Source organism: Anarhichas minor, unplaced genomic scaffold (assembly GCF_050575085.1).
Source record: "Anarhichas minor isolate MPS153535 unplaced genomic scaffold, ASM5057508v1 ptg000010l, whole genome shotgun sequence".
NCBI lineage: Eukaryota > Metazoa > Chordata > Actinopteri > Perciformes > Anarhichadidae > Anarhichas > Anarhichas minor.
The window spans coordinates 1507020-1579108 of NW_027466456.1; the positions used below are offsets into that span (position 1 = coordinate 1507020).

The window sequence follows — 72089 nt, forward strand, 5'->3', positions numbered from 1 at the left end:
CAACAGGCTCACACTGCTCAGAGGAATGTGCACTGACAGCCGCCGCTATTATAATAAGGCCATAAACAGGAGGATTACCAGAGCCAATTAAGAGGGAAACCTCAGTCTCTGTCCGCACATTCTCCAGCTGCTCTGCGGCAACCTGCCGATCAGACAGGAAACACTTAGTGTACGAATGCTCACAGCATCGAGTGGTTTCACGTGTCAGTCGTCGACGGGCACGAGGAAGAAATTAAGAGTCAACTATAAAACACTATCTGCTGTGTGGAAAACAAGGTTCATCACGCCATAGACATGTAGAGCAGGCAAACCGGATTCCAAGGATCAATTATTTGTCATTATGCAACACAGAGATGCACAACGAACTTCAGTTGTAGCCCATTAGTAACAACAAACACATGACGAACAAAAGAAAAACAGGAGTACATTTTTTGAATTAGCATCATAAGGAATGTAAACAGCAGCAACAAAAACAATCCTCTGATCAGATAATAAGGCCGACATCTTCACATTAAAAACTCAACACATTGTCCATCAACACTGACTGATGTTTGAGCACCAAGCATCATGATGTAAACACAGAGTCCTCCTCCTCTGGTCCCTCCGTGGTCCTGCTCTCTGTCCTGCTCTCCGCCCATCAAGAGCAGCTTGATCCTGGACCACGATGGATCCAGGTCTCTGTGAAGATGTGGGCTCAACAGTCACCGACCTCCCGCTGCTTTCAAACATCTTATTTTCCTGTGATCAGGCATCAGACAGCCAGGAGCATGCTGGGTAGTGGAGTCGCCTGAGGTCCTAGCTGGGTTAGCTTAGCTTTCATCTCAGCTCTCCTCTCTGGGGCACGTTGGTGGCGTTTTGGTCCGGCAGAATGTTCAGTCACATCCGACAGGAAGTAACAATGATGGAAAATAAAAAATCTCACGTGTTCTTTCATGCAGGACGTTTTGCACACAACAGATTTATATGACAATTTGAGCTTTGAGTTAAGCTCAGTCCAACTGTCTGGAGAGGCATTCCTCTCAGACAATCTGGTAGCGATCTTGTTTTATAGCAGCTGTAACAAAACAGCTGAGATGTGTATAAATCACTGAGGCTCACTGCAGATCACAATATCTATATATTTCACACCTCCTGGTCATGCTGTGTAAATGATGCTTCTGTGATGGTTAAATATAAAGACATTCAAACACACACACACACACACTCTACTGGGAGCGTGGCCTCGGTTCCAGCTGATTTTTGGGACCTCTCAGCGTCGGCCTCTTTGGGTAACAGACAGACGCGGGAGCTCCGGCTCAGTTCTCGCAGGTGTAGAAACTGAGCGCTCGTGTGTGAATGAGGGATTGTGGGGTTTGTGACCACAGCTGCTGCCAGCAGAGAGAGAAACAGGACGTTACCCAGCTGGACCGGAGCCCTAAGCTGGACACACACTCTGAACCTTTCCCCTGTCAGTGTCAGCATAAACCCCGGGACCCGGGGAACCTCGAAAATAATACAAGTAGATTTGTAAAACAAAGATGACTGCATTAATCCGTACGGATTCCCTCCATGGCTATCATGCATGTGAACCCGGATTATTTATTTACTTATTTTTATATGTTTTGTATGCTTGTTTTAATGTGAAATAAAGTTTTACTGCCGATCGTTTTGGACCGATTTTCAGTAAAAATATGCGACGAGGAGATCGACATTAATACTTTCTATTCGCCGAATACATTGTGAACAACAAACACTTTAGCAGCACCGCTAACGGCGAACTCACCGAGGTTCCATTCAGTTACATTATGGTGTATTCAGGCGCTGTTCAGTAAAAATGAGCATCTGGGCGAAGATGAATTATAACATTATCATGATGTGTTCAAATGTGATCTTGCAAAATGTAGTTTTTGGTGAGAAACTTGAATAAATCCAGTTGTTTGAAGGAGCTGTTTTCACGGCAAAATGAAATTACACCGATATCTAAATGTGAGGCGCTTATTGCCCGGCCCTCCTGTTCGTCCGTGGGTCTTTGAGGACAGCGAGAGACGCACAGAAGCAGACAGACGCACAGCCGACAGTAGACAGAGCCCAGAGAGGAGGAGCCTGGTCACAGCAGGGAGCCCAGACGGACAGATCTCCTCTGTAAGATAGAAGGATGCAGCCGCCATAAACAACCTTTTTACCTTTCATCCCCGAGTGCTCCGTGCTACCTGTTAACCTCTGAACTCTAACACATGATCTCCTGCCTCCTGACCTCTGACCTGTGAAGGGTCATGGTCAGCGTCCTGCTGTTTATCACCCCCGTACCTTTGCTCTCCTCCTCCTTCATGCTCAGCTGGGATACGTGGAAGAACTTATTTTGTTTATGAGTTAGTTTAGTAATTAAATTAACATAATGAGAATCCCCATGCAGTCCTCGGTCAGTCAGGATTGCCTGGAAATGAGCAACACAGCGTAACAAGGGGGGGGGGGGGGGGGGGTTGTTGACGTTGATGCGGCGCTTACGTCTGTAATCTCGGTTTGAGATTGAAACCAGATGTCAGGATGACGAGAAGTGGGAGGCAGGAGGAGTTAGAGGAGTTGTGATGAAGGGAGGAGGGGAATAATGTGTAACCCCCCCCCCCCCCCCCCCCCCCCGAGTGTCGTGCTTTAAGTCTTCTATTCACATCTTGACCCCCCAAAGGAGAGATGGGGAGATCGAGGGAGTTACGCACCCCGTAAATCTGCACATTTTCCTGCTTGAATAACGTTGAAAGTTCCACAACGTGAAACTTCAGATCCTTTGAAGACCTGACGCAACACCTGCCAACAGCTTACCTCCTTAATATTTCCTTTTCCTTCCTTCCCTCTACGTCATCCCTCCTTTTCCGTCTTAAACCTGTATCACTCCCTTTACAGAAACCAGCAGGCCTCGAAAGGGCATCGACATCCAATCGAGTGTGACTGCTGCAGCTCCGTCTGATAGAACGAGACGTCCTGCAGATGTGAGGTCAGTGGAATGCGGTCACCTCTGGAGCTGAGGTAGTTTGCTTTTTTCCCTGGAACAAAACAATGAGTGCGTCTTCCAGGGAAGCGTTGTATTGTGAAATATTAGTACAAGTTTTCACGGAAGTGTCTCGTGGGTCGGCGTTCCAGTAAAAGAGTCGTGAGGATACGTTGTTTGGCCAGAAGGCTGTTTGTTTTTCGTGTAAATGGCACATTCCCTAAACATTGGGATTTATTTGTCATTTTCAAAGCATTCTATACAATGACATTTTCTACATAATATACTCTGAATAAACAGTATTAAATGTCTACATCAATTTGAAAACTCCCCAAATAATAGTGTATAATAATGTAGGCTTCAAGATGTTTCACCTACAGCTGTGCAGGCAGGTGATGAGCTCACTGAGGACACCTAGTGGACAGGTATGGCACGACATGAGTAGTGAAAATACCGATACAGACAGAGAGAGATGGAGACGCACTATCGTTCCAGCACAAACAAAGCAATCAGCAACATCCTGTTTGTTTGGAGAGAAGAAACACTTGAACAAAGCGTGGTATTTGGAGAGTATGGTCTGCTTTATTTATAGTAACCATGCAGCATCTTAAATATTATTTAGTCGAACACAGCGGAGGACTAAGCCGGCATCAGGAGAGCACGCCTCCTCAAATGGCCATCAGCATAATTGTTTTCCCCCAAAGCGTCAACGTGTCGGCAGTTAAGTTGTCAGAGCGGTGATGTGAGGCCAATAAAGACATCATTGACACGGTCTCTCTACGGAGAGCCCGTAAAACATCCACTGACACTTCTTGTTCTCTGTCAAAGGGGGCATTATCCTGCTGCTCTGCAGAGACAACAGACGAGCATCTGGCCGCGGTTGCGTTTGAGCGCCGTGTGCCACACCTCGCCGTTCCTTTATAGGGGGGTGGATGTGTTAGAGAAAGTGGTCTCTGCCTCTTTTTGTCTGTGTTTGACTCACTTCCTTTCACTGCTTGGTTCACACATCAGGGGGGGGGGGGGGGGGGGGGGGGGGGGGGTGAAAGTGTCCTGTGAGGAGCCAGAAGTGAAACGTTTGTGGTGGGGGTTCAGTTCCTGTAACTCCAATGTGTGAGTTGTGGTGAGATAGTTTTGTGAGTGGGTCATAGATTGGGGAACAACACACTTATACACAATGTGAGCGTGTGAATGAACTTCCTGGGAGAACATGAACCGAGCAGAGATGAGCGGGAAATCTGCCGTGAAGGCCTCTGCCCCCCCCCCCCCCCCCCCCCCTCCCCCATCTACATTGCTCATCTGTTTCTGTATGTCACTCCTCACCCCTCTCTCCGTCTGCTCCTTTCTTTTCTTTTCATTTCCTTTGCTCAAGTTTCCAGCCAGTCAGTCGGTGCACGACTTCGCTACTGGACTGAGGATGTATTTTTTTGGGAGGATTGACACCACATGTTTGTGTTCACATTAAAAGTTCACAAATGAAGTGGCTTTTCATTTAGTAGCACCATCAGGTCAGAATGTATCTAATACTTACTGGTTTGTGACCAAATACCAGAGGTGGAAAGAGTACTACAATATTGCACTCAAGTAAAATATGTTACTTTAAATAAATTGTACTCAGTACTGTTGCTTCTGAAAAAAGTTCTTAAGATGAAGTAAAAAGTAGGTCAGTTAAAATGTACTCTGAGTAAAAAACATTCATCAACACAGCATGAAAGGTGGGAACATTACTCACAAACACATGACTAGTGCTGGAGCCAGATTCTGAATGCATCATTGAATGAAATATGTGCATATTTAGCAACACTGGCGCTGCACATCATCATCACTGAGATGATTCCTGGTGATGTGACCCAAATATCTCACTCTGTTCAACACATCCAGCGCTCGGTCTGCCATAAAGTCAAATAAGGAGAATGTAGCTTCTGATCCTCCTCGGCTTTATCAAACATAATAACATTCTTTTTAAGAGTTAAACTTAATGTCACACCATAGCTTGAGCACTCTGACCAGGTGCTGCAAGTCACAGCTATGAGGAGATTAAGTCATCAGCGTACATGAGATGGTTATTAAGACTACCCCCCCCACCACTCTTTTAACAAAAAAAAAAAAAAATCTAAATCCATAAATAAACAACTGTAGTGTAGCCTCAGAAAAGAAACAAAACTCGAACTATTTAAGAAAAACAAGCGACTTTAGACCTTTTAAAACTGGACAACCTAAACACTTTAATGGGCCCCTTTGTATTTGCCTCAGCAGCAGAATGGTAGCTACATGTCTCTAAATAAACAAGCGGTGGACATAACGGCGCCTTAAAACTTCTTTTAACATTAACAGTAGGATAAAACAACGTGGACATGTAAACACTATAAATGCTGCTCTGCGCGCACGCTCTGCGCGCACGGCTCTGCTAGGCAACCCAGTGGACTCTGACGTTGTGTATTCGGAGAGGTTGTGTGTTGTGTGTTGTGTGTGTGTACTCACCTGTCTGAACGGCTGAGCAGCACAGCGAAGTCCACCATCTTCTCCTCCTGGTCCAACCTGGTCCAGTCGGCCCCTCTGGTCCCAGTATAACCAGTTGTAAATCCGTCATCACGTTAACCTTGAGCAGGTTAAGATAGATGCAACTTTTATTTTTTAACCATGCTTAGGTACAGTCATGTTATTACTAAACACCCCCCAGGTGTTATCCGTGATTGTGACCGTGCTTGAAGTGGCGTCGGCCCGTGAACTCGGCGGCACCGTGACCGCAGATATTTATTTCCGGTGGTGTCACCGTCTCTCCGGCGCTCCGCCCTCCTGCGGCCGCAAGAAAAACACCTGCAGCTCCGAGCAACAATTTAAACCAGAACATCTAATGGAATAGCTGCCTAACCCATTGACCATTCAGAATGATACCAATCAACTCGCAATACAAACATTGTCTCAAAGTACCCCAACCAAATAAACATGAACGGTTACATGAACCTACCATCACTCATCACAGACGTTCAAATCTTATATCAAACATAGCTGCTTCCTGTTTATTAACTAAAACTAGAAGGTTACCAAAATCTCTATCCAACAGAGTTTTATAATTCATTTAGTCCACAAACAACTTTTTCCCTTTTTACTTTACTTTTATCTGTCATTTGTGACAAATCGCTGAGTCACTGTATGTGTGTGCATAAAAAGCAGTGGTGGGCCGTCAGGGCCAGCTAAGCCTGCTCTGCTGGCCTAAACAGAATCACAAAGTTAAAGCTATTTCATAATTTTTCACAGATACACTACATGTATTATCACTTTTGTTCCCATTCCACAGCTCCCGTCTTCCTCTGTTGCTCTGCTTCCAGCACAGCTTGTTTTAAGGAGAGCTTTTATCCAATCAGATTCAGCCCGGTGTCCCGTTCGGCGCGTTTTTTTTTGTTTTTTTACATCTGCAGTAACTGTTCATTTGTCTATCGTGTCGTTTTTATGAATAATATGAATGGCTCGCGCTCTAGCGCTGCAGTGTTGCTGGATTGATTTGTCGTGCTTGACATTTTATGTGACTGGTTCTTGTCATTGTGTTAATTACATTGATTCTGACTTGTCCGTTAATGACGAAGCATCCCGTCATCGCGGGGTTATTTCGTTTTTTTGTTATTGTTCCGGGTTCAAAAGGTCACACATCCCGTTGTCTGTTACGTGAGCGCAGTCCACCGAAAACATTATATTTCCCACAATTTAAGCTTCTGCATTTTCCAAATGCACTAGTATTATTCAAACGTATTGTTCGGTTCGTAAGCCTCGTACCAAACGGTTTAATACCAATACGTGTATCAGGTATAAAATGCACGGCCCGCCACTGATGAAAACACATCCGGAGCTCCTTTGAGAACAATGCGAATTACACTGAAGAGTTTGAATCACATGTGGGGAGATTCTCCACGAAAATATTTCAACATTCTCCACTGAGATTTTAGGTGTTGTAGTTTGGCCAGAATGGAGACACATGCAGAAAACACAACATATATGCACATATGCTTTATATGCATATACATAAACTTGGAGAAGATTTTAACTGACGATGGACGGGCCTTTTGAGAGTTTTGTTACATACTGTCTCCCACAGAGAAAGACAAAAACTGATACCAGAACTGAATCATGCGCTTCACAATCTAATTTCTATAATTCCTGCTTTACTCTATATAGTCAAACTACAACGTTCGACCTGAATACGCTCATATTCCAGTAAATTCCTCAGAGCGAACGCCACCTCTTTACGAGCTACGATGGATGGGCCAAACGTCTGGAGCAGGTATTCAGCTTGTTGTCAGCGAGGCAGATGCATGGTCCCCGAGTGCTGAGCTCACAGTTGGCTCGCTGCAGGATGACACAACTGATACACACACACCCACACACACACACACTCTCATGGATGTCCAGTAAATCAGGCAGCAGCCTCTGGAGGGAGTGAGCTGGAGTCAGACTCCCAGTGGCTCTGCACTGCTGCAGAATTTGTTTTGTTTTTGTGTGTGTGTGTGTGTGCATGTGGGAGAAATATGTGTTTGAGGGTTTGTGTTGCGTGAGCAGGTGATCCACGGGGGTTTAAGCAACTTTGGCTGTATGACAGAATTCCTTTTGGCAACGTTGAAGAGAGAAGAAGGGAGAGAAAAGAGAGAGATGCTTTGCCTAACTCCACTTTGTTCTCTTAGCGGATCAGAGAGGCCCGTGTGTTGCAGTCATCTAACCCCATTTCCTTCTCACCCGTCACTGCTCTCCCTCCATCCTCCGTCCCCCTTTCTTCTCCGTCTCTCCAGAGTCTCGGCCATCATCTGCTCTAAAGGAACGAGACACAAAAGCAGAAATCTTCACTCTGCATTCACTTAACCTGCCTGAAGGCATCAGTGGAGATGATGAGTGTGTAAGTGTGTGCATTCCAAAAGGTCAAGATGTCAGTCTGTTTTCCCCCTTGATGTTTCTGTAACCATGATGTTTTTTACAACGATCTCTGTGTCAGTACAACAACACAAATGGAAATAACCACCAATAAAAACTTTCTTTGCATCTGTAAAAGTGATTTCTAGTAAAAAAAAAAAAAATAAAGTTCAGAGCAACCAAATCCCTGCACTTGACCTGTACTCCTCCATACGGGCCATGAGGGGACTGATGGGGGTCACAGAAGAGGTCAAAAACGTAAAGTAGGTTTTATGTTGTCCATATGAAAAGACGAGCATTTAGGTTCGTGAATAAAGCTGAATCCTTAAAGGTGCAAAGAGCGGGATTCAGAGCATTAATATAGCAGCAAACAATTGTTGTCTATGTGAAGATATAGAGGAGTGTTATCTACCTGAACCGAGGATGAAGTCTCTCTCCCTCTGTATGTGTTGTTATCTGAGCTTCTTTGCTTTGTTGACGTGGCCGAGCCGGCCGTGCACGCTTTTAGTGCATGTTCATGCATGTGAGTGTGTTTAAAAAAAGGAATCGGGACACCTAACGTACGGTGACATCTGGTCAGCCGTCGCCATTTTGAGATCTGTTAAGAGGCAATAGAAATGCTCCCAATCTCATATAAAGCATCTTTAAACGCAAACCGAGATGTTTGGCATGTTTGGCAAGGCATGTGGATGCGAGAGAAGCACAGAGCAAGAGAGTAGGTGGACACAGAAGCCATTTATGTGAAGATGACATAATCACCTGTTGCCCCCACGTGCAGCCAACATCTGTGAAGTGTATTAACTTTCTATCCTTCGCTCTCCTCTCCCTCTTTTTCCATCCAGCTCACCACCCATGCACAGACACTATGTCACGCAGCAGGGACAGTGTTGTTATGTGTGGAGTGGGAAATTAGTTTTTTTATATTCATGCAGTGGTGACATTTCAGAAACAAGATCTCGAAGGTCTGAATGTGTGTACCCAAAAAAAAAAAAAAACACATATATGAACCTCATGGTGGCACTAAAGGGAAAAGTCAGGGGATCACCAAAATAATTTGGATACGTCCTCTGGGAACCATGAATATCTGTTCAAAGTTTTAAGATGTTGAGATATTTTACTGAATAAGTGAAACCTTTGGCCTGCAGGTGGCGCTAGACGATAAAGAGGATCAACAAAGTCATTGAGGTTCGTCCCCTGGGCACCATGAATGCCTGACCCAAATTTCATGGCAATCCATCCATTCGTTAAGATTGAATCAAAGTGTGTGGATCGACCAACAGCTACAAACACTTAATATTTCTCGTTGCAGCTATTACTATTATTACACTTATCATTTGTTCCACGCAAGAACATGAACCTTTTAATTCGGAACATGAGAATTAGGTTAATCCAGTCTTCCTGTCTGTGACAATAAACACAAGATTGATGTCAAACTCCCTTTTTGTTTTACGCTTACTGGATTTGGATTCATATCAAAAAGCTCCAAAATATCTCCCCTAGCTTAGACAAAGACGTAGTGTTCTCATGTCGGATCACCATCATAAAAACATGGCATTAATCCGAAGTGTTAATCCTCCTGCTGCCTACACATGTGCTTATTGACTGATAGCAACGCCCCACATGTCCCTGTTTTAATCATTGATACAAGGCAGTAGAAAAAAAACTGGGTAAATACTTAACAAAATCAATCTTCTTCTCATTTATTTAAAAGCTGCTCTGTTTTCCAAATGTATCTGTTGTGAAACAGCAGTGAAGGGAAATTCATCCCTCAATCTCATGTCATTTTTGTCAAGATGGAAAACATTTCAATGAGCATTGGGAACGTCGGGCACTAAAACCTGAAGCCAAAATCGTTCTTTCTCTTTTTCTGTCTTTCTTGCGCACTGGTTTCCTTTTGTGTCCTGCGGCCGGGTCATATTATGTCTACACACCTCATGTGTGCTAAAGCCCTGCAAAACAGACACAGAGACACTGTAAACAGTTAACTGCTGTGAAGGAAGTGCAGAAGGGCCCTGCCCAGACTGTTCTCCCTTGACTCCCTTCTCTCTCTCTCTCTCTCCTTGGACCCCTGCTGCCTCTCTGCTCTCTGGACTGTGCTGCAGAGAAAAGGCCCCTCAGAGCTCCAGGCCTCTGGACGGCTCTCCTGGAGGTGCCACCCTCACCACAACCCAGCTCCATCTCTCTCTCTCTCACTCTAACACACACTCACTTCGCCACATTCACACCAAACCTACAGTAGCACTCTTGTTTAATCTGTGATGCTTTATATATCATGTGTGCCAGTGGGCCATTTCACTCAGGGCCTTCTTTTTTTTTGACTGTGACCGCTACACGGCAAGAAGAGACATCTGTTAAGTCAGCCTTGTTTGGGATCGCCAGCTCTAACCACTTTAACACATGCTGATTCTGAGCTACTGGGTTGAATTAAAGAGTAACTAAAAACCCCAAATCAACTTTTCCCAGCTGAAAACCAATTTATATGGGTATTCAGTAGTGTTGACGGTCCAAATCTTGACAGTTTTGTGCAAAGTATTTGAATTCTGTTATAAATATTCCAGGATTAAGAGATCATTTATTGTCATTCTGCCACACAAGGATGCACAACAAAATGTATTTGTAGCCCATTTGCAACACAGGTACAACACATGTGTACACGTGTACATGTGCCGCCCTTGCCACAGTTGCATAGCATAGCGACTGTCCTATATTGGTTTAAACCTGGCTACTGCAATAAAATTTTGCTTCTGGCCGACCTGGAGGCAGGTGACGTTTATGGAGGAAGCTATTACCACCGACCAGCCTCCCCTCACCCACCCCCTACCATAAAAACCAAAAGACTTTGCAGACTGTGGAGAGAGGAGTATAACTGACAAGTAGCCGTTACCCTTTAAATTAGCCTGTGAATTATAGTAAACTCAAATTCACAAATTTTTTAAAAGTTTATACTGTATTGTCACCACAAGAGTCCATTTACAGCTCTACTTTCGACTCTTATCCAGCCATAATCATAACAATAGTCAGCATGCCAACGATTAGCATTAGCACTAGCTATTAGCATAAGCTAATTAAAATGGTAACGGCTATCATGAACACTAATGTAAAATTTCCAGTGTAGAGGGACTTCATCCCAAACTCTGGGGTTTAGTTTCTCTTTAAAGATAAACTGAAATGTCTGCATTCTTGCTTGTCGCATATGTTTTTGCTTTCCGAGTAAGATAGTCGCCCACGTGCTCGTTCAGTCATTCGTTACATGTCATGTGGACACATATGTTATCAATCTGTCAGGCTTCTTCTCTGAAAGAAAAGCTTTTCCACAGTAATTACGCTGGAATCTCTAACAAAGTCCAGTTGAGCAGAACGGGGTTAACTTGCCACTGAGGCTTACCAGCTGTCAAATGACACTTTATTTACATGCAAGTGTATCCAAAAAACCTTGTTTAATTAACTGTGTTGGTCAGCTATGTTGCAAATTTGCATTATTCTTTGGTGTGTGTGGTGAAAACTGAATGTACCCTGAGGGAGAACGGCTTTGTTTTTAACGTGACCACTGTGCATTTTTTAACAGTTTATCCAAAGGGGTTTTGAAAGGCTTTTTATAAGACCAAGGGGCGGAGGACTGTCTCAGCCCACAGAGGAGGACGTAATCCATCCACCTTATGTTAAAAATGTTCACCAGCATAGGAAGTAGGCTGGCATTCGGACACTTAAGATGAAGGAAACATCAGCTTGATGTGAAGCAGTAAATGAGAGTGGACGTACTGTGCAGTATGTGACGATGAAGGACACACACACACACACACCCCCAGCAGCACACTCACAGAGTTACGGTATATGTAATGCTACGGCCCTCGCTGTGGCGGCGCCGTGCCAGCTCCGCTCTGCTCCGCTGCTGCCAAGCAAGACCACAACATGGGCCTCTCTCTGCCTCAGCAGCAGGCCCTCCACTATTACAGCCACGCATGGCTGACCCTCTGGCCTACCAGCTGTTCACAGGCACCGTAAATCTCTGGCCTGGTGCTCAGACCAGCTGTACTGTCACTGTCAATAAAAGTCTGCACTTTACAGGACACTTGGGGAGGGAACATACATGCCACAATAATGATAACATGAGTCACATGATAGCAAGAACTCTGTCCTTTTGTCTTTCTTGTCTTCTTCATGTCACGTTTGCATTAAAACTACTAAAGTAATCAGTACCTTGTTGGTCATGTTACAGATCTGCTTAGATTGACTAGATTATTAAGTGTCATTAATTGGAGACCCGGTGTAATTATACAATACAGTTGTACTGTAACTGTAAAAAGGTTACGTTTATTACTGCATGGCTAATAATGTTAGCAATATCTTCCTCCAGTTACCCTGATTAATCACCAGACAAATAATCAATGCTGATAGATAAAGGAGTCATGATATAGCACATGCCTCAGACATTGTCTGCCTGGATATGTTTTTGTTGAGCTGAGTGGACAAAGGCTCTATTTAAATAAGAGATTTGTGCAGATGGAACACGAAATGAAACTTGAATGAAAACGCGACGGAAATCAGACAGCAGATGGCGGTACCGTGGTTTTGCACTCTGCAGCTCACGTTAAAACTACGGTGGCCCTCAGGTGATGTAAAACGTCAAAATTTCTCTCTACATCCAGTGTTTGGTTTGTCTGTTCTGGGCTACCGTAGAAACATGGCGGTGCAACATGACGCACTCCGTGAAGAGGACCTGTTCCCTATGTAGATATGAAGGGCTAAGCTAACGGAAACACAACAATTGCTAATTTCAGCTGATTATACAATAAAGAAAACATAGTTATGAATAATAAATTATATTTCTGCTAATAGATCTCCCTAAATGCTACACACTGTCCCTTTAAGAAAAAAGACTTAAAAGTATTATTTGCTAAATTGACTTATGATGCATTACTATCATACATTGTTTTAATATCACTATTAATCTATTTATAAGTACTGAGGTTAAGTTCTTCAAATGTGTAATTTGGTACATTACTTGAGTAAATGTACTTAGTTACATTCCACCACTAATGTTGCAGTTTTAATGTTTTTTTGTATGTGGAAAAGGTCAAGGGATCATTTTCAGGAGCAAACATGAACAAAATAAAACCATCAAGCCAACAAACTGTATAATAAAGATACAAAACTGACATTGAAGACGAACCAAAGTTGTGTTCATAATGAGCTTTTTATTTAAAAGCACATGTATTAGAGCTAAGTACATTTAGCAGAAAAAAAATAGCATTGCATCTATGTCTTGGTACAAAAAAAAACGAGATGATACAAAAATACTAATATTGAATTTTTAATACAATTGTGGGTGTATTTTTTTTTTGAATGCATATTACAAACGTAGCTATAACAATCTACAATAGTTATTCTAGATACAAAAATCTGTCAATCGATGCTTTTCAAGCAGCATTTTGTGAAGAACACAGGTCTGTAATCATAGTGGATATATCTAAACATGTTAAGAAACAATATCTTACAGAGTTTAGTGATCTATACATTATTTATATATTTATAAAATAAAAGAGAGTGAGAACGGCTTGGTGAAATGATAGGACGGACTATACGATGAGAAAGATGTGCAACATGGCGGAGTGTGTTTTTGGAGGAGGAGATCTGAGTCGGCTGTAAATAAAAGAAAAGGGCTTCTGTATCTGTACAACTGTTAGTGATTATACAGGACAGGCTATGAACACACAAGGTTACAGAGAATAAAAAATATTAGATCCACAGTTTTTATAACGTCCACCTGCTCTCTCGCTCTCTGACACACACACACACACTCACACACACACACTTGGCACAGCTGACAGTGTCTCCTTTGACACACACTTCATCGAGATGGGGGGGGGTCTTTTTTCACAGGGCACACACATATGTACAGACACACACATTAATTCGCACAAGATGTACATGTACAAGCATATGCGTACCCACACAAGCACAGGAGTGTACAGGACACACAGATACACACACACACACACATCCATTGCCAATGAGTGATTGGGTGGGTGAGAGCCCCTCCCTGCCAGCGGAAAGAGCCCCAAATCATCCCGTAAAAATAAATGTGCCAGCTTAGCTGTAATTCATCACCCTCTTTCCACGGTGACAGCCCGCACCCCCTTCACTCTGCCCACCCATCCCACCCTCCCACTTCCTGTTTAGGAAGATAAACACAGATGACCCCAACACCAAGGAAGTGGCATGGCACAGCCACGCCTCTTAATACAGGTGCTGGGAGGCTGTGAGATCTGCCTCCCTCCTTCCACAGAAAATACTCCCCCCCTCCCTATCCCATCCCCCCCCCCCCTTCCCCACCCGTTAGTACATCTAACCCTCAAGAAATGCAACATCCCGGGTTTGGGCCGCTCTGAGAGTCAACTACAGAAAAAAAAAACTTGACGTGCTGATGCGGAGGCAGAAAGTACATGAGGTTGGAAGGGCTTCGCTTCCTGCTGTTACAGTTTTAAGGCCCCGATCACACCGAGACACTAATATCAACGTCTGTTCCTGCCACATCTAGCGGCATCAAAACAGGAAGTCGGTGGTGAAGCAGTAAAGCCCGCCTCTTGCTTGATTGCCAAGTGTGACACTGAAGACGTGAAAAGTTGAGAATACTTAAACTTTTTATGCAGCGTCTAAAAAACACCTTAAAAAATGCGACGCGTTTCTAGCGACACGTTTTTAGCGACACTTTCTAGTTTCTAGCGACGAGTCTCGGTGTGATCGGACCTTATCAGGGTAGTGAGGAAGAAAGTTGCTCTGACATAAAAGACCTATAACAATCAGAATGTAACCCTTAAAGTAGCTTGTTGCTATTGTTACTGAAGCCAATGCTATGCTAACTCGATCCTGCGTGAACGTGGAGTCTCGTGAAAGCCACCACGCCCGGCTCGGGTCGACTTTTGTTTTTTGGAGTCTGTCTCGTGGGCGTCGGCGCCGTCAAGTTTTCTTTCAGTTCGACGTCTCAGGCAGCAAGTGGTGATAATGGACAATGAGCTTAAAAAAAACAGTGCTATACGTTATATCTTTTCTATACTGTTAATATTTCTATGCTAGTTATTGCAGTAATATCCTTCCCATAGCTAAGGAAGTAGTTGTCCTACAGCGTTCCAAGGCCACTGAGAGTTCAGAGAGGAAGCGTCCCTCTCTCCCTAGGCAGGGGGTTTGTCTTCTTCTTTTTCTTCTTCATTTGTTTTTCTTCACAAGTGTTTAACCCTTCATGTGGTTACACCTCCATCAAACCTCCACACCCTCAGCTCTGCCTGTCAAGTCGTCCCAATTTCTTAAAAAAAAACATTTTTTTCCAATTTCTTTTCTGTTTGTGCTCAAAAAACGACAGGCTCAAATGTTGATTAGTAGTTAACATAATTATAGTAAATAACAAGTCTGGATAGTGAGAGTGGACTCTGCTGTGCAAGTCTCAAATCGGACACCCTACAGTCCGAAAGGAAGCGCCTCGCTGGGCGCTGCAAAAACAAACAAAGAAACAAGGGAGGAGGGTGCCATTTGAGGAGCAGCTACAGTCTCTCGTCGCTACATTCTACTGTCCGATGGGAGGCGAGCAGCGCTGCGATTGGCTCCTCAAGTCACAGGAAGAAGTGGCGGGCCTCTCTCTCTCTCTCTCTCTCTCTCCCTCTCTCTCTCTCACACCATGTTGTGGTGGTTGTTCCTCTCGATGATGTCGGACGAAGGCAGCAGCTCCTTCTTGATGGGGGAGGGCGGGGGCGTGGCCGGCTTCACCCTGGGCTTGAACAGGTCCGACACGTAGTACACCTGGGGGAAGAGAGGGAGAGCGAGGTGAGGAAACAAACACGGAGAATAGGGATGCACCCCCCCCCCCCCCCCCCGAAACCCAGTTCTAAATCAGTAAAAACCCGGAGCATTGATGCGGTCCGGAGTTAACAGTTCTGCTATCGGTACTTTAGAAGACACAGAGTGAGATGTCCTCGTCTCAAACCTCTTCTCTCTGTCTCTTTGTGAACAGGCTAATCAATGAAAGCTAATCGCTAAGCTAATTGTTTAGCTGAGAATGTATTTTAAAGATTTTGGAACTTCTTTTGTTTATTTTTGTTTATATAAGAATAATAAAGCAATGTTGATTCTTTTCTTAATTAATCGTCTTTTTTTTCTCACAGTATATTGAGAAAGAGTATCGATTAGAGTAGTAGTATCGATAGAATCCTAACGATACCCGTCCCGAATGAAGAATCAGCGGAAAAAAATTAAGTGTTTCCTGACTAAATTAAAATATGATGATGTAAACCAAATATGGAGGTGGTTATGTGGAGATGTGTGTGTGCGTGTGTGTCAGGTTTTGAGGTTCAGTTTTAATGCAAATGACCTCGGGGTTATTGTTGTAATTTGCATACAGCATGTTAAACCTTATCTGTAGTTGATTTGCGTTTGCCAGACAACTCCCAAGGCAAATTAAAGAAATACAATAAGTCTCTTCTTTAGCTGGACTCAAACTTTTTGAATTTCAGAGCTGCACCTTCTTCTGATCCTGGATCAGGTCTGAACAGGGATGATGTGACGGTGCAGCCAGGCGTCTGCAGGTGAGCTGTGAGCTTACTTCATGATGCCGTGACGAGAAACTCCCTCATCACCCACACGCCGCCACACTGTGCAACCACAAACTAGCAACTCTGAGTAATCTGGCTGGAGGAAGTGATCTTACTGTAGCTCACCGTAAACAGACTGCATTAAGTGAACCTTTGCTAATCCACCATTAAATGATGCCATGGGGGGAATTCACCCTTTTTTTTTTTTTTTTTTACATCGACTCTGAGGTCAGTCTGACTGAAAGAAATCTCTTCCTGAGATCTCGATGACATCATATGTCAAACAGGAAAACGGGCAAGGGGTGGACAGGAAGTGCGACCATGGAAACTGTCTACTGTGAGAGTGGATTACCGTTTCCACTTTCAAGGGTCGGTCATGAGCAACAAATACAACACAACTGGCAGGCGAAGCAGCTTTTCCTTCCGCGCTGCCAGTGGAGGGCGAGCAGAGGGACGATGCCAGGGAGGGAGGAGGGGGGAGGAAGGAGGAGGCTGCCATTCAACACTAAACCTGGAGAAAGAGATCTCTGATATGTTCTGTACATTTATGAGAAATCCTCACGAATTTACAAATGCAAATTTAGAAAAAGCCCCTGAGATTATAAAGTCAGAAATTTGCGAGGAAAATAATCAGAAATTCTATGCATCTACGGTGCACCAGCTCCTCTGGGAAAACTATCACGGGAGAAACTTACAGTCGGTCTAAATAACAAAGACGGTCTCATTCTGAGTGTGGGGCTCAACACAAAGATGTTCTCTTCTATTACAGCTCGACATTTACTGACCATAAACCTGACCTTCACTGCTGACCTTTGACTGACGGATGACATCACACGTATATAGATACCTCTCATGACACACAGCTGCTTTTCAGAGCTTTAAAAAGGGCTCTTTGTCTGCACAGCCGTTATCACTATACGGTACATTACATATGATATAATTAGGGGAGCGCAGAGGGATGTGATGTGACGAGTCATGTCTCTGAGAACAAGCCCTGAGCCGTCATGGGAAACTTTTTTTTGGGGCCTTATTTCCCATCAGGATGCTCAGCGGACCAATTGCAGCGGGCCTCTTCGCCGCGCAGACCGACCTCCAACTTATCGCCCCTGAACCCTCCGTGGTGGAAGGCTTATCGCGGCCACACCACTTCCTGTGCATGGTATACACGAACACACACACACACACACACACACACATACAAATAAAGCCTCTGGGCCTTTTTGTGCTGATGCCTACTCAGCCTCTAATTGTGCGTTCTTATAACCGCTATTAAAATGTCACGTCTGACACATAGACCAGCTGAGTCACACAGGAAGCGAGTGCACCAACTTGCAGGAACTGTGCATGTCTAAAAAAAACAGCATATTACTCACCAGACCCCCTCAGTATGTCAACGGGTAAAACTCTTAATTTGTTGGCACGCAGATGTAAATAACCATGAATGTATTCGCAGCCTAACCACACATCGGTTAAACGCATTCACACCGAACCGATGTAGGTCGGAGGATGTAACTCTGAATATATCGACACAATTATCACACACTTATGTTGTCTTACTGTTTACTATGACGGCGTATTGGGGGCATTGTAGGTAAAAATAAATATTACAGAGCCGGGGGGAGGGTGCTGATAGTCAAAATTTCTGAGATCAAAGTGGTACATTTTTGAGAAAAACCTCATAAATTTACAAGCAGAAAACTTGAATATTCTCTGAGATTAGAAAGTCACTCTTTGGCAGAAATAAAAACATGTGACTTTTTAATCTTTTCCTCATATGTTTTTTCCTGCTAAGTTTGATTGTTTTTTCTTGTAGATCTTTGAACTCAGAAAATACGTAATGTAAAAAAGTATTTTTTCTCTCTAACACACCGTCCTAATATACTGCATGTGCATACGTTTAACAAAAATAACTCTCAGTGTTAAATGGTGCCGTACATAGAATTACACATTTAGACACTTGCGTTGTGTGTGTGAAGCGATAAAAAGAAGACTTCCTGCTTCTACACAAGTTCACCGACCCCTCAGACGCTGCCTCGGTGTTCGACACCCTGAGAATGTGCAGCATGTCCTTGTGTGTTTGAATGGGAGCGATAGCATCCTCTGGCCCTCTTCTCCTCTAACACCTGACCCGACTCCTCTCCACTGGGACAATGAACCCACTAAAAAAAGCAAGAAAAAAAAAAAGCGCTGCAAACGCTTTCTCTCCGCCAGCTGCTTCCTGCTGGATTCGGTCCTAGTGACCTGTTTTATTGCCACACGTCGAGATAAGTAGGTCACCGAGTCTGATAGGAAGTGCCAGGTAGGACAGACGGACCACGTCCTGTTGTGGTTACCGATTCTCTGGATTGCAGCACTGCAGACAAAGTCTGGACGGTACATATTCTTCTAAAATGCATCCGACTCAGACGCCACCCGTCATCCAGTGTGAGGACAGACGGAGAGGTTTGAAGCAGCAATTAACTTAGAACAAAGCCGCAGTCTAACACTAGTCACTACAGATGAATTAGCTCATTCCTGCTCCAGGTTTGTATTGTTCACTTACTGGCACTCAATTAGACTTAAAAGGTAACTGTAGCCTCGGGGAAACTGGAATAGCTGAGACAAAAGAGTAAAGGAACAAGACAATTCTCCACGGTCCATTACTAAAATATATTTAGGAAGGAAGACACTTTTCTACAAGGACGCAGAACTCATCACGTGATATTTACAACAATTGTTCACAATCGCACACTTGGGACTGACGTGCAAATGCACTGATTCACCCAAAGTGTTCTTTTGTTCTTCAGACATTTGGAGACTTTCCATGCATCAGGATAGATTCAAGGACCGCATTACCCAGGCTGCCATGGGGCTCTATCAACCGTTTCAACAGGCGGAACCTTTGTCATATTGTCACACTCGCCGGGTTTCCAGTCAATTGTCAAGTGAACTTTAGGCCATTTAGAGTCAAATAGACCATAAAGCAGGGTATGCTTTTGGGCGGGGCCACACGGTGATTAACAGGTCTCTACCAGAGACGTATACGCCGTCTCTACGTCACTCCTCCTCAGTCCAAATATGGTCACTTCTGTTCACTGGTTGCAAAAAGTCAAGATGCTGACGGCCAAAAACGCCGAAGTCGAGGCTTCAAAACATCAGTCCACAAACTAACGGGTGACGTCACGACGACTACGTCCACTTCTTATAAACAGTCTATGTCACGGTGGCAGTCTGCCAGTAAACAGAGTGGACGAAGAAGAAGAAGTAGAGGTTGCAAACCAGAAACAAAACAAGTCGCCTAAGCAGATCTACGAGAGAAAAACTGGAGAGCGGTCTTCATGAATTTGTTTCAATTGGGCAAGTTTTTATAGTTCTGTCATGTCAGCTGATATTGGCCGTGTTTCATGCTGTGTGGAGACGAAATAAATATAAATATACAACTGGTATATACATTTAGAAGAATAGCGACCGCACACTTGTCGACTTAAGATCTGAGGACGTTCACACTCTGGTACTTTCGTACCTCCTCTGTCTGTCTGAGCCTCCACTCGTCTCTCCTGTCAGGTCCTTTCTGCTCCGCTGCTCATGGAGCGAGGCTCTAACAGCCGAGCTAAAGTGTTCACAGATGTGTGTGTTCCTACCAAGACTGGGCGAATCACAATGAGCGTCAAGGATTGTAAAACTAACCTCAGCCGCCTCGATCGGCAGGGGTTTTGGAAATGAGTGCGCGTGCGTACGTTTATATACACACATATATATATGTGCGTGTGTGTGTGTTGAGTGTCTCTCTGAGGGTTGTGGAATAGCCCAGTTGGATTAAACCCCCGCTCATCCTGAGCCAAGATGTAGACAAGGCTCCTCTCTCCCGTCACTTCCCTCCCTTCGCTGCTGATGCCAGATCTGCCCATCCAGAGGTCAACCTCATACGTTGAGTATTTTTCTGACATTTCTTTTCCACCTCCCTGTCAGAGCCGATGTCGTCTCAGCAGGAGCTTCGCCCAGTTGGAGGAGCGCTGTTTTTGCACACAGTCTATTGTTCGCGCGCGTGTGTGTGTGTGTGTGTGTGTGTGTAGGTGTGTGCATTTTAGCTGTGCCAAGGTCTGCCCAGGTGCCACTACTAAGGTCTTGCTAAAGTTTTATGAATCTAATCCTTTCCACGCTCACGATCTGGCTCACGTAGAAAGGTAAAGGTTGTATGTGTGTGTGTGTGTGTGTCTTTCCATACGTTTCCCAGAGGCAGCAGAGTTTAAACGGGGGCCTGCTGTGCTGATAGAACCAGAGCTGCCAAATAAAAAATAAAAAACCCAAATAATTAACAGCCTCATTCCTGTTTCAAAGCCTAATGTTCGCTCTCTCTCTTTTTCTTTTTTGCACTCCCTCTTTTTTTTTTTGAGACCCCGATTTCAATTTTCCTTGGCTCCGTCTAGCTTAACGTAATGATGAGGGTTATGAAAATCATCTGGCAACTGCTATGACGATATGTCACAAAAGTAGTGAAGGAGGTTTGTATGGATTCACACACAATCCATACACACACACACACACACACACACACACACACACACACAAACACACACACTCCTGAATTAGGGCAATGTGTTATACATTAAAGGGAATCAGATTCTCCTCACTTCACTGCCGGCTCTGTTTCTCTTGTTCATAATAAAAGCAGAGAGGAGAGAAAAGTGAAAAGAAGGAGCGGTTGGTTCGTTTCATCCCCAATCAATTATAGAAAAGTACTAAAGACCCAGTGACATGAAATGTACATTTTCCAAGTCTTAATCCCGTGTGTTAAATGTTCATTCATAGCTCGCCAAATATGTGTCAACAAAATCAGTATCAGATGATTTTTACATCAGATCTCTGTCTTTTTTCTTCTTCCAGTTTCACTGTGAGATACGTATCAGTAAAGACGCCCTAACTTCCCTTTCACTGGGACTTCTGCAAAATGCGTTATCACTCACATCACATGTTCATACAGTTTTCATCATGTTGGCGTTGTGTGCTTTTTTTGCGTGACGTGAGTGCACTCACTATGCAGTAGGCCACCAGGGCGCCCTGCACGAAGCCCGCCAGGACGTCGGTCGGGTGGTGCTTGTGGTCGGAGACGCGCGACAGGCCGGTGTAGAAGGCCATCATCAGCAGGGTGAACTGGAGCAGCGGGCGGAGCAGACGAGCGCCGCGCCACGAAAACCTGGACTGGAGGTAGAACTGTGGAGACGAGAGAGAGAAAGAGAGAGAGAGAGAGAGAGAGAGAGGGCGTTACTTATTTTCATCCATACGACATGAATGAAATGTGCACAGTTATTGTGTTCAATGCAAATAATGTAAAATATGTAGAAACCTCACACACACACAGCCGGCTGGACACCTGCTGCGTGTATCGGTGTGTGTGTGTGTGTGTGTGTGTGTGTGTCAGTGTGTGTGTATTATTACGGTCTGAGAGGTCTAGACTGAATCAAAGTGGGCCAGACCCGCAAAGAAACACATAATCTCTTCCACAACACACACACTGGGACCCGGACATGACTGGTTCATGGTTCAACATCCCAGCTGTAAAAACAGCACGACCACAGAGAGAAAATACACACACACACACACACACTTATACATACTCTGTTGGGATGAACTCTCTACCCTCTATTAGAGTAAATAGAAAAGACAAAGCGGATGCGCTCCGCCTGCAGCCCCCAAAAAAACCCACCATCTCCTGGGTCACGATAAAGACTGAGAAGAGTCAAAACAGGAAAGTCCAAGGCCGCTTTCACAAGTGCAAATACACATGCACCGCCTCTCTTTTCGTACTCAGACATCCTGTGTTTCTGCGCACCACTCGTACCCTCAACTTCCTGTCTCTCAGAGACGAGAGGAGCTGGGAGGGGCCGGCCCTCAGCCAAGGTCTACCCAGGCCCGGACCTTGGGTCTTATAATCAGCTCACAATACCTACAGAGAGCCTCCCTGTAGGTGTGGACGTAAAGCTCCTTCGAGCTTCCTCGATACTCGTGTCATTGTTTGTCTCCTTGAGGAAGCAGAGGAAGCGATCCCTCCCATCCCATTCCAACCTCTCTCCTCCCTGGCGGGGATGTTTAGACTTCATGCTTCCTCCGCCGCGGTTCTCAGGTAGTGGGTAGAGGACGGCTGATAAGTGCTTTTGTCTGCGACGTTCTGCAGCCCTTCACACGACTTCCTTAACCTCTTGGTTTTAAAGCGAGCTCTGGTGGAGGGTGGTTGTAGGAGAAAGGGAGAGAGAACGCCGAGCCAAAAAGAAGGAGTTACAGTAATCTGATTGGCCCGATCTGACTGGAGGTCAGTGAGTAAACCCAAATAACCCGTCCAACCCTGATTCACGCAAACATTCAGAGGGTTAATGACCTTTTTAACATCTCAGAATGCATCTATAAATCCAACTCATCACTGAAATACACGCAGCCATTTGCCTTTCTGACCCTTGCCGTCCACCTACAATAATGTGTTGTGTCTTAAATAGTGACATCTGAGCAAAAACAACAATGAAATGCAAGAACAACAAAAAAGGAGTCCTAGCAGATTCCCATGACAGATGGAGACGAGAGCGACACGGAGTCTGGTGGTTTCTAAAAGTAATCCGGCTCATTCCAGCGAGATCTTCTCCCTCCGTCTTTGTCGCTGTGACTCAGTGTTCAATAAAAGAAAACACACACACACACAACAAAGTGAGAAAGAATGAGAGCCCCCCCCCTCTCTATTCCCACGCTCCCCTCCACCAGGCTGCGAGACAAAAGCATAGCTGTGGTTCAGACCACTTTTATCACAAACAAAGATATTGTTTTCTATTAAAACAAACAACCAACACGCTATCTGGCTCGTTTTTACCCACAGAAGAAAAACACCAGGCCCGTTTTGCTACCGGATCTCATGTGTTTGTGTGTCAGACATTATAGAAGATAGCTCAGTGGTGAGGCACGAGACGCGGTGTCATCTGTGCCGCTTATCTGTGTGCCATCTCAGAAAGCGTAGACTCAAAACCACATCAGTCACAGACGCAGCACTCAACACGCGCTTGGCAGGAAATGAAGTGCTTCACAATCAAAGAGTGACAATTAGCAGGTTTGAGGACCGAAGAAAGAGAGGATCCATATTTTGTCCTTTTAGTCCTGCAGGAATGAACGGTCGATTCATTGAAAGACGAATAATTAACAATACTGATGAATGATTTGTCATCAGTTTGACATTTTGGGAAATGCACTCGTTTGCTTTCTTGTTCTGACAAAATGCTGCTTTTAATGCACTGGTACATTTCTTTCAAAAAGAGTTTTGGTTTATATTTCTTCTATAACATGTCTTATTTCAGACTAGTGGAAAGGAAACATCCAAAATACACATTTATGTGTTTTGTTTTACTACTTTGTCTGTTTGCATCTGTAGAGTTCTGCTAAATTCACCAAAAGTTACCATTAGATAACGCCTCATTTATATATTCAAACATAACATTTCAGAAAATGTGTAATACAAAAGATAAATGTCTCGATGTCAGTAATCAACTGGTGAAGTTTCATGGGGATATCTATGAGTTAATATTTTCCCCAATAGTGCCTTGAGGTAGATGATAAACGACCACTCTCCCTTTTTTTATTCCTAATAAAAATATTGATTATCATTGTCTATAGCTATGTCATGTATCCTTAGCTAGCAGTTAAACTTGTATTCATTCTCGGTCCCTCGTGTTCTATTGATTTGACTTTACATTTTGTCTGTTAGAAACACAAGAATACTTATTTATTTATGACCTCATTGATACGTTTACTTTGGTAACCGGTGCCACTGGTTTCTGCTAACGGCTGAGTGGGCGTTTCCAATTAAAAACCCTAAAACGAACGCATGTGGAGTCGAACTTTAACGACTCCAAGACCGTGGGGGGAGGTTCTGCGAGTGAAAAACGTGATGTCACATGACTCGTTTACAGCTGGCGAAAACATAAAAATTCCACGGATTCCTTTTCCGAAACATCAACTACAAACACGTACAAACTCTCCTCTCCGCCTCTTTTTCGGTTCCACAGCCTGTACCGGCCTCCTCTGGCTGAGGTCCTGAGCTCGCCACAGCTGGAACGCTGGGTCTCCGACTAGTGTGTCACTCTGTGGTCTGGATACGTCCGTTCCCTCTCTTGCTTTTTATTCGTCTCTTTTTCTTGGTGTGACCGGAGTGCATTGGTTCACCCAGAGGCCGGGAAATACCCGCGGCAAGCTCTCACTGCAGGACAACACACCAGAACTTCACCCGTCAGCCCGCCGTGAGAACCGAGACCACCAGACCCAAAACATTGACACTCCTAGTCCCTCTCTTCAGAGGAAGGAGATGATTGGGGAGCTGGGAGCTGCCAATCGTCTGTGTGTGTGTAATTAGATTGTATGAAGCATGAAATTCCTCTAGGGTGCGAAGCCCCACCCGACACCCACAGCAGGTGGAGTGAGAGGGAGAGATTGAGGGAAATGGGAGAGGACAGGAAGTGCACACACACAGCTGCTCCTAAGAAAACAGGTGGAGTGATTCCATCCAACCTCTCGGAGGAGTAAAAAGGAGAATAAAACTCTTCATAAAAAGTGGATCCCACTCTCTCCCATGACTCCCTCTACAATCTGTAAACCATTGTTTGTGTGGCTCTCGACGTGTGTGTGCTTGCATGAATGTGAGTGTGTTGTGATGTGTATGCAATAGGCTTTAATAGCTACTCACAGCCAGGTAGAGCATGGTAAACATTGAAAAAGAGGCATGTCCTGAGAAGAAGGATTTCCTGTGGAATAAAGATTATCCTCAGTTAGTTTTTCAATTTAAGTGATATATTTCTAAATCAACATAAATACTGTGTGTTGTGTACGGCGTTGGTGCTCACCTGGCCTCCTGTACATCGCTCTCTTCACCAGTACAGGTGTAGTTGGTGATGTATCCCAGTGAACAGTCGATGGTGGAGAAATCCGGCTTACACACATCTAAGAAGTGGGGCCTCATGCGGCCCACCGACACCTTGGCGATGTCGGTGAATGACTGGCTGACGGCACATCCGAAGAGAAACACGCCCATCTGCAAGAGCGCGCACATCAATGGTTAGATATAATACCGCTGCAGCTGTCTGTGATTGATCGTTAGCTGAGCCCCGTCCTACTAACTCTTTCTCTTGCTACGCCTGTCACGTTGCATAGCAGTTGAAAAAGATAACAGTGGCAGATGTACCTCCCAAAACAATGAGTCATTTCTGAAATGATGAAAGAAGCAGGCTTCTCATTTCTTGCCTGCGACCGTTGTGTTTGTGGCTAAAGTGGCAGCTGTTGCAAACAGATTTTACCAGCTGCAACTAGCCAGCTAATTAAGCTAACGTTAGCTGCACAAATTGGTTGGTTATTTTTGACTCAAAACAAACTGTTGTCCCTTGCTTATACTTTTGCTCTTGTATTTTTGTTTTTCATACGATTAAAAGTAAAGAATATCCCCATCCAAACTCTTTACATACAGTATCCCTCTCACAGCCGCGTTCATTGATTCAACATGTGGAATAATCAAAAGCCGGTAATGTCGTGTTACGGTTGCAAAGCTACGATTGGACAATCGCTGCTCCGGGGAGAAGTGAAGCAGTCAATGTATGCATGCAATAATCTGAACAGGTATGAAAGCACGCTTATGGAGAGCTGACCTGCTTGTAGAGGGCTGCCACATAGGGATTCCCGACGAAAGACTTGGTTCCTTCGCGTAGTTGGTGAATCCTGAAGCATTCTCCAATCACAATCTAAAAGAAATTGAGTGTTTCTTTGAGATAAACAGACAACACTGATCACAAATAGGAGACACATTCTAGCTGTGTGATGCCACTGGATCCTACAGTCTCACAGTAGGTTTAGATGCAGATAAGCATGCAGCAAAATAAATTATAACTTCTGAGCATTTATCATGCAGGAAATCTAATTTAATTCCAGACTGAAGTCAGACTGAGTAGAAAGGATGTGTGAAGGACAGACAGGAGAGACGGAATGAGTTCCACACAAAGACAAACAATGAGCATGGCCTGCCTTTCCCTCAGGCAGTGTTGATGTGATTAATGGGTGGTGATGCTGTGCTCCATGATATGATGGGGCCTTTTTGTATGTGGGATATGAAGGATAATGAGACAGAGAATGAAACGGGTAAACGGAAAACATGGGAACAAAGATTCCAGACTGGGTGAAAATATCTCAGTCAGACTGACCTGACTTTGATGTAAGGAGGGTTTCTAACAGGGCGAACGGTCTGCTTTAAGGCTTAAGTCCAGTGGGCCTAACGTTGAACCCTGTGGTATTCCAGCCATAAGGTTTTAAGTAGTTTTGAGGCCCACGGAAAGACCTCATCTACACTGAAGGGGGGGGGCTTTACACCGAGTTAACCCTCGAGGCACGGAGATGTCAATCATATATCTGAACCATCTGGGGTATCTGACTGACGGACCACATCTCCCCCTTCCACACACACAAGGCTTCAGTCTCCGGCCTGTCTTCTCACTCAATCTCTCAGGAAAATATTTACCTGCCATCTCTGAGCCAAGGCACACCTCGCAGTGCTCTGAATGCAAATTACGCTTTAAGGATTTAAATGTGCGCACATCTTGCGAGTTAATAATACACGATGTTTGTGTGTTTACATGTATTGTTAGGCCCTGATAAACACACCTATCCTGCCTGTTGGGTGGTCAGCTGGCCGGCTCACAGCCAGAAGAAACAAACATGGTGGTGTGTATAAGTGTGTGTGTGTCTCTTTGCTATTGTCAATGAATTGTTTTTGATCTGAGATTAAGATTAGAACCACAGGAGGCCGATACATGACAGAGAAGTTTATTTGGGTTGTCGTCAATTGCATTCAAGCCTCTCCTCTGCTTCTCTATCGGCCCGTCTTGGTTTATTGCTGTTTGTCTGGTTTATTCTAAGCGCAGACAGGGTCTGTCATGGATATGACAGAGGGCTATAGTCGGCCTGATGGGAGTTTATTTGGATCGCCGATGCTCATTGACTTCCATCTCGCGATTGCTAACTCTTGTTTCTCACAGAAGAAAAAAGATACGTCTGAGCAGCAGGGCCGTTGGGATTTCCCTTGCAGCAAAGATAAACAAGAGTCCCCCCCCTTGACTGGAATCCGCTACCAGAGCACGCACAGTGTGTGCGCGGTGTGTGCACGTAGGTGACGCGTGCCTATGTGCGTGCACCTTAAAAGGAACGGTGTCGGCACTGCAGCAGAGGACGGCACTAATGAAACACAGCTGTGTGTGTGTGTGTGTGTGACACGCCAGCTTTGCCCACACGTGAACATGTGAGGGAACTAACTAGCTCGGTCTCCTGGTTCCAATAAGCAGAAGAGCTGAGCTTGTACGTGTGTGTGTGTGTGTGTGTGTGTGTGTGTGTGTGTGCCCACCAAGCTGATGGCGAGGAGGCGGCGGCCAAGCAACGTCTGAGTCTGGGGGGCTGTAAACATCATCTCGCCTGAGCACGTGGCACCAATTGACATGCTCATACCGCAGCACTCATTCTAACATGTTTCCACTAACCCTGACCCCCCCACCCCCGCCCTCCTCACTCTAATTTGCTGGCACTACACTGGAGCTGTTCCCACTCTGGGGAAGCCAGGAGTCAAGTCATGGGAATGAGGAGCGAGCTGTGACACATTCACCCAAAGTAATGTGCAGAGCAGAAAGGGCACGGAGACCGGGGGCAGCAGGGATACGAGTGGGAAGTATGAGAATGGACCGGGAGGCCGTAAAACGTCTTCCGACGATTGGCACGCATGCGTCAGCACACAAATGTCGCTTTGGGTTGGAAGGGGGGGGGGGCCTCTCGCCACCGCTAACTCGGTTGGCGGAGTAATAAAAACAGGCCATCAAAAATGGCTCTGATGACTCAAAGATTAAAAAACATCACAGAATGAAAAGGGTAGGACACATAGAGCACATTCATTGCAGAAGATTGGAGTATTTTAGAAAACGCTGCATGATAAGAAATCACTCAAACTTTGTTTTTATTAAAAGGGGCTATGTTAGTGAGGATAACTTATTGGGGCGAAGAGTTCAAAAAAACAAGTGGCTTTAAATTGGAGTAAAAGCAGCATACAAAGGGAGGTGTAAGAAAGTGGACTTACAGAGAAGATGGCAATAAGAATGCCGACACCACAGAGCACGGCGTCGCTAATGGTTTCTCCCACTTTTCGGGGGAAGTGGATGGACTCGTCCAAACAGTAAAACCCGCGCTGGTACGGCTTTATGGTGCTAGTCTCAATGATCAGGAAAGGCAGGCTAGCTACAGAGGACACAAGGAAAAAAATAGAAGAGGGGAGCGGAGAGAGAGAGAGAGAGAGAGAGAGAGAGAGAGAGAGAGAGAGAGAGAGAGAGAGAGAGAGAGAGAAGACAGAAAGCAAAAAAGGTCAGTGACACGGACATAAACAGAGGGGAGCACAAGGAGCACGCTGGCACCAGGGGGTCATGGGATATGGCAGAAGTGGGTGTGGCTTGAGGGTGTCACGTAGGGTCAGCTTAGAGCAAAGGAGTAGGTTTCCAAAATCAGATGCAACTGGCACCAAAAATAACAAACTTTGCCTTCAGAGTTAACTTTTCTGAGCTCCTTTCACAGCCACCATCATGAACCGTCAGCCATCCCTGTTTCTGCCTTCAGAGATCCCCCCTCACCCCCAAGGCCTGGTGCTCTTTGTGTGCGTGGGTGGGTGGGGGGGGGGGGGGGGGGGGGGGCGGGGGTGGTGACTTACAGACACCGCGGGCAGTGTCAACCCGACAGCAGTGAGCACCGAGGAGGAGACGGTGCTCCTCTTGTAGGGGTGTCTCAGGCTGGAGTCGCTGCAGTAGAGACCCCTCTGGTACGGACGGATAGAGGAGCGGTGCAGAACCAGGCTGGGCAGCATAGCTACACATACACACACACACACACACGCACATGAATGCATGTGTGAACCCACGCACACAATCACATACGTAAGGCCGACTCACAGACACAGGTAATACAGGGAATCATACAGTTAACTCCACTTACCTGCAAGCTGGAGAAAGAACATGACATTAAAACACACTTTAAAAGTCCTTCACATGTGTGTGTGTGTGTGTGTGTGTCATGCTAACATTAAATCAGGCCGTTTGCTCAGCAAACAGCCTCCTGCTGCTGCTGTTGACAGCAAGCTATAGAGACCTGAGGTTTATTCTTTAGCATTAGGAGACCCCCCCCCCCCCCCCCCCCCCCCCCCTCCTGACAGAGCAAATACACACTGGCATTCAGGACTTTCGGGGTCCCATTACTGGAGACAAAAGACTCCCACCAACACAGTACACTATGTCAACACATTGGGAGAACTTGAATGTTATGGATGGGGGGGGGGGGCATTTTCAGGTAGAGCGTCTTTTTCGACAGAAACCACTTGTGTGAAGCAGTTAGCTGAAACTGCAGGTCAGCTGTTGTCTTTTATTAAATAATTTCCTACGCTGCACTGTTTGGTTCTATTTTAGCTTGTTTGTCTTTTGGCGCTTAAGTGGAAATCTTTAAAATATTAACATAACGTTTTATAAAGTGTTTCTTTTGCACTTTGTCTTTTGATGTTTTATGTAAAGCGCTTTAAATTGCCTTGTCGCTGAGATGTGCTGTATAAATAAACCTGCCTTAGCTTAGCATAGAGGCTGACAACAGGGATGTGTATTGGCAAGAACGTGTTACGATTTATTGTATCGCGATACAGTAAGCAAGGCCTTACACTGCATTATTTAGGGGTCAATTTTAGGAAAACTGACAAGAACACAACACCCTACGCATAAAATCTGAGTAAAAGAAAGTTTACAATTGAAATCTAAAAATATTTGCATGTAAAGTATTAATTAAAAACCAATACAATGTTTTTGAGAATCAACAAAGTGTGACAAAACACAATATCACGATATTCAAGTGTATCGATACTTTCCTACATCCCGAGGTGACAACAGCGGACAAAAAAAAATCAGATACAACATGTTAATTACTGACTTTTTGAGGGTTTTTTAGGCAGATTTTATTACTTTCGGATAGAGTAAGGCTAGCTGTTTCCCTCTGTTCTTAGTCTCTATGCTAAGCTAGCTGAAAAGAAATAAATGTTGAGACACGTTTTGATTTAATTCGTGGTTAAATTAATTTCGTCCCATCGTCTGCGCTTGCATTATTATGCTATTATATTATCATGATATTAGTGGCATAAAACGGTCTTAAAATGACAATAATATTGTTTATCGGAATTATTTCTCAGACGATATATCGTAAACAGAAGTAGTTGTGGTGACAGGTCTATCTGGAGGAGCTTGTCCAACCACAAATGGACATGTTGAAAGCAGTGTTAGAAGTTCAACGCACCCACGTTCTATTCTGATGATGGGGAGATAAATACATATCTCCAAATCAAAGTACCACAAATACAGGCGTGCAAACTCTGGCAGGGACTTTCCTTTGGGGATTTCAAAATGTGCGAATAACAAAGAAAACAACTAAGCCCACCCGACTCTGGAAACATTCTTCGCATGAGAGCACGTTTGGCGTGCGTGAACGTACGCCCGTAGTAGTCGCTCATAAATAGAGAGAGGGAGAGCTCAAGACACGAAGGCGTCGTGAAGACCCACACGCTGACACACCAACGTATACATTCACCCATCACACTGCACAGAAACTGCTCCCACATGCGGCTCGTGTGGTCGGCCTCATCACATCACAGGGATTTCTTTGAAACTTGGGTCAGAAATCAACACATGAGCGTTCTCCAATGCGGCTGAGAACTGTGGACGTCGTCTCGCCAGTGAGACCTCAAAACACACTTTCTTATGCATTCCTGTGGACACACTCGAGGCTCTCACAGGCTCCTCAAACATCCACACTGTGACAACTGCTCGCACTTTAATGAGTCCATGTCCACACTAACACGGCTGTTTATCCTTCTGTTGGCATTAATATATGTGGTTGTCACAGCTCACATATATTCTAGAAATGTCATAAAATATCAGTGGTTTGGGAATAAACGTACACAAATCTCTACAAAAGCCTCTAGGATACTGTTTACCTGTGAGTTGTTTGGTGCTGTGTCTGTGTAATCTTAATTATACTAAAGAAAATGTACAAACAAGACATATACCTGGTTAAAATACTGCAAGAAAACAACTATCATAAGTGGACAAATGGACTCTGTACAGGACACAAAACAGTGACAAGGAAGACGGAGAGGACAACCGATAAAACTCACAAAAAAATGTGATTTCTTTCTTGCTAATTTTTATCTTATTTATTTAAATTATTTTTCGTCTGAACAAAGCAGCTGAAAGCCACTGAAAGCGGCGCAAATAGTTTCTTGCATTTTTCTATTGTTTTAGCGTAATTCAGGCTCTGTCTGTCTGTCAGTCTGTCTGTCTGTCTGTCTGTGTCTCTCTCTCTCTCTCTCTCTGTCTCTCTCTGTCTGTCTGTCTCTCTCTCTGTCTCTCTCTCTCTCTGTCTCTCTCTCTCTCTCTCTGCAGTGGTTGGCAGAGGGCAGCAGATGGGATGATCAGTGAGGCCGACACCTGCACAAACAGGGTGGAGCGCCAGGGCTGGACCAGGAGGCTTTTGGTGGTGTCTGAGAACCACACAGGAAGGGTTAGCTTTGGGTGAGCCAGTTCACGAGGGCAATATTCCTGTTTCTATCTTTTAGCTTAACGCCCCAGTGAACTTTGGTACAGTTTACACCTCAAAACACCTAAAAACACCTTAACTACAAGATGTGTTCTGAAGGTTAAACACTCGGGAAAAACAACTTTTCCTGAAATCGGATCACGTTTTTCTCTCACGCCAATCTCACTTTCTCCGTCCCTCCACTCTGGCCTACTTGTAGAGGGTGGGGGGGGGGGGGGGGGGGATTCACATGCTAATGAGGCGAAGTGAAAGGAGGTCATGGGCTTAACAGACATGGGAAATACACACACACACACGCAAACTGTTGCTTAAAAAGGCTAAACCCATCAGAGAACACGGTGGGAAACTCGGGAGCTAACCGGCTGAAAGACAGACAGAGGAAAGTGAGAGCGAGCAATTGAGCACCTCAACAATATCTATTAAGAATTCATGAAAGCCTCTCTGTCTGCTGCCGCTGCCCAGCCTTGAGATACCACCCCCCCCCCATGCCATCTCCCTGAAAACGGCCTGGTATGTGGGCATACCACAATCAGTCCACGAACCTCCCGGCACAAGTTAGAACTGACTCCAGCTCCAACCGTCCGAGCCTCATCCGCAAACGGCGGTGTGAAGAAATATGACCTCTTTAATGGCAGCGGGATAAAGAGCCGGTGACCCCTTCAGAGGAGCCGCTGACCCAGAGAGAGAGAGGAAGGGGGGAGTGTCAGAGGAGGGAGAGATACAAAACAGAGAGGGGAGAAAAAGAAAGAGGTGGGCTGGGCTGTTGGCAAAGGCCTGTGGTGCGTCAGTGATTTAAAAAACAACTATTTTACAAGCTCTGTCATGAGGTCAGTGACATCGAGCGACGGATGAGACTCTCAAACCCTCGCTGAAGAAGGGGAAGCACCAGGGACCAGTGAAATAAAGTTTAAAACTAGTCTTTGACTGATCTAGACTAAGTAAGCCTTTCTGTTGCACAAGTATTAAGACTGACTTCATGTGAGATAGGACAGTGAGCCATATTTGGTGTGGTGTCATTTCACCCATAATGCATTGCATGACAAGCTATCTAAGCTATGTATCTAAGTCAGCCTTACATTAGTCACGCATAGGGAAGCTTTATGCTATAAGATAATTGAAATGTCTATAGCAAGTCTGACTTAAAGTTATATTTAGGACAAAGACGAGGTCTATTTCTATGCAACTGGCCTTTGTTCTGCTTGTAAACTGTTCTACTTTACTTCCACTACAGACACAGAGGAAACTAAATGCCCAATTCTGCATCATGTCAAACTATTTTCACCCTTTGTTTATATCTTTTCTTGCCTTCCTGGAGAAGTTTAGGACCAATGAGCCGTATGAGCTTTTAAATGCTTTTAAAACGGCACAAACAGGCATCTGAGAATAGTTGGAGCCTCAAAGAAAGGGAAATAAAGTTTGGGGAATGCAGGAGGAAAAAAACAAAACACACACACATCCTAAGTGGGTGGCTTGGAGAATTTGGGGAACAATTCTATTTGTCTTATCGGATCCCGTCATGCATTTCTCTCTTTCAGTGTACAAGGAGAACCGTTGCAGACCACTAAAGACTGACCACAGGTCCGATAAAGAGAGAGAGAGAATGTCTGTAAAGGAAGAGAGAGAGAGAGAGAGAGAGAGAGAGAGAGAGAGAGAGAGAGAGAGAGAGAGAGAGGGGTATTTTCCTTTGGCTGATGCAGAGGTAATGGCGGGCTTTTGTGTGTGCGCGTTGTACTTATTTTCACCCTCAACTGCCTGCTAAAAAAATCATGGTACAAACGTAAGTTTGTGTGTGTTCGTACATATGGTTTGCGTGCATATGTTTGCAAGTTGACATACGTAGCTGTGTGCGTGAGTGTGTGGATTTGTTTGTGTCAGAGAGAGATTATCCAGCCGGAGCCCGTTCGATTGGTTTTGGAGTTAAATCTGGTATAGCGAGTGAGCTCCTAGATTAGCAGGACTAACACGGCATGATTTCACAGACATAAAGCAAAGAAATGCATTTCTTTTAGCTGCTTAATACATCGTTAGAACTTGTTAGGATTTTGCAATTTCTTGTATTTCAACAGTGCTGATTAAATGTCAAGCCCAAAGTTCCTCTGTCCTGCAGGGTTATAGGATCAGCGATCTATTATCTTCTCTTTATCTTAAGACCGACTGTACTTGCCAGAACCGGACATAATAGCTATTCTTAAGGCGGCTAACGCTCTGCGTCACTTAAAAGGTTAATTCCCCCCCGATGACGTGGCATTAATACCTGCGTGTCCGTGGGAGACGACTTGGTGGCTCGCTTCCCTCTCTGGGTCTCTATTAACATTTTAATGGGCTTTGAGGATCAGAATTAGAATGATATCGTGATTATGGCGAGCGAGCTGGAGAGGCAGCCGTCAGTGTGTGAGAGGTGAATGGGAGGCGGAGCGGGGCAGAGGAAGACGTATTGTGGCCTCTTCTAATGGAGGATTTCCTCCTCCTGTCTCTCAAGCATACACCATGTGGCCCGTCCCGACCAGGAATTCAGAGGAAGGTTAGAGAGGGCGGAGAGGCTGAGGGGGGGGGGACTTGACTCCATAGACTGGCCGGTCTATCAATCAGACTTTGTCTTCTCTTCTTCTATGCTTTTTCTTCTCACTGCTTTGCAACAATTCAGGCGGCTGTTGGGGATTAAGTGGTTTAGCTCAGCTCAGAGGATGGCTGTTCATCAAACTTCAGTGCTTTTACCTTTTTTTATGTGTCTTAAGTCACAACATTTTTTTATTTTAGCTTATTCTTTGGTCATAGTTCCTTTGACAATTTAGCAAATTTTCTGACATTTTCTTCATATTGTTTTATAATTTCTATGTATTTTTATGGTAATTTTCTTCTATTCTATTCTATGCATCTCGCCACAAACCATGAACCAACCTGATCCGTGTGTGTGTGTGTGTGTGTGTGTGTGTGTGTTTTTATGATACTGTGTACAGATCCATTACCTTCACTCGTCCATTTTCAGGCCAATCCCAGTCTCTTGTGGAAACCTTTGACGTACTTTTATCAGTTAAGGCTCCACATCCACACACACACACACACACACACACACCCTGCAACATAACCTACGTCTCTAAAGGACACTCTGAAGGAAGCTAAAGAAGAAGTATGCATAGATATTATGTTGTGGTTATTTGATATGTGTGTGACTGTGTGTGTGTAGAGACAGACAGGCAGAGAGAGTGTCTTTGTTCAATTACTTGCATTAGCAGAGTCTTCTAGTCCATTCATTTGGATAAATGCCTTCTTCCATCAACAAGTCACAGTGTCATCGCTGTCTGTGTGTGTCTGTGTGTGTGTGAGAGAAAAAATAGCGCGTGTGCGTGCTAACAGTGAGAGCGTGTGTGTGCTATGTGCGAGTGTATCTGATCAGAAGGGATCAGAGAGAATGGCTCAGGTCCAGGTCCACTCGTTGGTGGACATTGTTCTGCCAAAACAAGGTGAGCAAGGGAGCCGTTTGTGTGAGTACGTATGTCATGCAACAGTACGTACTTCGTAAGAGCAGTTACAGTCGGAAAGAAAAAATACTTTTTGCGTGCACGCACCGAGCCGGTGACCCGCGTTCCGCGGCACTGACGAGGTGCCAAGCGCTGAAAATAACAAAATCAGAAATAAATCTCATAAATGTATCATCTTTATAGTGGAAGATTTCATCATAATGAAAATGTTTTATCTCATACATACGTTAAAATAATACATTTAGAGGGCACAAACAACTCGAACGCTGCTGTGACCTCTGGCTGTTTAAAATACGGCCTGCCGAGCAGATGCCTCGGATGTTCAGAAATTCGTCACACGCCCAACGCCGTAAGCCCACTCGGTTCACTTTATCCGGGGGTCACGACAAGCCACGAGCATGTGTGGCCCTCCAGACATTTGTGAACAGAGAGCATAGGTTAGCCGGGGCCCTGGAAGTAGCTACAGGACCAGGATCTGTGAGAGCATGTGCCTCTGTGTGTGTGTGTGTGTGTGTGTGTGTGTGTGTGTGTGTGTGTGTGGGTGGGTGGGTGTGGCTATTTGGGTGTTAAAAGTGGATTACTGTGTGGTTCCTCTGGCAACTTCAGCAAAGCCTTTCTCAAACATTTCTGAGTTGTCGACCACAAAGGGCTTTAAAGAAAAATGCTCTCGCAATCCAAATAAACAAACTCGGCTTCATAAAAACGACCCACGTTTTTATCCATACGTCTAATCACTGTTTAGGAAAAATACATGTTCATAAACACGCACATATGTGCACCGATACAGGTGTTCGAGCCCTGGATATCAGTTCTTTGTTTCCACGAGCTGCTGATGTGTCGCACACACATGTACACACATGTACACACACACACACACACACACACACACACACACACATGTACACACACACACACACACAGAGGAGTGGCTGAGCTCAGCAGAGTGAATCCCTGTCCTTTCTCCTCCCCTCTGTGTGAATGCTGCAGCGACCGGGGGGCCGCTGGCTGAAGCATGTGCTTACTCAGAGAGATTTTATTCACAGGAATAAATACCCCCCCCCCCCCCCCCCCCCCGTCCCCTCCTTTTTATATTTATCTTTTTACACACAGGCATCTGTTTGGACACTCTTTAGGGGACTTTTACCGGCCTATGAACAGTTTAAGGAGATGTTGGTTTCAACGTTGTTTTGTGGGAAATAAACTTTGGGTCGCCACAGCATCAGTGGGGGGGTCAAGAGGCCTTCTTTAATTCGGGGGGTGTAAGACAACTTTTTTTAAAGTATACAGTTGGCGACTCCTCTGGTTGTATAGAAGTCTATGAGAAAATGACTCTACTTCTCTCTTGATTTATTACCTCAGTAAACATTGTAAACATGAGTTTATGGTCTCAATCTCTAGTTTCAAGTCTTCTTCAATACAGCATGATGTTCATTTAGTACATTATGGTCCATTTAGAGTCACACAGACCATAAAGCAGGGGATCATCTGCTTTAGGGCGGGGCTACACAGTGATTGACAGGTCTCTACCAGAGCCGTATACAGCGTCTCTACGCCACTACTAAGCAGTCCAAATATCACTTCTGTTCACTGGTTGCAAAAAAACAAGATGGCGACGACCAAAATGCTGAACTCGAGGCTTCAAAAGCGCCGTCCACAAACCAATGAGTGACGTCACAACGACTACCACATATACAGTCTATGAGAACAATGGTCAAGCGTCAAGGAGAAGAAAACAGTGAATTTAAGTAAGTATGATTGACAAATTAAAAACAAAAAACCCAACATAATACAGATAGAAACTTGTATTCAAAGTTCCTGAATAAAGAACATGATCTGCTCAAAATGCATAAACTGTACATAAACTGTACTGTTCAACCACGTCACTTAGTCAGGGGTCGTCAGTTTACTCAACGATAGAAACGGGGTCTCTTCATAAGAAGGGTTGGGAGCCACTGGAGTAAAAGATATCTGAAAAAGATCAGTTACAACTCATCAAGGCGTTCCGAAAGCTCGGCCGCACCGTCAGCCAAAAGAGGACGAACGCACAGCTGCTCCGGTGAAGGGAAACTTGAGCGGAGCCCAGAGGCCGCATCAGGCTGGCTGGCTGGGCATTTCTCTGTTGTTGCCATAATGGCATTATTACCCCCCCGGGGACAAAAGCCTGGCCGAGGAGAAGACAGGGCCGTGGAGTCTTTGAAACCTGACGCCTCCGTCTGGATAACGTTCCCCCCATTAAACTTGCTTTCCTCCCTTTCTTGCGCTCCTTGCCCTCATCCTGCACACATCGCGGGCCGCGTTTAACCGAAGACAATGGGCGCTAAATCAGAGCACCGGTGTGAATGTTCTGCAAAGTACCGCAAAGTGGATCCTCCTCTCTCTCTCTCTGTATGTAAACAGGACAGGGCTCAGTGCACAGATAAGGCCTGCTCCAATAAAGATGCTATAGAGATGATTACCGGCCACAGCTGAGCAGATAAGCGCCAACAATCCAGTCGACGAACACCGGCCAGAAGCAGCACCGACCATAAACCCACCGACAGATAATTAAGCGGGCCCTTGAGTGGCCAGCGAGGACGGGTCTGTCTCACTCTCTGTCTCACTCTCTCATCTCTACCTCATTCACTTCTTCCCCTCCCTTTCCATTTCATCCACCTTCTGTCTGCCGCCGGCCTGTTGGTCCTCGTTAGCGAAACAAAGAGCGAGCCGAGATGCATCAAAAGGGGGTATTGTTCTCAGCGAAACAGTGAAATCTCTCTGACCCCTAACCCCCCCTTCCCTCTGCCTCAATCTCTGGATGTGCACAGCATGCATGCACACACACACACACACACACACACACACACACACACACACACACACACACACACACACACACAGATACAGAGGATTGTAGAGCGTAGTTAGAGAAAGTGTCAGACAGAGGGGCCTGTGTGACAGCGGGGAGGGGGCCCAGGCGGGGACAGTGTGGTGGGACAGAGAGATGCATAATGGGGCCTGCTGGCTATGATGAAGCGCTGCTGTATAAGATCACGCTGCCTCCGTTTCTCATTTACATTAAATGCTAGTAGCATTGTTGTTTGTTTTGTAAGCTGCTGATCCCACGTTAGCAAGAAGGAGTGCATGTAATTCAACCATGAAGAGTTAGACATGTACCATTTTTCCTCAGCTCAGTGCATTACAACAAACATGTACAGTATATATATATATCTATATATGTATAATTATTATCTTTTAACAGCTGAATCCCACTGTGAAAAGAGATGTGCATGTCTGCAGTACGGATGTACGGACACCGTAGCGGCAAAAGCTCCCAGGGCCCGTCACATGATGCCGATCGGTCTAAAGAGGTTTCCCCCCCATAGACTTAGATTGAAAAGACACGTCTGTAGATCAGCAGATGATTTTTTTGACTCTCTTTTGCTTCATGCGCCACTGAACCAATGCAGAGTTGTAGGCTGTACTGGAGGCATTTCTGACACTGGTTTTAGAACAACTCTGTGCAGACCGACAGCTACTACGAACCCAGAACCACGACAGTGTGAGAGTGAGAAAACCTCAAGAGTTGGGTGTGATGTCATGAGCTCATTGCCCACACACAAAACTCCACAAAACATTCATTTACAACGCCCGCCGAAAGCTCAAACACAAGCTTAAACTCATGAACGAATCAGTGCTAACAAAAGTTTATGGCAGGGTGCAGCCCGGTGATTCTGCTTTATCTAAATAAGCAGTCGGAGGGTGTTTACCTAAGAGGGCTGTAATCACGGATGAGAGAGAAGAGGAGAGAGGCAGAGGCTTTACCGTACCACTGTTGTCAGAGCGTAAACTACAAGCTGTTGTTCATCTATCGTCAAAGTTTAAAGTCTTTTATTGTGCCGTTTAATTGTTTGCTGGGACGGAGACGTTGGTGGAGAAGAGGATGAATGTGTCTGTGTTTGCAAACCGGCGTAAAGAGACACAGTCACATCAGTCGACCTCATGCCTTCGGCTTGCCCACGGGAACCACATGGGGACTTACACAAGTACACACCGAGCCACATGCTACCCACACACACACACACACACACACACACACACTCCTTCACCCTTCAGGCCGTGGAGTCCATCTAATGACGCCCCCTCGCCCTCATAAACCCCACGGGACACACGCGCTCACACCCGCACGCCTCTAATCGCAGCCCTGCGCAGACATAAGCCCCGGAGAGGCGGAGTTTGTCATTTAACTCACCGGCAGAAACACGTCACAATGTAACGCAAACAAAAAAATATGCGTCTACGCAAGAAATGCAGACATAACACTGCCTGCATTCTTTAAGGACTAGTAGCCTGGAGGCCACGACTGTTGTCATGAACATCTGCTGATCTTTATCTTATGACATAATCCAATGATGGTCTTCTGCCAGAGGACCCTCCTCGCCTTCTTAAGAGTCCTAACCTCGCCTCGTCCTGCAGCCGCGATATAACAAACACACCACAGGGCCGCCTGCTGCAGCCACAGACAACACAAAGGCAGACATGCAGCCATGTGATCGTGACGTAAATAGCACATCGTATATCGACGTCCAATTGATGGACTGTGCGTGTCCGTTGAACGTCTGCGTGCATCGAGCCCTCGGCTATGTGTGAGTGCAGCAAATGTCATACAGAGAGCTCTGCTCTCTCTGTACCACCTGACCTTTGACCTTATCTGACAAACAGAAGAAAGGACTGACGAGGAGCATCAGCAGTGGGACACAGTGAAAATAAGCCAGTATCAAGTAGTATCAAAACTTCTGCAGTTAGACGATACCTGCAATCGACTATTTATATGGTTTTGCTCGCAACTAATCACTGCAAGCGATAAATTCCAATGTGTGATTGGCCCACTACCACAGCAGCTGTAATCCAAACAGCCAGGATCACCTGCATGCACACGGCAGCGAACTGTCCCAGCAGCGAACTGACATCTCTTCAATAGATACGTGCTCCTTCTGGAAGCATTGTGACAAACTGGTAACTAATAGAAATCTGTTTTGTTGACCATTATAACACCTAAATTAGTGATGCTCGACATGGCAAAGATCAATTACTTGAATAGCATGTTTTTTCCCCCACATGAATCGACCCCTACTTCTCTCTAACCTGAACAGACGGACTCCTGAGAATATTTGCCCTCAGATTAAGGTCTGCAGTTTTGGATTGGAGCCCGTGTTTGGCTTCGGGTGTGAGGGCCTCCCACCTGTTTTTTGATTACAGTTTTCTACTAGACACTCTAGACAATCTTGTTGTTGTCGGGCAGATAAGTTTCTAAGCATACAGTAAACTACGCACGTCTTATTGTGAGGAGACTCCTCCTGTCAAAGTGTCCTTGAGCGAGACAGGAAACCAGTTTGCTCGTGTTTAGAATGAGTTAAATGCAGAGGTCAGATTCCATGTGTATGTATGTGACGGTAAAAATAAAGTTGAAGTATTTGTCTACCAACGCTCCTCCATTTCTCTCCATTAGTGCAAAGCCAGTTAAGAAGACACGCTCAAGTGGAGAGGGAGCAGAGAGGGAAGGAAAGGGGGGGGGGGGGTGTGAGGCAAAGAAAAAAAAGAGGACAGGATTTAATTTCACGACCACGCCTACCTCCGACCGACACTACCTTTCCGCTTCCCACCCTTTCCTGAGCTACACTACACACACACACACACACACACACACACACACTGTGCCCCCTGGTTCACTCACTCCCCAATATTGCACCAGATGTCACATCAAGCATCTTTGGCCAAAGCGCTGATGAAGAATTTGAGAAATTCTGGAAAATATTTGGAGAGGATTGAAGTGGCTGAGGCCCGGAGAGGTAGAGGTTAAACCTCTCCGGCTTTAATGAGGGGGGGGGGGGGGGGGGGGGGACTGACGGCCCGTGATGCTATAGCGGCTAATGGATCTGATGGCACAGGATCTGCTCTGCAATCGCTTTAAAACTTAGATCTGGCGGTAGGCGAGGTCACGCTCAGAGCTATATGATTTCCTGACCGTGTTCTTCCTCAATATACATCCTCTTTCAACTGGAAGATAGTTGAACAAGCTTGCGTTACATATAGCGAGTGTACGGTATTTTAATGGTCGCGTGTGTGCTAAATAGATAGACAGCCAAAGTGAAAGCAGCCGAGGATTCCTGGGCCTCAGCTGCCAAAAATCGAACTCCGGACTCAGCAGTTTGAGTGGAACGTTTTTTTTTTTTTTAATCCAGGATCCTGCTGTGTTTATGCATCGTGATTAGCAGAAGCAACATAAGGAGGGAAAACACCACTATTTTTGATTAAAGATGGCCATCAGATATCCTTTATGCAGACAGTCATTAGCCCCCTGTGTGTGTGTGTGTGTGTGTGAAGCAGACTGACCACCTGTAGAAAGGTGTCAGTCTACCAGCTGGCAGATAGAAACTAATTAACGGTAACGAGATATTTATGCATTAACTAGCTGTATGGGTGCACACACACACACACACACACAACAGAGGATTCTTCTGAGCCCTCTACACACCCGCATTCCTCGCTCCTCATCCAGGACCCCCTGATAATAACCCCCCCCACCACCTTTCTCCTCCTCTCTTGTATCCCCCTCTGTCCCTCCACTCAAATGTCTAACCCCCCCCCCCTAAGCAAAACCACTAAAGTGGGCCAACCAATCACCACCGAGCTGCCAGACTGCAGTTTAGCATGACAAAGGACCATTTGCGTCTGTGTGTTTACATGCATGTGTGTGTGTGTGTGTGTGTGTGTGTGTTCCCCTCAGAGCAGCTTTTTTATTTTTTTATTTTAACCAGAGAAGGAAGTCGGTTTATGCAGGAAATTCACTCCACATGCGCCTCAAAGCTCATCTGCACTTATATGGGTGCAGATGAAACAGTGCATCTCTGTCTGAGGTTCTGTTAATGAGCAAACTGACGTAAAACTACTGGAAAACTTTGCAAGCAGATCTGCTTCTACTACTACAGCACTTTTTTGGGGTGGGGTGGGGGGGGGGGGGGTTGTAACATCCTGGGTGATAAAATTCTGCTCCTGTGTGGCAGATTTTCACCACTACCGTTTGCTGCCTCAGTTTCTCCGTATTAAAAAGCTGTTTGTGTGGCTCCCACCTGCTCCTCTAAATACCCGGTCAGCCTCTCCATCTCTGTACAGACTGGAGAGGGATCACCCCCCCCCCCCCTCTCCCCTCCTTTTGCCACAACACATGCTTAAGCAATTATTCCAACGCAGTCCCCCCGGACTGAGAGGGGCTGGATAGTGAAGCCAGAGGGAGAGAGAGAGAGAGAGAGAGAGAGAGAGAGAGAGAGAATTTGAAGTGGAGTGATCAGGAGGGGCAGCTGGCCAGAGATTTCTTTTTTGCAGCGTTCTGGGAGAGAATGTGTAGAAGTTGAGCGCAACTCCCACAATCCCCTTTTTCTAAAAAAAAAAAAAAGAAGAGAGAAAGGGGAGACGGAGGGAGTGGAAACAAAAGGGGAAGAGAAAGGAGGGGGGCCACTGGAGCTAAAGAGGACTGGGCTACAGTGACAACAGCTTCAAAAAACAAAACCAGATACACATGAACTGTGCACACATATGGACGCCAGCGGAATAACAAGTTAGGAACACAAAGAGCCGCCTCATCAGCTCTGGATTAATACCTTAATTACACATTGATTTCTACTGTCAGTATGTATTGGACAGCTCTAGCTGGAGTGGCACCTCTGGGGGGTTATGAGGGCACGTGGGGGGCTATTTAAAACTAAATCAAGATAAAAAGGGGGGCAGGTTGACACTTGAAAACATCCAGGCATGTTGGCAACTCTGTGCACTTTGAAATCATCAATACATTATGTGATGACAACACTTGTATCCACACTGTCATGAACTGCGTGTTTGATTGACTGACACGAGTTGTTTCATTATGAGCTATTTGAACTATTAACTATGTATTTTGTTGACAATGTGGCAGAGTGTTTGGAGTGTTTTGTGTTCGGGGCGGTGTGTGTTGGAGCCGGATGATAAGAAATGAAGTTGTCTTGTGTTGACAGATAACAGGCAATACTTTTAAAACGATAAAGCGTTTACTGCCAACCATTAGAAAGCGCGGGTCTATTTAATCTGTTTATTATACCGCTTTTATTTGAACTAGACTATTGAAGCGTAAATCAGCTGGTGTGAGGCACCCCCTCTCCAAAGAAGTAAACAGTTGATATTATAACAAACGCGCACACAGCACTACATGAATGTATAAACTTACCAAGCAGAAGACAGAAGATGTCGAGCGCTATCAGCAGCTTCTTCTTGCTGTTGTCGACGCCGTTGTTGTTGTTTAACGTAGAGGTTCCTCCGTTCCTTGTCTCTTGGGCCATCGCTTTCTCATACATGTACTTTTGCATTTGAGAAGTTCCCCCTCCTGGACTCTAGGCTCAATATCCCGCAGCACGCGGCGGAACGAGGAAAGTGTCCTTTAAAGAAGAAAATGTCATGCAAATTCAAAGCGGAATTTAAAAACTTCCCAACTCGGACGTCTCGTGCCGTTTCTCGTTTTGAAAAAAAAAAGTGAATAAATGTATATGTGCGAGAAAAGAAAAGTTGCTCTGCGCTCGAGATGAATGGGGGAAAGCCTGCAGCGCGCTATCGGTCTTGGCTCAAAAGGACTTGGAGTGAGAATTGCGCTGCGCATCGAGAGCCCCTCGTTATATCAATCCTTCTTCTCCTCCTCCTCCTCCTCCTCCGCCTCCTCCGCCTCCTCCTCCTCCCCCTCCTCTCTGCTCTCTTCAAGTTCCCCCGGCGGCTTCGAGGTTCAGCCCTCTTCCCTCTGCTGCTAGCGGTGGGTAATCGCCTCCATCCCGTTCCCCCTGCGTGGAAAACTTTCTCTCAGTGCTGGAGAGCGACGCGCGCGGTGGCTGCAGCGCGCCCCCAGCGGAGCGCTTCAGAGTAGTCATCTCAATATAAGAGATGCAGATATCCGTGTTTTTTTTTACAGTAAATGTAACAGCATATTTCATCAGCTCATGCTGACAGATTTCATTTTAAGTATCAGAAGCAGAACTCTGTATTCTCATAGAAGAAAGTTGCTTTGGTGAAGCCTTCAACTACAGAATGTCACTCAAAGAGACACCACCACCCAGTGAGAGACTCAACACGACTACAAAGAGACCAAAGACAACCGCAAAGAAATGCAGAAACAGCTGCAAAGATGCACCCAGAAACCACGAAGGGACTCATGATGACTGTGAAAAGGGTTCAAACAAACTACAAAGAGACAGAAATCAACGACAAAAATATGCTAAATAAACTGTGTCTTGCTGCCAGTGCCCATAGAAATCTAAAAGTTATCTGAATCTATGTTTCCTACAAATAAATTACATTGCAAAGCCAATTTATTTTGTAGAATAGTTGCTCCAAACCATTAAAAAGCAGCAGAACAGGAAAGGGTTGAGAATAGTATAAAACAACTCAATACGCTCTAATTTCAGTTTATAAATGTATCATTAGTGCCAACCTAATTATTGGAAATACTGAAGAGTCCTATTCAGTTTATTTTGTATTATTAAAAATAAAAGCAATATATTTTTTTATATATTTTTTTGTTTTAGTGTTTCCTTTATTCTTCTCTTTTTGTGACGTTGTATTGTCATGACATCATACTGTTGTGGTTGTTTTGCATATTATTTTGCCTGTATTCAATCTTTTAAAAAGAACATGTCAACGTTTATGATTCATCATTTGTATTTGTATTATTCATTTTTCTTCAGGGGTAATGTTTAGAGAGGACTTCTGAACAGGAAAAGGGAATACAGACAAACTATTGACGTACTTTAATCTACAGTGTTTATTAAAAGTGGGAATTCTCGTTCGATTGCTCCGGTCGGTGAAATGAAGCCTCACCAGAGAACTCGTGTATTTAAAAAGAAACAGGATTCAATGCTTCATTTCTAACTTTGATAAGAAAACGTTTGTGCACCAGCTCCACAGATCCAAGGCTGCAGTCAGACTGGATAACATGAACCTACACTGCCCTCTAGTGGTTCAACATGAACAACTCTTTTCAATCTAGTTTGCATCTCATCTCATCCATGAAGTACACTTCCTATTTGTATCAGCCCAGTCTGTTCAAAACAGTTTATGGAAGATTATCAACAGTTTGACGCTTTTGAATACATTTGTAGTCACCTGTTATTGGGACTGATGCGATACAAAAAAGATAATAATAATAATACATTTTATTTATATAGTGCTTTTCATAGTACTCAAAGACACTTTACATTAAAATCATCATATATAAAAGCAATACACTAAAAACATAAAATACACAATAATGGTCACACATTCAAAGCAGTTTTGAAAAGGTGGGTTTTGATTTGGGATTTGAATATGGAAAGGTCAGTGCAGTCTCGGATGTGTTTGGGGAGAGAGTTCCAGAGGGAGGGGGCAGCTATGGAGAAGGCTCTGTCACCCCATGTCCGGTGCTTGGTCCTGAGTGGAAGGGACATGAGGTTGGCATCAGAGGAGCCGACGAGATGGAGTGTGGTGGTGAAGCAGGTCCGTGAGGTAGGAGGGGGCCTGATTATGGAGGGCTTTGTGAGTGAGGAGAAGGATTTTGTATTGGAGCCAGTGCAGGTTCTGGAGAACAGGGGTGATGTGGTCACGGGAGTGGGAGTGGGTGAGCAGGTGAGCAGCAGAGTTTTGGATGTCCTGGAGTTTATTTAGGATTAGATACATGAGTATGTGTGATATAAACTCAGGAAGGCCCTGAAACATGGGACGCACCTATTGGTGAGAATAAGAATGAAACTACTGACCTGACGGACCGGTTTGATAAAGACAGGGGACACCTGACTCTGATATGAGGGCCTCGGCTACGACCAATGGATTCAAAACCCAAAACAAACAAAACAACAGAAACCCCGTCATGCATCGCTCTTCTGTCAACATTTCATTACACAATTTCAAATGATAGTCGCTGTCTTTCAGTCTTATAATATATGGCAGAGCCAGTGGTGGAAGAAGTACTTTTACTTTAAAAAAAATATTTTACTCAAGTAAATATACTACAATGTCATACACGTACTAGTAAAAGTCCCGCACGACTACTTAAGTAAAAGTACAGAAGTATTAGCTTCAAGATATACTTAAAGTACCGAAAGTCAAACCTCTCATTATGCAGAATGGCCAATTTCAGAATAATATACATATAATAGATCAATTAGTGATGCATTCATGTGCACGTTACAGCTGGTAATGTGAAGCTAATTGTACTGCAGAGTAGCCTATATATAATCCTAAATTAAAAAATAATATATATATATATATTTATTATTTGTTTTCTATTAATAATCTAAATGTGCAAAGTAACAAATAACTTAAATTGTCGAAATAATATAGAGAAAATACATATTTAAAATATTGGATTCAAAATGTAGTAGAAGTATAAAGTTGTATAAAATTAAAAATAGTACAAATACAAATACCTCAACATTGTAAGTGAGGTGCAGTACTTGAGTAAATGTACTAAATGAACTTCGTGTGCTCACAGCATGTCGGGCTGGTTGTGTGGATGAATGTGACCTGCTGGAGGCTACAGTATATCAGGGCAGGCAAATGGACCGGGGAGCAAAACTCGACGCAACACCGGGTCGGTGGCAGAAGAAAAACCCGGTTATAGGCGACCGCACAGGCTGCTTTACGACAGATGAATAAAAAGAACCACAGGAAATCTGTCACATTCTTCTGCCACAGTGTTCACCGTAAAACCCGACAGTGCGTCGAGCTGTGACAGAAGTGAAGTGCCCCGCCCCTCCGTGCGCTCCCGTAGGCAGACACACCCACACCCACACACACACACACCGAGCCCAGCCGTCGGTTAACGGAGGAAGATGGCAGAGCGGCAACAACCGAAACACGAAGGCAGGGTGAAGATCGGCCACTACATCCTCGGCGACACGCTCGGAGTGGGAACCTTCGGGAAAGTGAAGAGTTAAGTGACGATTTATTGTGTCATACCGATGTTAACGTGAAACGTTTGAGTGCGTCAGTTGGAGAGATATGAAGTATGCGCCCCCCCCCCCCCCCCCCCCCCCTCCTGCCTTCAACGGACTGTAGAACTTGCATGCTGTCAGTGAGCCGTCACATAATCACCGTTTATAACGGTGCCCCCGTGTTGCGTAAAAGGACGTCTGTGACGCGCACAGCTTTGCCCGAAACCCACCGTGTGATCTTCACGTTAACGGACAGTATGCTCTATAAACACAGCTAGATAGCGCGGTGTGTTATCGCATTGCATTGCTATCAAAAGGTTATAATTTCAGTTTTCACTCTGCGTGACCTTGTGAGCCTTTAACAGGCTCAACCAGCCCGTATGATGCGTGCGCAGTTTGAGGGACAAATACCTTATGTAGCTCGTGATAATAGTGTTACTGCTGATGTTATGTCTCAGGGTGATCCCTGTGTGCGAGTTCATTTATATCAACGCTTCATAACTGATAACCCTAATCAAAGACACAACCATTTTCATTTAATCTTTTTATAATTCTCATAGTTTAGATCTTTTATTCTAAGAGAGAAACATTCACGAGAACACAGTCAGCAAAACAGAAACGACTCAATGAACAAGGAGTTCAAAACAGCTTCAAGAATCATGGAAATCATTCCATTTTAAAAAGGTGCATCAGGGCCGTTGTAGGTAAATAAAAGTAAAATAATTCACAGCCGGGGGAGCGTGCTAATAGTCAGAACTTCTGAGATTAAGGTGGTAAATCTACAAGAAAAAATAACTAATTTACAAATAGAATACTTTAATATTCTCTGACATTAAGCATACATTTCAGAGAAATACAACTGAAATTCTCTGAGATTAAAGTGGTACATTTACGAGGAAATAAATCACAAATCAAAAAAACAACTACTGAAATATTCTCTGAGATTATAAAGTCTTACATTGAAGATACATTTCTCTCACAAATGTCTTTATAATCTGAGAGAATATCCAAGTATCTTCCCTGTAAATTTGTGAGTTCATTTCTTGTGAATTTACCACTTCTTTATCTCAGTGTTTTTCTCTGGAGAACTCTGCTTCTACACGTCTGTATTCTTTTGTTTTCTTCAGTCGGTGAGCATCAGCTGACGGGCCATAAAGTGGCGGTGAAGATCCTGAACAGACAGAGGATCCGCAGCCTCGATGTCGTCGGGAAGATCAAACGAGAGATCCAGAACCTCAAACTGTTCAGACACCCGCACATCATCAAGCTGTAAGTGGAGAACGACGATCAGACTCCTTCCTGTTTGTTTACTGCACTGTACTGAGCATGCCCACAGGGCTCCCAGGAGGTCCAACACACACACACACACACACACACACACACACACACACACACACACACACACACACACACACACACACACACACACACACACGCACACAAACACTTCTGAGAAGTTCAAATCTCCAGTTAAGATGATAGTTGCTGTTGTTCCTGCCAGACTAAATCCTCATCCAGGTGTCTCGGCTCGTCTTGTTTTTGTTTTTTTTCCTTTGACCTCGCCTTCCTTCTGTCTCTCCCTCTCCCTCCCTCTCTCTCTCTCTCTCTCTCTCCCCCCCTCTCTCCCTCCCTCTCTGTCTCTCTGTCTCTCCCTCTCCCTCTCCCTCTCTCTCTCTCTCTCAACAAGCTCCAGTGTTATTTTTAGGTTCGGGTTAGTCCACCATCTCACCGTCTCGGACATGTGAGCTCCGTGGAAAACTCCGTCACAAACATATACAGTTTATATATATATATATATATATATATATATATATATATATATATATATATATATATATATATATATATATATATATTGGCCCTGTTTGTAAAACCAGCATGAAATGAATTAGAATAAATGTCTTAACATGTCCCTCAAGGGCTCTCACTGTTTGGATTTCTTAGATTATATACATTATATATATATATATATATATATAATGTATATATATGTACGTGTGTGTGTATAGTAATGTGATTTGGTAGATTGTGATGAAGTGCAGAATCTCACGAGAGCAACCATTCATGAGATTGGGTTCTGCATTTAATAAACCCGACCTTTATGAAAATCATGCCCACACGCAGCAGCCTCACAGCCTCACAGCCTCACAGCCTCACAGCCTCACAGCCTCACAGCCTCACAGCCTCACAGCCTCACAGCCTCACAGCCCAGCCTCGCCTTCATCTGTGTACTTGTTTATGTATTTATGTATATGTTTATTCTGCGCATATTTGGAAGGAAACACATTCGCTTTGGAGACGAGATAAAAAAGCCTATTGGTGCGTTTACAGGTGTATTATAATGAAGTGTTAGTTATAATGTACATGTTTGTGTTGTAGGTACCAGGTGATCAGCACGCCCACAGACTTCTTCATGGTGATGGAGTACGTGTCTGGAGGGGAGCTGTTTGACTACATCTGCAAACATGGACGGGTAAGACGCTTCATCAGCTGACTGGTAACCGGCTCAGATCCAATAAACAGTAATGGCGGTGTGTAGTGTGTCGTGTGTAGTGTGTAGTGTGTAGTGTGTAGTGTGTAGTGTGTAGTGTGTAGTGTGTAGTGTGTCGTGTGTAGTGTGTAGTGTGTAGTGTGTCGTGTGTAGTGTGTAGTGTGTAGTGTGTCGTGTGTAGTGTGTAGTGTGTAGTGTGTCGTGTGTAGTGTGTCGTGTGTAGTGTGTAGTGTGTAGTGTGTAGTGTGTCGTGTGTAGTGTGTCGTGTGTAGTGTGTAGTGTGTCGTGTGTAGTGTGTAGTGTGTAGTGTGTCGTGTGTAGTGTGTAGTGTGTCGTGTGTAGTGTGTCGTGTGTAGTCTTTAGTACCTTTCATTAATAGTTATGGGATTAGTACTTGGCAGGTGTGATGTTGGTGTTTCCTTACGTTCTTTCTTCCCTAAACTCACAGCTAAATGCTTCCACTTACATGTTTTATGTTACTTTCTAGATACTTTTATTTATTTACTTATCCTAAATAGAATGAGAAAATTAGTTTTCTACAACAACTTTACTTTTACCCTGTAGAGACATCAAAATACTGTCTGGATGCACATCTATTTACTCTTTGCTGCTTTCCTCACTGTTCTTAACTTCAGTGATTCATAGTTTATAAAAATGTGTTTGACATCAGCGTCCCCAGACCCCATCGCTGCTCCACCTGTCTGTCACAGCTTTATTTTAACACTGACGCTTTACTCACCTTCAGCCTTCACAAGATACGTATGCCTCCGTGCTGTCATGGCCAGAGGAAGTATGTTTTCGGGTTGTCTGTCCGTCTCGTTCTCGTGAACGGGATATCTCAGGAACACCCGGGAAGGGAATTCCTGAAATCAAATTTGGCACAAAAACGTCCACCTGGATTCAAGAATGAACTGATTAGAACTTGGTGGTCAAAGTCTCAATAATTCATCTGCTGATTAGGACGTTTAGGCAACAAAACCACTCAGAAAAGAGCGTTGACGTCAACTTGGCCGACTAGCAACTCACGTTAACTGATAACAATTAAGATTCAAATTCTTTAAAGTATTAGATAAAACACAAACTACGAAGAATTTTCCTCGGTTAATATATATATATAAAGCTTTAATTCTATTATGTCGCATTTTCATTATGAAGCTTAAGTGCACAGAAACTTAATTACTCAAAATATAAAAGATAAAAGAGGAAGTGATAACATTTTGGATTGCTTGACTGATTGGCGGAGGCATGCGATATCTTGTTTAGATGAAGCTCGGTGTTACGCGCACGCACGCACACACACACACACACACACACACACACACACACACACACACACACACACGTTCAAGACAGAAGGACTCGCCCTAAACAAGACACAACCATCGCAACACCATCCAATCATGTCCATTCATGGTGTGTCTTTCAGGTGGAGGACACGGAAGCCCGCCGTCTTTTCCAGCAGATAATCTCGGCCGTGGACTACTGCCACAGGCACATGGTGGTCCACAGAGACCTGAAGCCTGAGAACGTCCTGCTGGATGCCAACAAGAACGCCAAGATAGCCGACTTCGGTAGGATCCCCAGAGCCCGGAGCTACAGCCAGAGAGGGAGAGATGGAGGGATGGGCCTGGCAGAATAATTGTTTGGGGAATTTAAGAAGAGGGAAAACAGGGGGGGGGGGGGGGGGGGGCTGGCTGAGTACTTGGACAGTGAACAGTGTTGAAGGGAACATTTGTTGCAGAGTCATAGGAGAAGGCATAATTATACACTTATATCAAAGTGTGAAATCACAATCGCGCACCTGTTAACCTCATCAGTAAATGAGAATTCATTTCTCACCGATCGCACTTTGTTATTGGTCGTGTTATAGGTGTTGTTTGCCGATTGGTTGAGAGACCGTGGCTGATGCAATATGACCAGGAACGAGGGAAATATGTTCACAAAACACACGAAGGGCCCTTGTGCACAGCGGGGTCGGCATAGGGTGGCCAGGTCTCATATCATGTCCGGCAGGAAGCCTTGAGGCCCAGTGTCATCTGATAGGGAAGGAAAAGCGGGTGGTGGGGGGGGTGGGGGGTGTACAGCAGTGTTTTGGCTGAGAGCAACAGGGAGAGTGTTAAAGGAACAGGGATGAAAGATAAAGGGCGGGGCAGAGCGTCTGGTGTTTAGTGTTTGGCAGAGAGAGAGAGGCTCATCCAATTAGATGAGCTTTGTGTTTTGTACAGGAGGATAAAGATATCAGCCGTGTGTCCACCGTGTACGGCTCTCACCCTCCTCGCTCCGGGGCCATGTTCAGATTGACCAGAGGATCAATAGCAATGATGTGATAACAGGGGGGGGGGGGTCCTGTCGGAGAGACAGAAGGGTGTTAATGTGTCTTGTGTTGGGCCAACAGGTCTGTCCAACATGATGTCAGATGGGGAGTTCCTACGGACGAGCTGTGGCTCACCAAACTATGCTGCTCCAGAGGTCATCTCAGGAAGGTGTGTGTGTGTGTGTGTGTGTGTGTGTGTGTGTGTGTGTGTGTGTGAGATCACATGTGCGATCAAGGCTGCAATGATAATCACGTCTGAAGGATAATTGTTTAATCACCGGCTTTAGCAACTAAATAGTTTGGAATTCAAACTGAACGAAACCCAAGCTGTCTTCTTGTAAACAAACAAAAGTTTACATCCAGTGTTACATTTGCAAAGTACTTTTAAGTCGTGCATTACCAGCAAATACTGCAGAGAAGAAGTGGACGTGGTCACTGTGACGTCACCCATTGGTCTGACCATATTTGGACGAGAGGGAGGAGCTGGTGAGGGATACCCATCCTACCGTCCAGTCTTCTTCACTGCATTTCTTGGCACTTTACCGCCACCTGTAGATCAGTGGACTACGGTGCAACCGTAAGAAGGGAATGTGTATTATGTCACTCACATTCATTCATGTGTCCTCATGAAAGCCAGAATAAGAAATGCATCTTTATATAAAGACAGTTAAATCTGCCACCTACAGGAGTAACTCAGTGTGAATCTGTTTGTCCGTTTCACGTCCCATCTCCTCCTCCCTCTGCCAGGCTCTATGCCGGCCCAGAGGTGGACATCTGGAGCTCGGGGGTGATCCTCTACGCCCTGCTGTGCGGCACTCTGCCCTTCGACGACGAACACGTCCCGACGCTGTTCAAGAAGATCAGAGGAGGGGTCTTCTACATGCCGGAGTACCTGACTCGCCCCGTGGCCTCGCTGCTCACGCTCATGCTGCAGGTGGACCCTCTGAAGAGAGCCACCATCAAAGACATCAGGTGCTCCCCCTGCTCGCTTTATTTTGATCTTCTTTCTTTTGTTAAACATGTTAAATCATTGTGAAGTGTTGTACTTTAGGAGCCGTACTGTGCGCAGGATTGGTGTCTCTTGTCTTCTGCTAGCTCTGTAACATTTAAAAGGTCGCCCATCTGAAGTGTCGTTACACAAAGCAGCCCTCCGCGTTTGACGACAGTTTGACTTCATTCAAGTTTAAATGTCACATACGGTGACATTTGAAGATGAATCCCCAACACGTAGCCCCATTAGGTCTGGTTTAACTTTGACTATTCTCTCCTCTGTCAGGGAACACGAATGGTTCAAGCAGGACCTGCCGGGCTACATGTTCCCAGAGGACCCCTCATACGACTCCTCGGTCCTGGACGAGGAGGCCGTGAGGGAAGTGTGTGAGAAGTTTGAATGCACCGAGTCCGAGTTTGTGTCCAGCCTCTACAGCGGGGATCCACAGGTAAACAACAGTGTTCATGTTTCTTCTGTTTATTAAACTGTGACTGTTATATTAAAGTCTGACGCCACAAGATTATGTTTTATATTTTCATCTTTGGAGTCGTAATCTACTCAAGGGATCACATAGTAGTCAAACAATTTGACATTGTTCGATCGATCATCAATCAATCAATCTGCCAACAGGATTATAACAATCAGCTTTAATTTAAAACCTAGTTCAAGGGTTACTGTGGCTTTAAGACCTGGTTAAGAGAGGAACTGAAAATAATGTGGGTTGCCTTTAAATCCCCCGTGACTCCACCAAAGCAGGGCACTGTTTAAACATGATTTATTAAGGAAAGAACCCCGCCCCAAATAACAGCACCAGAAAATTGACTGAACGTCCACTGGATTGTCCATGATTTAGTAGTAGAACAGAAGTAATCCAACAAAAAAAAGGTTTAATGTCCTTCCTTCAAAATGTAAAAATACAAACCAGGATAAAGCAATGCATTACGAACAGAGACACAGACAAACTCACAATCTTTACGGGTTCCCCGCTGTCTTCAGTCGGTCGAGGCGCCGCCATACAAGGCCGCCCACCTTCCTCCGTCTCTCCTCACAAAATACTAAATCAAAATCCCCTCCCCAAACACCTGTGAGGAACACCTGAGTACAAATTCTGATGACAAAATAAAACGTTGTTTGTGTTCGAAGTCGTGCGATGTAGCAAATCACATGACCCCAGTTTCACATTATCTAGTTAAACTTTCATTCATATCATATCAGTGATAAAAGATAAGGTGTTTATGGAATGTTGCCTAAATAGCTTTTCCTAACCACTGCTGCCCCTGTGACGGTGGCATTTTAAATCTGATGCCTGCAGTGCGCCGCAGGAGCATCAATCAACACGCTTCAGTCTTCTATTGACTCTCCGTCCTCCCTGTCCACGCAGGATCAGCTGGCAGTGGCCTATCACCTTATAATAGACAACCGGCGCATCATGACCGAGGCCAGCGAGTTCTACCTGGCCTCCAGTCCTCCGCAGGGCTCCTTCATAGAGGAGGGCATGCCGCTGCCCCCCGGGGTCAAACCCCACCCGGAGAGGATGCCTCCGCTGCTGGTCGACAGCCCCAAGTCTCGCTGTCCTCTGGACGCGCTCAACACCACGCGGCCCAAACCGCTGGCGGTGAAGAAGGCCAAGTGGCACCTCGGGATCCGGAGTCAGAGCCGACCCTACGACATCATGGCCGAGGTGTACAGGGCGATGAGACAACTCAGCTACGACTGGAAGGTAATCTGACACATACACATACATATATATATATATATATATATATATATATATATATATACTTACAGTACATACTTAGGTCTACACACAAACCAGACTGTGCTTTGTTTTGCGTTGTAGGTGGTGAACCCGTATCACCTGCGAGTGCGGAGGAAGAATCCGGTGACGGGAAACTTGGTGAAGATGAGCCTGCAGCTGTACCAGGTGGACAGCAGATCCTACCTGCTGGACTTCAAGAGCATCGACGGTTGGTGACCAACAACACCGCTTTCACAACGTTTCTAATTTGTGATTATACATACACAAATGTAAAGCAAATTTAAGTCAAAAGAACATTTTATTTCCACTGTTTTATTGTGCAATGCATGTGGCCAGTACTCCGAAATTCAATTTGTATGCACCAATTTTGTGTCTCCGAAATCTGCTTTGGCTGAGTTGGTGGAGTCGGAACAGCTGAGTTGGTGTTTATGCAAATCAAGGTGGCAGAGTGTGCTTTTGGTGCTTGTTTTAGCATGTTTGCAAGTTGCATTTGCATTCCAGACTGCGCTGGCAACCTATTTTTAGAAAGAAAAGATTAAAAATGATCTGATGCCAGTTATCAGGAGAGCAGGTGGTCATGCAAAATATAAATTCTAGTTCAACAGATAGAATAAGAACACTTAAAGGTGCTTAATTTGATATTCAGAGCGTTAATATAGCAGCCAACACGTATTTGTTATGTAAAGATATCCGTGTGGAGGCGATCCCTCAATCATATACATATATACTCTGAATTTGGACTTTAGCACCTTTAAATATGACATATTTAGAATTTATTTTGGTGGTGGCACAATTCTTATATATTCATAGATAAATATAAAAAACGATGAACTACTCCTCTGTTGAATGCTGATGCTACTACCCCCCCCCCCCTCTCTCTTCTCGTGTGACCCCCTCCCTACAGATGACATCATCGACGCGGTGGGCTTTAAATCGGGTTCGTCCACTCGTCAGAGGTCGGGCTCCACAGCCGGCCTCCACAGACCCAGACTGAGCATCGACTCGGCGAGCACGGCCATCGACGTGCCCCAGCTCAGCTCCTCCCTCCCGGGGTCCCTGTCCGGCAGCGCCCCGCTGCTCACCCCCCGTCAGGGATCACACACCATGGACTTCTTTGAAATGTGTGCCAGTCTGATCACCACACTGGCACGCTGAGACCTGAAGACCCCGAACCATCGCTGGAACCTGGATGTCCTGGGAGGGGGGGGGGGTTAAAAGCCACATCTGGCAGATGTTCGGAGTGACTTCCTCTCTCTGTCTCCTCTCCAAAGCATGTCACCTCACCTTAAGGAGACAGAGAGAGGAATCCTTTTTTTTTTTTATTTAAAAAATGTTCTTATTCGGACACAGTTCTTGAGTCTAGAGTTTTGGAATTCTTATGAAAACTGATCCTGGGACTGTAATCTGTGAACCAGTGAGGTGAGAGGAAGTCACGGTTCACCGTCACTCCTCCCACAAATACCCTCAATCTATTATCTGCTGAAATGCCATCACCCGCCATCATACCTAATGGTGGGAGACCCTGCTGAGTTCCCCCCAGACACTGATCAGAGGTCAGTTTTGCCTCTTGTCTTATATTTTGATGAAGGCACCGGTTGTTAAAATCGACACTAAATCCGTATTCTGAGGGAACGTCACCACATGAACAATTGATATTATATGGTTTGTAAAGAAACCGCTTTTGTTATCCATGTATATTATATTTATACTACAATCATAGAGCGCTATACCAAATATCTTTATACACCAGAAAGAAGATGATTATTATTTAGATATCACATCCATATTTATTTTTCAGAGACTGTTTTCTAGAACCTGTAGTTAAATATTATTTGAGCACCGCATCGACGTAGAGCTTTAAATAGATAGAAGATGAATGAGCCCAGAGGCAGCAGGACAACACTCAGTGGACTGTGTCAGTGTCTTTAAAGGATTCTGTGCATGCACAACATACATATCTCTGCTAATGATTTTCCGTCATTTTAAACATTCAATAACTATCATAAATATGCAACACACACACACACACACACACACACACACACACACACACACAATCCTTACTAGTCCTTAAGAAATGACAAGTTGAGCAGCTGCTAACATGCTGCTCTCTCACGCATGTACAGAATGTCATTGAAAGCCTGTAATATCCGATGTCTGTCCGTCTGTCACAGACAGAAGCCATGTGCTGTTTGAAGTGGAATTTTTTTAGGGTTACAATTATTAACGTTATTATATATTTTTTAGCCTTTTAAAATGAGAAAGATGTGCATCAGAAATGACAGCCCAATATGAGGTCTTCAATTGTATTTTATCTTTTTCTCTGAGAAAATGTTAATTTTCCACTGATGCCACCAATCATGTTAGCAGCAATAACCTTAATGAGTGTGTACGTGATGGGTAGATAACGAGGCGATGATGATAATCGAGAAGAGAGGAAGATGTGCTTGCTAAGGCAGCACATCTAATAAATTGGAATCGATACAGAGAAGATTAGCATGGCCCCTGCGAAAAGGATGACACGCAAATTCGTGAAGCTTTTCAACATAAAAAAAAAAAAAAAAAAAGACAGATCCATGTGAGATGGTGTGCATCAGCTGCAGGGACAGAACAAAGACACAGAAACCTTTCTCCAGTCGCCTTAAAGAACGCAACACAGCAGCGCTGTGCACGTGTTTATGGAGAGAGAGAGTGTGTGTGTGTGTGTGTGTGTGTGTGTGTGTGTAGTGGAGATCAGATGGGTGGAGCGTGTCACATGACAAATCACGATGCTTTGTGTTTCTTCTGTTTAGCAGTTTGTTTGTTCAGGCTTCACTTTAAACTGTTTGTTTCCGGTCCCGTTGTGATGACTCACGCTTATTACTTTTATGAATGTTCTTCTCGTCGGGTCGCTGACGCTGCTGCTCAGATGAAGCCTCCCGTCTGTCTCTCTCTGTGTTTGTCCTCTCGGTTTTAAAGCAGCGTTGGACTGTTGTCTTTCTGCTGAAACTCAGTGAAACATGTTGGGGGGGGGGGGGGCTTAGACTGGTGTCACTAATGGGAATCCCCAAAATGGCCAATATTTAACATATTTGATGTTCTCCATTATTATTATCTCTGCAAGGTGTAAAACTTTGCTTATACTCACGCAAGCTCCGAGCACGTAAAGGTGTTAATGAGCGACGCTCTGTTCATTCTCCAAAAACGCCATCGTGATATAAACTAAATATTCTGCGAAGAAGCAAGAAATGAACGCGTGTTGTGTTCCTAATGAGGAGGAATTGTAACTGTAATAATATTTCATTTGATCAGACTACTTTATCGCCCTTTATACAAGCCCCGTAAATAAATAATTTAATGTATCGTAAAGAAAGTAAAGTTGAATATCCTGTAAACAATTTGACCTGGCTGGTAAAATAATGACTCAAATGTAGATTTTTAAGACTTTCTGTTTCTAAAGCATCTAAAAGGGAATTGGCGGTCGTCTGAAAAGCTGCAGAGCTGCACACAGGGAGCAGCTAGTTACACAAATTCAGAAATGCACGACCAAGCGCTGCAGAATTCTGCGTGATTATGTACCGCTCGGCTAAATCAAGGCTTAGTCTGTTGCAGGCCACACCAGAGCATCTGCACATTTATTGCTTATCCGAAAATAAATTCACGCTTTTGTAATCTTTTGCCGCCATCGTTACATCCACAGGCTTGAGGCCGCAGTGATTGGCAGAAAGGAAAGGAGGCGGGAGATTTGTGATAAAACACGTCATGAAATAAAATAGTTATTTTATGAGTCGGTTATAAAATAAGAGCGATGCACTAATGTTTCAGGATAATGGGGAGAGTTCGGCCATGTTGGAGATTCACACGCAAACGGTCTAAACGACGACTGTTCGAGCAGTTACAGTGCTGTTAAAGTACAATCATCTGATGGAGGAGGTTCTAGTTTCTAGTCATTTTTTGCCTCATGAGAGCTTTGTGAAGCCACGTTCTTTAAACCCTTCGTGACACGTGTCCCGTCTCTACGTCATGTGTAGCGCTGCCTCTTCCCGTCTGTGACGTCGCGTACAAACACCTCTGAATATACTTTGACGTCGGGGAGAAGCAGAGCTCCCTGCTGCAAACACTACTCCACCTTCTCTTCAGTCAAACCTCTGTGTTACACTTCATTGCTGTGTCTTCAATGACTTCGCTCACATCGGGACGGCCCCGCTATGCACCCGGTCCTGACTCTGCTGCTCTTGGAGAGGGTCCTGATATAACCAGTATTTACTGGTATGATGTCATGATGTACTATTACAACCGTATGCAACCACCAGTGGCATGTTCATAAACTCTACTCTGTTTAGAGCTGGGAAACATGGCAGGGGGCCTAAATACAGACAGACTTTAACGCGTTGTACCAAAGTGAGTATTTCAACAGCAACGCTGCACTCTGCTTATCTGTGGTGAGGTTCTTATGATCAGTGTGACCTTAAATACCCCAGTGTGTGTGTGTGTGTGTGTGTGTACACTGGTTATGGAGAAAGAGGAGGTGTGTAAGAGTGTGTTTATGTGACGCTGTGTTTTAACGGTCTCTGTCTGATTTGGGGTTGGGATTATTCTTGTTATGCACTGCATGATGTTGCTGTTATGATTTGAACTTTAATGAGTATTTATTGAAAAAAACAATAAACAGACATTTAAGTTAAAAGGATAAAATGTCTCCAAGGCTTTGTCAAAGTTACTACACACACACACACACACACACACACACACACACACTATTTGTTGCACGGAAGCGACCTCAGGTGATCATCACACTACTCTCTCTGTCTGTAACACTTTTTATTCATCAGCTTGAGGGAAAAGTCGTAGAAGAAAAAGGCGGCACATAAAACTGACGGATAAAACGCTGCATAAAAATTAAAGAAAGAAAATAAAGGTTTATGGATGACGCTTCCCTCCAGACGGGACAACTTATACCAACATGTGGCAACTTGTACTAGCAGAATTCTTAAATGTTATATTTCGTATTACGCTCCATGTTGTTGTTTATTGCTACGCCATTTAAGATCATTATGATAATAATATGTTAAAAGCTCAATATATACATAATATGAAGCGAGTTGATACAGAAGCACTTCCATGAAGTCTAACGATCTTTAACACAATAATGGAGGTAAATAAAAGTACAAAAAATAAAACACAACAATCAATAATACAAACACGGAAGAAAAACGGACTAAATGTTGAAGGTGGTCAAACAATGTTTATCAGAGTCCTATAGATGCATGAGTATGAAGTATTGTAGGTTAGAGCTCTATTAAAGGGCCAGTGTGTAGGATCTATCAGCAGAAATGTAATATAATATTCATAACTGTTTTTATTCGTGTACAATCACCTAAAACTAAGAATTGTTGTATTTGCTGTTAGCTCAGAATGAGCCCTTCATGTCCACATAGAGAACGGGCCATGTTTCTACGGTAGCCCAGAACGGACAAACCAAACACTGGCTCCAGAGAGAAACGTTCATGTTTTTATATTAGACTGTATGTAAGAAGTGGAAGTAGTCACAGTGACGTCACACTTTGGTTTGTGGACTACGGTTTTGAAGCCTCAAGTTTGTCCTTTTGCTGTCGCCATCTTGCTTTTTTGCAACTAGAAGTGACACGAGCTGAGCACAACTAAACGCTGAAGAAGACATTTTTTGGAGACCAATTAACTTTCATTAACTTAAAACACGCTGTGAACGGATTAAAGTTCTAAGACAACAACACGGACAACTCACAGATCGGACAACGCCACAAAAGAGACTTGTCAATCACAGTAAGCCCCGCCCTAAAGCACCCCCTGCTTTATGGTCTGTTTGACTCTAAATGGACCATAATGTACTAAATGAACATCATGCTGTATTGAAGAAGACTTGAAACTAGAGATTGAGACCATAAACTCATGTTTACAATGTTTACTGAGGTAATAAATCAAGAGAGAAGTAGAGTCATTTTCTCATAGACTTCTATTAAATCAGAGGAGTCGCCCCCTGATGGACATTAGAGAGAATACAGACACGTCAGCATTGACTTCACTTTTCAGAAACAGAGGTTGCCGCCTGGTTTTTACGTTACCTAAAGGTCACAGTAGTTCTCCAACATACTTGGAAAGGAGGAGGTGGACGGACGGGTGTTCAGTTGGTTACAATCTGCAACCTCACCACTAGATGTCACTAAATCCTACACACTGCTCCTTTAAGTCTTTGTTCATCAGCTACGTATATTGCCATTTACTCTTTTGCCACCAACACTGTAAACTGGTAACAAGTGTTTAGGACACAAACTGAGGGTCCTGAAGAACAACCTGACAGAAGAACGACTATTGATCTTTAGAGAAAAACATGGATGAAAATGTAAAGTAAGTAAACAATCCTCCCTGTTTTGTACGGCATGTGTTTTGTTGTGTATTTCCTCAGGATGGTGTCTCAACCTGAGAAATGCCCTGGTCTGATAGAAAATTCACATTTTCCATTGTCCTCCCCTTTATTTCCACCACTTTAAATATATGTCTGGTATTTTCACATGAAGTGTGTAATTGTCTGTAACAGTTTGTACGTCCTTTCCTTGGATCAGTAGCTCCCGTTGGTTTAAGGTTCAAAGTCACTCAGAGCCACCAGGAAAACCGTCCGTCTCTGCTGCTTCAGAAAATAAAATAAAGAGTTCGAGTGGCTGAGATTGGCATCGCTCGTGGGGGAAACCCCCTCGTCTTGCTCCTGTTCTTCCTCGTGTTACTGATGAAGTTACTGTCACAGTATGAGGTCTTCACAGTGTGAAGAACAACAACATAGACAAGTCCTGTTTCCTCTGCCTGGTGGCTTTTTGTCCGGCTGTTACAAACAGAAAAATAACATCATGTCAGTGTGTTTTTTTGTTTGTTATTGTTTTCAATGAGAGTGAAGCATTTTCTGCCCTGAAAATAAGCAGTGAAAAAATATTGTCCTGAACTAAATAAAAACAATATCCTTTATGATGAACTGAACTGAAACTACATTACCTGGTTAAACGACATTATACCTGGCTCTCATACACAAACTAAATGAATATGAAACTACACTGAAACCTGCAAACACCTTCTGAAAACTAACTAAAACTAAACTGGAATCAAAAAGTCAGAAATAAAATAAAATACGAGCTAATTGAAAACTCAAAATCAAACAATGGTGATGTAGTTAAGAAAGAGTCCAGGTGGTTCCTTCTTACCTTCAGGATAATTACTCAAAGGTTAAGTCGGCATACAGGTCAGGAGGGGGGAAAATAATCATATCAGTGACATTGAAATCCATTTTCTGTGTTGAACCAGCTTCAGACCTGTGGAAAAAAACCCACATTGTTAAAATAACTTCATCTTTCTTTGTTGGTTGCAAAGGAGGGTGACCTCATTGTGAGCAGGAACACGACACGGTTGATAAATGTGAAGATTAATCAAACGTTCTATCAGGACAAAAGCCAACTGAACTTCCGTCTCTCAAAAATAATAAAACACTCGCTTCTCTTCATGCTCAGCAACCTGTTCCAGGCTGTTTACCTGTGTGTGTGTGTGTGTGTGTGTGTGTGTGTGTGTGTGTGTGTGTTTTATAACCCTACTCACAAGGAAACTTCTTCCTCCGTTACGAGCACGGGACCTGAGATGTAAACAGAGTGTTTGAGCATTTAACTTTTTTTAAAAATTCATTCATCACATGATGTATAAAGGAGATGGATGATAAATAGATTTTCAGTGATTGAACTAATCCTTTAAAATATTCACAGACAACTTTAAAGAAATGGAATTATCATGATTCACAACATTATATTGTATTTATATTATATAACAAATATTGTGAGTTTCAATACAAGACTTCTATAATTTGTTTCTGTATTTTACAATCAGAGATTTTCTCAGATGTTGCTTACTTGTCTCTGGTTCAGTGTCGCTGTAAAAACAGAAGGAACAGCAAACATTAAAACCTCATTAGTGCGTGCGTGTGTGTGTGTGTGTGTGTGTGTGCGTGTGTGTGTGTGCGTGTGTGTGTTTGTGCGTGTGTGTTTTATAACCCTACTCACAGAGGAACTTCTTCCACGTCCAAGAGTACAGGACCTGAGATGTAAACAGAGTATTTTCGCATTCAGTTGTAAAAATGAATTCATCAAACACATCACATGTGTTATGAATGGATATGAATGATAAATAGATTAAAGTTATTCTGCATTTTATGATCGGGGATTTTCTCAGGTGTCGCTTACTTGTCTCTGCTTCAGTGCCGCTGTAAAAAAGAAGGAAAAGCACACATTAAAACCGCATTTATGTGTGTGTGTGTGTGTGTGTGTGTGTGTGTGTGTGTGTGTGTGTGCAGCAGGTGCACGGGTGTGTACATCACGCCTACCTGGCAGCTGGCTTCTCAGGTTTTGGTGAGTGAAAAAATGTGGCCAACTTCTGAAGGGCTTCATGTCTTGCTCTGTTAAAAAGACAAATACAAATGTAGTGTATATCCACACTTGTATATATATATATATGTGTGTGTGTGTGTGTGTGTGTGTGTGTGAACTCACTGGACATTAGTGCCGTCTGCGCTGTCACTTTGACTGTGAACGTGGTTTACGCTCAGGTCTTTGTTTCCTGAGACAGTGAACAAACAGTACCGATAAATAAAACACACTTTCACTTTCACATAATCGTCGTTACTGAAGCCTCAAAACCGCCATCGCACACTTTAACAGATAACATCTTCCTGTTTACACAAAATAACCTGCTCATCTGGAGAGGACGTGAGTCGGCATTTAAAGTATGCAAACAGCAGTGAGAGCTCAGTAATTCTGTCAATGAAGTTTGAAACTGTGCAGGAATTCCATTTACGTTTGTTTTAACTGTATTGAGATTAGTCGGTGAGGCCTAGCGCTGAATTACTGCAACTTCATCGTCATCGCAACGCGCAGGTTTTGGTTGGTTAGTAACAGCACTAACGATGATGCACCTTGGATAAAAGGATAAAAGCCGTGCGGCTTTTCCACGTTTTTAGAAGCGATGTGAACGGCCCATCGAATTTTTCACCCCCCCCAAAAAAAAAAGGTGTCGACTCCCAGGTACAGAGTCAAAGATGGCCAAACTTTTCTACAAGTGCCTTTGAAAGATGAAGACTGTAGATACATATTTGTAAAGGAGTACTGCACTCGTATAGAACAATCGTCAACTTATCTGACATCAACAAATGGAAGTGTCTGTGGTGTTGTGTGTCTTTTGTATCTGCACACTTCCATCAAGATAAAACATGGAGGAGATACAACAGCACCAAACACACGTGTCGCCCTATGTGCTATTTAACCACCTTATTGTGAAGCATCAACCGTACACTATCAGTACAATGGAGGTTCTTACCCATGTCTGGCATTGAGAGCGTCCTGTTGTGTCCGCTGCAGAGGAACAGACAGTGACGAGACAATAAGAAAAGATACGGCGCTCTGCTCCCCGGTGACTAATCAGAGATAACTGCTGGTGTCAGAAGGTTGCAGGAATCTAAACATTCAGGCTGACACGGACTTACATTGAAACCATTGGATAATCAGGTTCAGGGGCAGGAGAGAGAGGTTCTTCATCGTCACCGGTCCACTCCTCGCTGTCGTCTGTGACTGAACACGTCGACATCAACGTCAAACTGACGCAGAATAAAACATGTACTCTTATTATGAATAGGAACGGGAAGATACTCACAGCTTTCCGCTGACATTGGATAGTGGTTTGAGGCCCTGAGAAAAAGAGACACAAATATAAATGACCCTTTCAACTTAAAGAGGAACTTTCATGTTGTGTAGATTTTGCCGCTCCCTGTGGAGAGAAGCGGTAGTGATTCTATGAGCGCCACGGTTTTGTGGCGTAAAAATCTGCAGCTGCCAGAGTCCCTTTAGAAAACCTCTCATTTTACTGCAGCAGGGTCTGACAGTCTGCCCCGCTCAGTCCTGCATTCTGGTTCCCCGTGCCTCCCAGTCCCTCCAGCGGGCGCAGCAATACGGCCTGCAGGTCGAAGCCGAATCTGAGTCTGTCACTGCTGGAGGCCCAGCTAGAGTCTGAGTCTTGTGTACTTATGTAGGGCGTACAGAGGCATCAGTATCAAACCGAGTCTGTTTCATAACCAGTTCGAAGTTGTACTACACAAGTTCCCCACTTCACACTCGTACCTGCTCCCCGTGGTCGTGACCTCCTCCTCGATGACGTTGTTGTTGCCACTCGTGCGAGTGACCGTGGCCTTCCTTCCCAGCTCCAGCATCTCCTTGATGTCCAGCTCCACATGATCCACCGCAATGTAGCCATCTGGAACACACTCACCAGAGTCAGTGCTGCGATCCACCATCACGGACTACAGCCCATCCAGTCACGTCTGACCCATGTGGCTCAGAGTTTATACAGTTGATTGTTTTGTCATATGTGAAAACACTACTAAAAGACCTCTTGAGGTCTTTTAAACTCACAGTTGCTGCTGCTGTCCCTGGCCAGCCACTTCCCTTTGGGACAGTTGGTTGTCCGGATGATGCTGACGATGTCTCCGCTGTTGACAGGCAGATCGTTCTTGCGTCCCTTGTTGGTCACAGTTACTTTGGCCTGGTACATGGCATCCTCCTGTCCGGTGATCTAAAAGAAATAAATAACCGTGGCAGGTTAACGCCCCACACATTCATGTACGGACTCGTGCACAAGAAGCAGTGCTCACATATTCACGACTTGCTGTAGAGAGTGTGATGACTCAGGCCTTTTTCAGCCACAGGTGTTTTTGACATGTCACAGCAGGACAAGCTCAGGTGATTAATTAAACATTAGTGATGTCAGCTTGACATTTAGGGACATTCTGGTATCTGCAGGACTGTAACAGGTCACTCTGCTACCTATCTACCTGCACTCCTGAGTCTTCCACAAGCTGCCATCTTAACAGCTGTGAGTACTAACAATAACCATGCTCCTGGTTTACGTTCATAATGATCATTTGGGAGGATTGGCTTTGGAGGGAGGCCTGAAGGGACGGACTGTCAGTGTTGCAGACTTGGCGACTATTAAAGCTTGATTCAGCAACTGTTGGAGCTATTGCTGCCAGCTTCTCTCATTTCAGAAGAGTTAGCAACACTGGGCGGGGTTCTTAAGATGAAATCATTATGTTAATCTTGCGTACTCTTGCTGGTTTCTCCAATGTTACCGACCCAAGCGTTAAAGGAAGTGAGCTCATCTTGATGATACTAATTCCACCTGTGCTTTTCTTGCTATGACAAAAAATATACTTATTTCAATTTAGTATAGTGAACAGTTAGTGGACAGGGACTTGTTTTAGGGGATATTCGTTAAAACATGAAAAAACAATGAGCAGGAAAGTTCCGGGCCGGACAGATAAAGAAGTGAAAAGATAAAGGAAAGAGTAGGAAGACCATTCTCTTTGAGAAGCTTTCAGTCTTTGAACAGAACTGGATCCAGTAGAAGGTCTTGTTCTTGTGTCGCAGGATAAAGAACCGTCCCCAACAATGGAACAATGTTTACACAGATTCCTTTAGCGTCGGCACATGTTCAGCTCACCTCAACTCTTCCACGGGGAGGAATGAATCCCGACAGGTTTGTACGCCAAGACGCCCCCCCCCCCTCCCCCCCGCTGCTCGCTCACCTTTCCGTCAAAATAACATCACTCACTTTGAATTTCTTCTTCATCTCGTTCTCCTTCTTCTCCCTCTCCTTCTGCTCTTTCTTCTCCCTCTCCTGTTTCTCCTTCAGCTCCTTCTTCTCCTTCTCCAGACGCTGCTTCTCTTTCTTTTTCAGCTCTTTCTCATCCGGCCCTTCTGCACCGGCGACGGCTTTCTTGTCGTTCCTGCAGAGAAGAGAATGAGGGGAGACAATGGTTCGTGTTTGCATGTTTAGAAACAACAGAGGGAGATTACGAGGGAAACAAAGGCAGACCAAAACTCTCTCATCGCTGACGGTGTTTCCAGAGAACTGGGTCAAAAAAACCTCAGAAATTTAAATAAGAACTCACTTGCCGAACCTGCCCAGCTTGCTTTTCTCTTCATTCTGTAAACACCGACAAAGAGATCATTCATTTTACTCCACAGACATGCAAGGATGAGCAGAAATACTTATCTAATTATTATATCATCTGAAGACTCATTAAAGCTACTTACTGTTTCCTTTTGTGCCTCGGCGTATGGATCTGTGGTGAACACAGTTGTGTAAAAAAAAAGAAATAAAAGGAATGTTTTTATAAAATCCTCAAGACAGAATCACACAAGAACACATTCATCATTTGTGGCTATTGGTGACGCGTTCAGAACTTCTTTCATTTCAATTCATGGATGAATGCTAATAATATATATAAACGTCACACTTCATGCAGCCAAACGCGTGAACACAATGTCGATAAGTGACGTCTTATCGATGAGATGTGACTGCTGTTATCGTATCTGCTGTTCAGAAGTGTGTCGACTGAGACGCCTCCTCACTCTTTGGCGTCCCTTTGCGTTTCTTGAGGCCGTCGCTCTTCCCTTTCTTTTTGGCTGCAGACGCGGGCATGGCCTCGCAGACGATCGCCGGGCTCTCGTAGGCACCGTTGCCGACATCGGCACCGTCATCTTCGAGCCTGGGGGAGTTTTGAAGGGAAGGAATCAAAAACCCAAGTTCTCCGATTTGAACGGAGTACTTTGGTACGAAGGTATCTCGTGTGTCTTACCCTGCCGGTGATGGAGATTCCTGAGAGATCTGGAAGGAGGATTCTGGTTCTTGATTATCTTGGTCACCAAACGCTGGCACCTTCACTCTTGGAAAAGTCATCCTGTCACCGTAAATCTCTGGCAGGTTCTGTCCATCTGGAGTATCTGGACCCGTGTGCTCCCCATTCCCCCACTCTGAATCTGAGGTCACGTCGTCAAACTCTGGGACGTCCGCGGTGTCCGTCTCTGAGAACTCTGGAGCAGCCGGGATCTCTGTGGATGGAAAACGATATTAACGGGCGGCCGGTTTATTTGTTTGGTTTTCACCAAGTTTGTACGCGTAACAATAGCGACCTCACCGTTGTCTAGCACAGGAGGAGGAGGGATGATTTGACTCTGGTTGACAGAGAAAGGTCTGCTTGGCTTCTCTGGAGTCAGACCCAGAGGCTTGATTGGAGGAGGAGGTGGAACCACCAACAGCTCCGGGATGTCGGGCCCCTCCGCGGTGATACCTTCCAATACTGGAGAGGCTGGCCCTGCAAACAATGACATCATCACACATGATTTCTTAATGTGTCACTACTTTTTCCAGATATTTTCTGTTATTAAAATGTAATACAGACATTGTAGCATTTGGACACAGTAAAAACAGAGAAACACCTGAAGGACGTTTGCAAACACAGAGTGGCCGAGCAAGCCGAGTGGAAGAATTTGATCTGCGAGGAGACCAAACCAGTCAAACACCAGTTGTTGTGATTTTACTCTGCAGAGCAGAGATAATGCAATTACAAGTGAGACATCTGAAGAGCTTAATAAAGAAACGTACAGCAGTCCTCACTTCAAAAAAAGACTTTGTATTACTCCTGTAACTTATCTTTTTCTTTGATTGCATGTATTTCTTTTAATCTAAAGTACTTGTGAAGCAATACAACGGAGCAATATAACTATATACCAATAAATATAACAATATATCTTGTTTTCACACTGAACTGTCCTGAATCACTTTTTATTGCACAATAAGCGTTTCAAAAAGAATCATCTCCAATCCTTTGCTTTGATAAGTGACAACAGACTTGATTAAACGGTAAAACAGCATGAGGCTGTTTAAAACTGATACATGCTTGAACGCCGACATGCACGATTAATAAGCTCTCTGTGTAACACAGCAGCAGACTCACTTCTCATCCCCGAGCATTTTAACAGACGATAAACAGTGTTTGTGTCACAGCGATGGACTCGCTCCTGTCACTGCTCCTCCTCTCTGTCATTGCTGACATACCTCTGCAGCTCTGCCCTGCTGCTCACTTGTTTCTGGCACAACAAGAGGAATGTCAGGCCTGTTCTCGATATATGTGTGTGTGTGTGTGTGTGTGTGTGTGTGTGTGTGTGTGTGTGTTTCTTTAAAGCTGCTCTTCCAAACCAACACTCGGGGCAACCCTGTGGCATAAACCATACCATACATACCACATTTTCTCTATAGCTGAAACCCTACACTACTGATACTACCAGCTGCACTGCACTACGGACGGATTACTGAACAGGAATATTGGACACAGGCTCAGGGGCCCAAAGTGTCAGGGCCCCCCCTGGTCTCCACCTGCAAAATGTCACTCAAAGAGACACGAACCAACCAGGAAGAGACTCAAAAAAGACTACAAAGAAACATAAAACTACTACAAAGAGACTCACATGGACTCAGGACAAAAGGTCCAAACAACCACGAAGAGTCGCAAAAATGACGACAAAGAGAGAAACTCGACCACATAGAGACACAAAACAACTGCAAAGAGATGCAAAATACTAAAAACAGACAAAAACAACAACAAAAAGACCCAATATGACGACAAAGAGAAAAACATCTACAAAGGGAAAAGACACTCACAATGACTATGAAAAGAGGGAAAACCACCACAAAGAGACACTAAACGACCACAACCAAAACAAAAAGAGGCTAAACAATTATACATATATGTGTCTTACTGCTGTGTACTGGAGGTGGGACCGTTTGCATATCAGTACCCGGGGGCCAATTGTCTGATAATGGGCCCATACACAGTACGCACCTGGTGATGAGGTCTGCTGTTGTGTACTTCAAGTTTCAGGTATAACAGTAAAAGAAAATCCCAAGTCCACAAGAAAACAGGAAGCGGAAGAAGGACTCTGCAGTGATTAGTCCAGACTTACTGTGGTCAAAGCCGTTTACTGGTTTCGATAGGAGGGCGTTCCCCCCGCAGTCAATGGGCGGGAGATCTCGGAGACTCGGGGGAAGCTCCTCTAGGAGACTCGGGGGAAGCTCCTCTAGGAGACTCGGGGGAAGCTCCTCTAGGAGACTCGGGGGAAGCTCCTCGGGAGGTGGAGTGATGGAGTAGGACGTCGATTGGTTTGTCGGCGGGCTGAAACCAGATGAATGCATTAAAAGATGTCCAATAATAGTCAACTGTATTTCTGCACTGATAAAGTGTTTACCTGGTCTTCCTGCGGGCCTTCTCCAGAGCATTGAAGATCCTCTGGTCGCACAGAGACCTTTTCCCCGGGTTCATGTCCTCCACCCTGGAGAGGGCCGTGAGGGCCGAGATGGGACGCTCCGCTTGGAGAGACGGCGGAATGGACGCAGGAGGAGCTGCTGGAGGAGCTGCTGGAGGAGGAAGAAGAGGAAGAAGAGGACGAGGAGGCACCTCCACCTCAGCTATGTTCACAGCCTCTACACCGGCTTCTTCGGCTGCAAGCTCATCAAGCTCAGGAGGTGATGGAGAGGGAGTGGAGGCCATCGGAGAGGGAGCAGAGACGGCACGACCTGGTGGAGGGGTCGGGGCAGCGCCGGGCGGATGGAGGACGATCTCGTTCTGGCTGGCAGGCCTGGAAACGGGCAGGGAGGGTGTTTCTAACTCAAGTGGGGTCAGAGTTTCAGGAGCCGGGGTGTCCAGTATGAAAGCAGGAGGAAGGGTGAAGTCGACAGGAGGGGGGTATATTTCCACCGCAGCACGAGAGTCGGGTAAGGTGGGGATGTTTGGAAGAAGGGACTTTGGTGCAGCATATTCTGGCTCTGCTGATGCGTTGCCGAAGCCAGAAGCTGCTGGGATTAGAGGAGCCGGTCCAGGACCGTCTGAGCTCGGGGTGTCCAGGATGGGCTCTGCTGGGACCTCAGCGGAATTTCTCTTGGGCGACTTCTTGAGGCCCAGGAAGCCCTTCTTGTTCTTCAACATTTTGGCTTGAAGCTCCGCGGTGCTGTCCTTAGTCGCTACAGAGAGCAGCGGGAGCTTCTTCTCTTTACCGTTCTTCTGCTTCTGATCCGCCGAACCATCGTCCGGCTTCTTTTTGCTTGTTTTCGTCTTGTCTTTGCCCTTTTTCGGCTTCTCCTCGCTCTTCATCTGGATGGGGGGCTTTTCGCTCTTCTTCTTGTCCTCCTTGAAGATCACTCTGGGCGCGTTCCCCGACCTCCCCTCCATGCTGATGGCGGAGAGCAGGGAGGGGCGCGCCCCTGCAGGGAGGGAGTGAGTGGGGCTCTGGGGAGGAGGGACGACCCTCGGTTTCTCTAGGGCAGCGGGTTTGATCATGTGATGCTTCATGAAGTGTTTCTCCTCCTGGAACTTGGCCACCAGGGCCTTAAAGTCAAACGTGTCCTCCTGGTGAGAGGACAACACAACACACAGTGTTACTGTCAGGAAAATGAACAAATGATCACCCGATAGTGTCGGACAAAACACCTGCTGTAAAAGACATGAAGAATTAAATCATGGACAAGTTTCACAACAAAATGGTGGTTTAGTTTTGAAATCATTTGCATATGAATCAGTGTTTCTGCTTCGAGAGAAAGTTGACAGACCTGATTTGTAGTGAATCATGAAAGTTTCAACACATTTATTTTTATATTAAATCCTGAACAATCAGTATATTCTCTACAGACACTATAACTCAGCTTATTGAAGATTTAGATGATGTCATTTTCACAGGAAGCAGATTTAACACGAAATAAAACACCATAATTAAACATAGTTTCGCAATAAAGTAATAACTCACTTTGCGGAAGGATTAAACTAAATTAAAAAGGGCAACAAACCTGATCCATTGCGTGTTTAATTATCCACCGAAACGACACAAATCTTCTCAGCAGCTTCTCATTACGTCGTCCTTTAACAGATCACTTTCTATCGACCGACTCGAGTCGCTCGAGACAACTTCAGCGTCCCACGCGCACAGGCGACAGCTGCAGGAATGAGGTCGAGTAGGAATACTCGTCTCTTATAAAAAAAAACAGTCTCGTCAAACGGGTCGAGCGTTTAACGAACCGACTCTCAACAGACTTCTTGCTTTTTTTCATCCCTCAGGAATGCGGCTCGGCTTGTACTAAATGTGAGTCACCGTCAGGAAG

The 72089-nt window shown here is 44.7% G+C and overlaps 2 protein-coding genes and 1 non-coding gene across 5 annotated transcripts; 2 read left to right on the forward strand and 1 right to left on the reverse strand.

Annotated features, from left to right (window-relative positions):
• Window positions 1-13030: 13030 nt before the first annotated feature.
• Window positions 13031-44253, reverse strand: plpp3 (phospholipid phosphatase 3). Of its 2 annotated transcripts, none has more exons than XM_076087421.1 (7): window positions 43789-44253; window positions 28541-28698; window positions 26079-26171; window positions 25284-25471; window positions 25127-25184; window positions 21448-21624; window positions 13031-15646 (listed from the first exon to the last, which is right to left on the reverse strand). In XM_076087421.1, exons 1-7 carry the CDS (start codon window positions 43925-43927, stop codon window positions 15518-15520), a joined length of 942 nt encoding a protein of 313 aa, XP_075943536.1. In that variant the 5' UTR covers window positions 43928-44253; the 3' UTR covers window positions 13031-15517. The 2 variants fall into 2 exon arrangements, with proteins under 2 accessions (XP_075943536.1, XP_075943538.1); XM_076087423.1 differs by lacking the exon at window positions 28541-28698 and adding an exon at window positions 29162-29316.
• A 3093-nt stretch (window positions 44254-47346) lies between these two features.
• Window positions 47347-57902, forward strand: prkaa2 (protein kinase, AMP-activated, alpha 2 catalytic subunit). Of its 2 annotated transcripts, XM_076087424.1 has the most exons (10): window positions 47347-47510; window positions 48640-48781; window positions 49892-49985; window positions 51430-51574; window positions 52399-52486; window positions 53065-53289; window positions 53594-53756; window positions 54690-55028; window positions 55149-55275; window positions 55972-57902. In XM_076087424.1, the coding sequence occupies exons 1-10, from the start codon at window positions 47411-47413 to the stop codon at window positions 56220-56222; spliced, it is 1674 nt and encodes a 557-aa protein (XP_075943539.1). In that variant the 5' UTR covers window positions 47347-47410; the 3' UTR covers window positions 56223-57902. The 2 variants fall into 2 exon arrangements, with proteins under 2 accessions (XP_075943539.1, XP_075943540.1); XM_076087425.1 differs by lacking the exons at window positions 47347-47510; window positions 48640-48781; window positions 49892-49985; window positions 51430-51574; window positions 52399-52486 and adding an exon at window positions 52666-52894.
• Window positions 57511-57618, forward strand: LOC142947200 (U6 spliceosomal RNA). The gene has a single exon (XR_012953292.1). It is a non-coding gene; the product is annotated as a U6 spliceosomal RNA (small nuclear RNA).
• Window positions 57903-72089: the final 14187 nt, after the last annotated feature.

Excerpts from the sequence above, each read along its gene's own strand:
- prkaa2 (XM_076087424.1), top strand. The coding sequence starts at position 47,411 with ATGGCAGAGCGGCAACAACCGAAACACGAAGGCAGGGTGAAGATCGGC. Across the intron at positions 51,575-52,398 it reads CGCCAAGATAGCCGACTTCG|GTCTGTCCAACATGATGTCA; the intron begins GTAGGATCCCCA and ends TTGGGCCAACAG. Across the intron at positions 55,029-55,148 it reads AACTCAGCTACGACTGGAAG|GTGGTGAACCCGTATCACCT; the intron begins GTAATCTGACAC and ends TTTGCGTTGTAG.
- plpp3 (XM_076087421.1), bottom strand. The coding sequence starts at position 43,927 with ATGCAAAAGTACATGTATGAGAAAGCGATGGCCCAAGAGACAAGGAAC. Across the intron at positions 25,472-26,078 it reads TGGCAGCCCTCTACAAGCAG|ATGGGCGTGTTTCTCTTCGG; the intron begins GTCAGCTCTCCA and ends GCGCTCTTGCAG. Across the intron at positions 21,625-25,126 it reads TTACCATGCTCTACCTGGCT|TTCTACCTCCAGTCCAGGTT; the intron begins GTGAGTAGCTAT and ends TCGTCTCCACAG.